The sequence below is a fragment of the Choloepus didactylus genome, chromosome 3 (assembly GCF_015220235.1).
Source record: "Choloepus didactylus isolate mChoDid1 chromosome 3, mChoDid1.pri, whole genome shotgun sequence".
NCBI lineage: Eukaryota > Metazoa > Chordata > Mammalia > Pilosa > Megalonychidae > Choloepus > Choloepus didactylus.
This window is the reverse complement of record NC_051309.1, coordinates 1492971-1563251: the sequence shown is the minus strand read 5'-3', so window position 1 is coordinate 1563251 and position 70281 is coordinate 1492971. Positions and strand designations below refer to the sequence as shown.

Genomic DNA, 70281 nt, shown 5'->3' with positions numbered 1-70281 from the left:
GACGCGCTGGAAAAAAGAGGCGGGAGGGCGCAGCAAGGCCTTAAAGGGGACGCGTGCGCGGGCGACGCGCAAGCCCGGGCTCAAAGAGGGGTGGCGACCCCAGCTGCGCTGCCAGGCCGCCAGGAGGCCTCGGGGTCCGCCGGGCGGGAAGTCCGCCCGACACGGCGCCGCCGCTCCCTCGGGGAAGGGGATTTGGGGGCCGGGGAACGGGGTGGGCGCGGCGGCAGGTGGGGGGCGCGCCTGCACCACGGTGGGCCGGGGGGCGGCGGGGCGAGCGGCGGCTGGGGGCGGCCACAGCGCCGGGGCCCGGGCCGGGTCGTCGTTCCTCCTCCCGGGGTGAGACCCGGCCGCAGACCCCCGCGGCCCTCCCGCCTTGGGCGTGTGTCCCCGGCCCCGTCTCTCCGGCCGGGCCCGCGGCACCTCCCGGGAGGCGCCTCTTCCTTGGGGTCTTACCTCGAATGCCATCCCAGGGGTGTCCTGAGGGGTAAATGGGGACCCTCCCCAGCCCGCCCCCGGGGCGCTCCCCGCTGCCCTCCAGGCCGCCGACTGGTGACACCCGCCACCTGCAGCAGGCCCGGGCCCCTGGGTTGCCGGTTCATTGAGCGGCGGCCAGCGAGTGTTCCCCGAGCCCGCCCCGACGCTGAGGGCTGCCGGCTGTGGCTCCAGCCCTGCCTGCTCCTCAGTCCGGACCCTTTCGTCCAGGGTGGACGTCCGCCCCAGGTGTTCCCCAGGTACCTCGGGTCTGCCCCGGCCACAGCGGTGGTATCACCCACCAGGACCCGATCCTCCGAGGCTCCTCCACCCACCCCGCAGCCCAGGGCGGGCCCCTTCTTCCACGGCTCACACCCAGGACCCTGATGCTGACCCTGCAGCACCGATGCCCATCCCTGCCTACCCCACAGGACCCCCACCGCTGAGGGTGCACCCCCTCAGAAGGAATTGGTCCCTGCCAAGGCTACGATGCACACACAGTGCTCCGTGCTGCCTTCCTGCCTGGCCTTGGCCTTGGCACACGCTGCCTGGGCCCTGCTATCACCTGCCTTGCAGCTCCTACACCCTTTCCTCAGGAAGGCCTGGGGCACCCAGATGCCCCAAGACAGCTGGTGTGCCGGGCTCACCTGTGGGGTCAGGTGCCAGGTAGAAAGCAGGTGCTCAGTAAGTAGATCAAACACTAAGGGCTTGGGGTGGCATCAGAATGGAATGAAAAAAAGAAAAATAGACACACACTGAAAAACATGTACTTAAGTTTTTATGGCAGCATCATTCACAATAGCCCAAAAGTGGAAATAGCCCAATGCCCATCAATGGATGCTGGATAGACAAAATGTGGTCTAGCCATACAATGGCACAGTGTTCAGCTGTAAAAGGGAATAAAGTTCTGATACACACATCACCTTGGATGAACCTTGAAGACATTATGCTGAATGAAAGCAGCAGACACAAAAGACCAGACATTGTGTGATTGCATTTATGTGCAGTGTCCACCATGGGCAAATCCACAGAGGCAGGAAGTGGATTAGTGGTGGCCAGGGGCCACTAAAACTAATAAATATATTCAGCAAAGTTGCACGGTATAAGAACACAGAAATCTGTCTTTCTATACGCCCATAATGGATAACCTGAAAAGGAATCAAGAAAACAATTCCATTTACAATAGCATCTAAGAAATGAAATACCTAGGAGTAAATTTAAACAGAGAGGTGAAATACTTGTACACTGAAAACTATAAAATACCATGAAAAGAAATTACAGGAGTCCTAAATAGATATACCGTGTTCACGGATTGGAAGACTTCCTGCTAAAAGGTCAATGTTCAATGCAATCCAAATCAAAATTCCAGCAGGCATTTTTGCAGAAATAGAAAATCTGATCCTCAAATTCCTATGGAATTACAAGGGACCCTGAATAGCCAAAACAATCTTGAAAATGAAGAGCGAAGTCAGAAGACACACAGTTCCTGATCATAAAATTTATTAAAAAGCAACAGAATTTAAAACAGTGTGATACTTACATAAGGACAGATATACAGACAAACAGAATAGAATTGAGAGTCCAGCAATAAATCCATACATCTAGGGCCAGTTGATTTCTGATGAGGGTGTCAAGTCCATTTTATGGGAAAGAACAGTATCTTCAAACAAATGGTTCTGGGACAACTAGAAATCCAGATGCAAAAGAATGAATTTGGGATGCTACATCTCAGCATATACAAAAATTAATTCAAAATGGATCAATGACCTAAATATAAAGCTAACACTATAAAAATCTTACAAGAAAGCATAGGGAAATAGCTTCAGGAGCCTGTAGTAGACAGTGGATTTTTAGATTTTATACTAAAAGCACAAAAAACAAAAGAAAAATAGTTAAAACAGACTTCGTCAAAGTTGAAAAAGTTGTGCACCAAAGGACCTTATCAAGAAAGTGAAAAACAAATTACCAGAATGGAGAAAATATGTGGAAACTATGTATCTGAGAAGGTTTAATATCCAGAATGTAAAAAGAACTCCTACAACTCAACAACAAAAAGGCAGGCAACCCAATTTAAAAATAGGCCAAGGATTTGAACAGACATTTCTCCAAAGGAGATATTCAAATGGTCAATAAGTATATGAAAAAATGCTCAACACCATTCATTAGAGAAATGCAAATGAACTACAGTGAAATACAACTTCATACCCACCAGGATGGCTACTAAAAAACTAATAATAAGTATTGGCAAAGATGCGAAGAAATAGGAACCCTCGTACACTGCTGGTGGGAATTTAAAATGGTGTAGCCACTACGGAAGAGTCTGGTGGTTCCTCAGGAAGTTATACCTAGGATTGCCATATGACCCGGCAATTCCACTTCTAAATACCAGAAAGAACTGAAAGCAGGGAGTCAGACAGACATCGATACACCAATGTTCATCACAGCATTATTCACAACAGCCAAAAGACAGAAGCAATACCTGAATCGACAAAGAAAATGTTTATAATACACAATGGAAAGAAACGAAGAAACACGAAGATGCCATGTTGAGTGGAATAAGCCAGAAACAGAGTACATACTCGATGAAAAATTTACACCAGGACAAAACTAATCTATGGTGATGATTGTGTAGGTAGAGATGTGGATAACCTGTAAAAGATACAAGGTTACATTTCGGTTTGATGGAAACATTTTGTACCTTGACTTGAGTGAGTATATGTTTGTATTTATCAAACTTCATCAACTGTTTACTTAAGATCTGTGCATTTCAATGTATGCAATTTTTACCTCAATTAAAAAAAAATTTAAACCAGTGAGAAACCCTCATAGCCAACAAAACATCCAAGATTTAAAAGGCTCCCAATGCCAGGGGAGAAAAATTGGAAAAATGTTTGTCAGTGTCTACTGAAGGTGAACGTGTGACCCACTGACTTCACTTCTGGAAGAGTGCCCGTGCGCAGCAGCTCCCACGTCTGAGACGCTCCACAGCTGCTTCGTCCACACTCACCACAATCTGAAACCACCGTGGTGGTGTGAAGCTGCACGGGCCCCAGAAAGGCACGTTCTTCGAGTTAACTGTTCCTGTGCGTGTGGGCACACTGCAAGTAGGACCTTGTGATGAGGCTGCTTCGGTTCAGGTGGAGCCACCTCGTTCAGGTGGGTCTTATCCTATTACTGGAGTCCTTTATATTCCTTTATAAATGGAATGAATATGGTGAGAAAGAGAGAGCCACGGAAGCAAGAAGCTGAAATCAACAAAAGCCGGAAGAGAAGGGAGAGCCCAGCAGACACCGCCACGTGCCCCGCCATGTGGCAGAGGAGTCCAGGGTTGCCGGCAGCCGGTCTTTGGGAAGAAAGCAGCACCCTGATGATGCCTTGATTTGGACATTTTCACAGCTTCAAAACTGTAAGTTTGTAAGCTAATAAATTCCCATTGTTTAAGCCGAACCACTTCAGAGTATGTGCTTTAAGCAGCCTAGGAAAGTAAAACACACCAGCATCCACCAACACGTAGAACTGATAAATCATTGCCGTGTTCACGCAACGGAACACTACACAGCAGCACAAGGAAGCACTGCCGCACACGGGCGGCTCTCCCACGCACAAAGTTGAGCCCAGAGCCCAGAATGTGTGGTTTCATTTTTGGGCCAAACCAGCCTCTGTTGATTAATAATAGTTACTGGAGTGTTGATCGGGACAGGACACGAGGGAACCCTGTGGGAAGCCAGGGATCGGCTGTGTGGTGGTTATACCCATGTACATATGTAAACATTTATGTGAACATGTATAATTTGTGCACTTGACTATGTATTAAATTAATGAAAAAGACGACGAGAAAAAGGAGAAGGAAGGTGATCATGAAGCGAGGATGAAGGCACTGCTCCTAACAGCCTTGGTGTGTTCTGGGGCTGCCGTGGGCAAACATCTCACAGGAACTCGGGGTGCAGGGGTGCGGAGTTCACAGCCGCCGGCAGCTAAGGACCACAGGGCAAGAGCAGCAGTGGGGGGCACAGCCATGAACAAAGCACACACTTCTGCCCCGAGCGTCACCCTCATACATCCCGAACGAATGCTCGACTCTGCACCCTTCAGCCAGGGGCACGGGGAGGGGCATGTGCCAGACAAGGCAGGACCCACTCGAGTGTGGAGCTGCTGACCCTGCTGCACGGGGGTGGCAGCATCTTACTCTAGAGGTTGGAGGGGTGGTCCCAGGAAGGGGTCGGCTCCCGAAGGCACAGGCTTGGGGTCCCAGCATGGCTGGTGGAACAACCTCATCTGGGATATGTTTTGAGCAGTCAGAAAGCTGGAAACGTGCAGTAACAGTGTGTCCATACCAGGAACATTCCTGGACAGAACTGTAAAAGATACACTGAGGCTGTTCTAGTTTGCTAATGCTGCCGGAATGCAAAACACCAGAGATGGATTGGCTTTTATAAAAGGGGTTTATTTGGTTACACAGCTACAGTCTTAAGGCCATAAAATGTCCAAGGTAACACATCAGCAATCAGGTACCTTCACTGGAGGATGGCCAATGGTGTCCGGAAAACCTGTTAGCTGGGAAGGCACATGGCTGGCGTCTGCTCCAAAGTTCTGGTTTCAAAATGGTTTTCTCCCAGGATGTTCCTCTCTGGGCTGCAGTCCCTCAAAAATGTCACTCTTAGGTGCACTTGGGGTATTTGTCCTCTCTTAGCTACTCTGGAGCAAGAGTCTGCTTTCAACGGCCATCTTCAAACTGTCTCATCTGTAGCTCCTGTGCTTTCTTCAAGGTGTCCCTCTTGGCTGTAGGAAGCTCGCTCCTTCTGTCTGAGCTTATATACTTCTCCAGTAATCAAGGCCCATGCTGAATGGGTGGGGTCACACTTCCATGGCAATTATCTCATCAGAGTTATCACCTACAGTTGGGTGGGGCACATCTCCATGGAAACACTCAAAGAATTACAATCTAATCACTAAAATATCTGCCCCACAAGATTGCATCAAAGAATATGGCTTTTTCTGGGGAACATAATACATTCAAACTGGCACAGAGGCACTTTAAAGTTTTAGCAAAGTTTATTCAGGCAAGAAATGATTTGTGAATTGGGCAGCACCAACCAAAAAGAAAGTGGTGAGGAGCAACGCCCGGGATCGCGAACCGGGGCCCCCAGGGCGGATCTGGACGCAGCAAGGCAGTGTTCTGACCCGAGGCCTCGGCTGCACCGTCTTCCTTGGCTCTTTTCTGGGGACAGCCCCTTTGAAGATGTCTGTTTTGATTGTCTGCTGTTAAGATTTTATTTCTTAGGATGGCAGGCGTCTAAGGAAAGGGAGGCCAAGGCCAGTCACCGGGTCTAACGGCCTCCAGATCCCATCAGCACGAATGAAATCTTAGACGTCCTGAACTTGCGACGTCTTATGTATCCAGCAGCGAGGAAAGGGCGTTGCCGAGGACCACACGGGCGTGCTCCTATTTTAAAGAAAAACTTGTGGGAACGGAGGCAGGAGCAGTAAATACACGGACAAGGGAGGGGGTACGAATTTCATTTTTGGTTTTAATTAATTTTTAAAACAGGGGTAAAAGGAACATAACACAAAGCATTTAAAACATTTTTAAGTGAACAATTCTGGGACACTGACAATGTTGTATAACATTCACCAATATTGGTTTCCAGAAAAATTTCAACATGCCCAGTGGGAACTCACACCCATTAAGTAATGACTCCCCAGGCCCCTGCATCCACGTGTGGTAGCCACTGTTCCGTCTCTAAGAACTCGCTTGCCAAGGACTTCATCTGAGAGAAATCATACGTTATGTGGCCTTGTGTGTCAGACTTACTCACTGAGGATAATGTCTTCACGGTTAATCTGTGTTGTAGAGGCTGCCAACAGGCACTCCTTTCTGTGGCCAGATAATCTTCCACTGGATGGATGGACCACATTTGATGATCCATTCATCTCCTAACGGACACTTGGGGTGTCTCCACCATTTGTCTATTGTGAATAATGCTGTGAATAATATTGGTGAACAAATGTTTCATTCCCTCCTTTCAAATCTTTGGGGTAAATAACTAAGAGTGGAGTTACTGAAGCTTATGGTAATTACATGTTTAACTTTTTGAGGAGCTGCCAAACTGTTTTCAATAGAGCTGCGTGATTCTACATTGCCACCAAAAATGTACTAAGATTCCTACATCTCTGCATCGTCACCAAAACTGATTTTGATGTTTTAAAAAATAACCAAACTAGAGGGTGTGAAGTGCTATCTCACTATACTGCACATTTGTATTTCTCTAATGGCTAATGATGTTTAGCATCTTTTCACATATTTATTGGCCATTTGTATATCATCTTTGGAGAAATATCTATTCAAATCCTTGGCCCATTTTGTAATTGGGTTGTTTTTTGTTGTTGTTGAGTTGGAGTTCTTTGTGTATATTCTGGATAATAATCCCTTGAAAGATACGATTTCCAAATAGTTTTTCCCATTCTTTACGTCATTTTTCCACTTTCTTGATGTCCTTTGATGCAAAAGTTTTTAATTTTGATGAAGTCTATCATCTGCTTTTTTCTTTTTCTTTTTTTTTTTTTTTTTTTTTTGTAGTTTGGGAATAATATCTGAAAATTCATTATCTCATACAGGGTTCTAGAGCTATTTCCCTTTTTTTTACTTTTAAGAATTTTATAGTCTTAGTTCCTTGACCCATTTTGAATTTTTGAAAATGTTAAGAGGTAGGTCAAAGTCCATTCTTTTGCATGTAGATTTCCAATCGTCCCAGCACAAATTGTTGCAGACTATTCTTTCCCCCTTGAACGGCCTGGTGTCCTTGCCAAATATCAACTGGCCATAGATGTGTGGGCTTATTTCTGAACTATCAATTCTATTCATTTGGTCTGTTTATCCTTATGCCAGTAACACACTTAAAATTACTGTTGCTCTCAATTCAGTTTTGAAATCAGAAACGGAGTCCTCCAGTTTTCCTCTTCTTTTCCAAGATTGTTTTGGTTATTCAAGGCTCCTTGCAATTCCACATGAATTGGAGGATCAGCTTTTCAGTTTTTTCAAAAAAGGCTCCTGGAATTTTGATAGGTATAGTATTAACCTCTTTACAATATTAAGTCTTTAAATACACGAACATGAACACAGGATGTCTTTCCATTTGTTTATGTCTTAATTTCTTTCACAAGTGTTTGTAATTTCAGTGTATAATTCTTTAACCTCATTGGTTAAATTTATTCCTAAGTATTTTATTTCCTTGGATGCTACATAAATGGAGCTGTTTTCTTGATTCCCTTTCCATTTGCTCATTACTGGTGTATCGAAACCCAGTTGACATTTGCGTGTTTATCTTTCATCTTGGAACTTTGCTGAATTTATTAGTTCTAGTAGCTTTCTTGTGAATTCTTTGGGATTTCCTATACATGCATGTTCCAGTTTGCTAATGCTGTGGAATGCAAAACACCAGAGATGGATTGGCTTTTATAAAAAGGGGGTTTATTCGGCTACACAGTTACAGTCTTAAGGCCATAAAGTGTCAAAGGTAACACATCAGTAATCGGGTACCTTCACTGGAGGATGGCCAATGGCGTCCGGAAAACCTCTGTTAGCTGGGAAGGCACGTGGCTGGCGTCTGCTTCAAAGTTCTGGTTTCAAAATGGCTTTCTCCCAGGATGTTCCTCTCTAGCAAGCTTGCTCCTCTTCAAAATGTCACTCACAGCTGCACTGAGTTCATTCTCTTTGAGTCAGCTCATTTATATGGCTCCACTGATCAAGGCCCACCCTGAATGGGCGGGGCCACGCCTCCATGGGAGTATCTCATCAGAGTCATCACCCACAGCTGGGTGGGGCACATTCCAAGCAAATCTAATCAGCACCAAAACGTCTGCCCCACAAGACTACTTCAAAGATAATGGCGTTTGGGGGACACAATACATTCAAACTGGCACAATGCAGTACCAGGTCATCTTGGAACAGGGATAGTTTTACTAATTCCTTTCCAATTTGGATGCCTTTTACTTCATTTTCTTGCCTGACTGCTCTAGATAGAATTCCATTACATGTTGAATAACAGTGGGGACTGTGGGCATCCTTTTATTGTTCCTTATGTTAGGGTTCCAGAAAGCTTCCAATTTTTCATCAGTGACTATGTTGTTTGCTGTAGGTTTTTCAAAAATGCCCTTAATCATGTTGAGAAAGTTCCCTTCTAAGTTTTCTGAATGTTTTTATGAAAGAATGTTGCATTTTGTCAAGTGCTTTTTCTGCATCGAGACAATCATGTGTGTCTTCCTTCATACACTGATTGGTTTTCTTGTGTTGATCCATTCCTGCACTGCTGGGACATCCCACTTCGTCATGTTAATATACTAATGGATTCAGTTTGCCAATATTTTGTTGAAGGAATTTGCATTTATACTTGTAAGGGATATTGGTTTGTAACTAGCACTCTGTTTAATTGGTTTTGCCATCAGGATAATGCTGGCCTTATAGAATGAGTTGGAAAGCATACACTCCTCTTGTTAATTAGGAAGGTTGAGAAAGGTTGTTGTCAGCTCTTCTTTAAATTTTGGCAAAACTTCAGCACTGAAGCCATTTGGTCCTGGGCTTTTATTTGTTGGGAGGTCTTTGATTATGGATTTAATCTTATTAAAGGTCTGCTGAGATTTTTCTATTTCTCTTTGCATCAGATTATATAATTTGTATGTTTCTAGGAATCTGTTCATTTCATATGGGTTTTCCAATTTGTTGGTGTACAGTAGTTTACAGTACCCTCCTATAATGCTTTTTATTGCTGTGAGGTAGGTAATAATGTCCTAACTTTCATTCCTGGTTTCAGTTATGTCCTCTCATTTGTCAGTTTAGCTAAAGGTTTATTAATTTTACTGATCTTTTCAAAAAACCAACTTTTGGTCTCATTGATCTTCTATTGTTTTTCTATTCCCAGTTCAATCATCTCTGCTGTAATCTGTACTATTTCCTCCCTTCTACTTACTTGGGTTTGCGCTTCTTTTTTCTAGTTCTATTTGCTCCTCCTTTGGTCTGTCTTTAGTTTCCTCTTACTCTTCTAGGTCCCTTAGTTGTGAAGTCAGATTACTGACTTGTGATCCACTTTTTAAACTGCAGGCATTTAGAGTTATAAACTTCCCTCTGAGCACTGCCTTCACTGTATCCTATAAGTTTTGGTATGTCGTGTTTTTGTTTTCATTCATCTCAAGATATTTGTCTAATTTCCCCATGATTTCTTCTTTGACCCACCAGTTGCTTAACAGTATAGCTTATTTTCCACATAGCTGTAAACTTTCCAGTTTTCCTTCTGTTATTGATTTCTAGCTTTCTTCCATTGGGTTCCAAGAAGATAATTCAAGACTTCAATATTTTTTAATTTAATAAGATTTTATTTTTGGCCTAAATTTTGGTCTATGCTGGAAAATGATACAAATGCACTTGAGAAGACGACTGTGCATTTTGCTGCTGTTGGGTGAAGTGTTCTATAAACGTCCATCAGGTCTAACTAGACACTGGTGCCGTGCAAGTCCTCTATTTCCTTAGTGATCTTCTGTTTAGATGTTTTATCAATTGAAAGTGGTGTTCAGAAGTCTCCAACTGTTAGAACTATCAATTTCTCCCTTCAATTCTATGAATTTTTGCTTCATATATTTAGGGGCTGCTGTTACATACATACATGTTTATAATTTTTATAGCTTCTTTCTATATTGAACCTTTTATCATTTGATTACTGTTTGCTGGAAACTTTTTCCATCCTTTTACTTTCACCTTCTTTGTGTCTGTTTCTGTCATGAGTCTTTTGTAAACGGCATATAGATGGATCACATTTTTCATCTAATCTGCTGATCTCTACCTTTTAATAGGAGAGCTTGATCCATTGACAGTTAAGGTAATAATTGCCAGGGATGTGTTTGCTTCTGCCACTTAGCTATTTGTTTTCTGTATTTCTTGTGTGTATATCGGTCCTGGGTTGCTCTATTTTATGCCCTTTTCTGTATTTGGTTGGTTGTTTTTTTGTTTGGTAGCCTACCATTTTGATTCCCTTCTTTCCTTATCTGCTAATATATATATATATTCCTTATCTTTTTTTTTAAATTTTATTTTGAAATAAATTCAAAGTTATAGGAACAGTTGCAAAAACAATACAAACCCCATACACAGAACTCCAGCATACCCTGACCCCCCTCCCGATACCCCAATCCACCAACTTAAACATGCTGTCACACCACTATTTCTTTCCCTCCCTCCCTATCATCCATCATCTATTGCTCTGTCTTCTGAACATGAGAGCTAGCTGCACACATCCTTGAACAAACACTATAATTCACATATACAAGTCCCATGAACAAGAACATTCTTTTATGCAATCCCATTAAACGCAGCTAAGAAGTACAAGAGATTCAACATTGATACTAAGCTTACATTCTATATTTCCTTTTTTTTTTTTTTTTTTTTTTTTTTTACTTATGTCCCAACTGTGTCCCTTTGAGCCTCCTGTCCTCCATCCTCAGATCCCATCCAGGGTCATCCTTGGCATTCGACTGTCATCTATTTAGACTGTTTTTTTTTTTTTTTTCCTCAATTGTGGAAACATATATACAGCCTAAATCTTCCCATTCCACCCCCTCCCTAGCATTCCATTAGTGGGATTAATCACATTTAGAATGTCGTAATGCTATCTCTTTCCCACCATCCATTACTAGAATTTTCCCTTCACCTCAAACAGCAACCCTACACTCATTTCTTAACTCCCCATTGCCCCTTCCCCCATTTCTCTTAACCCAAACTCTACTTTTCATCTCTATGGTTATAATCTCTGATAATTTCTTTGTGTTTACTGTGGGGCTTAAAATTAACCTCTTAAATCCATAACAATCTTATTTTTCTTTGATACCAGCTTAACTTCAATAGGACACATAACCTATGTTCCTATACTCCTCCATCCCCCCACCTTTATATAGTAATTGTCAAAAATTACATATTTTACATTGAGTTCAAAACCACTGACTTGTCATTAGAGTTTGTGTATTTTATATCATATAGGAAGTAAATAGTGGAGTTACAATTCAAAAATTACTGACTTCTATTTGTATTCCATTGTGGTCAGAGAATGTGCTTTGAATATATTCAACTTTTTTTTTTTTTTTTTTTTTTTTATTGAGGCTTGTTTTATGTCCCAGCATATGGTCCATTCTGGAGAAAGATCCGTGATCACTAGAGAAAAATGAGTGTCCTGGTGATTTGGGATGTAGTGTTCTATATATGTGTGTTAAAATTCTCTATATCTCTTTCTCCTTTCTTTGTTTCTCTGTCGGTAGGGCTCCCTTTATTATCTGAAGTAGGGCAGGTCTTTTATTGGCAAAGTCTCTCAGCATTTGTTTGTGAAAAATTTAAGCTCTCCCTTAAATTTGATGGAGAGTTTTGCTGGATAAAGTATTCTTGGTTGGAAATTTTTCTCTCTCAGAATTTTAAATATGTCATGCCACTGCCTTCTCGCCTCCATGGTGGCCGCTGAGTAGTCACAACTTGGTCTTATGTTGTTTCCTTTGTATGTGGTGAATTGCTTTTCTCTTGCTGCTTTCAGAACTTGCTCCTTCTCTTCAGTATTTGAGAGTCTGATCAGAATATGTCTTGGAGTGGGTTTATTTGGATTTATTCTATTTGGAGTTCGCTAGGCATTTATGCTTAGTGTATTTATATTGCGTAGAAGGTTTGGGAAGTTTTCCCCAACAATTTCTTTGAATACTCTTTCTAGACCTTTACCCTTCTCTTCCCCTTCTGGGACACCAATAGAGTCTTAAGTTTGGACGTTTTATTTTATCTATCGTATCCCTGAGATCCATTTCAATTTTTTTGATTTTTTTCTCCATTCTTTTTTTTGTTCTTTCATTTTCTGTTCTGTGAACTTCTAGGACACTGAGTCGTTGTTCAACTTCCTCTAATCTTGTATTATGAGTATCCAGAGTCTTTTTAATTTGGTCAACAGTTTCTTTTATTTCCATAAGATCTTCTATTTTTTTATTTACTCTTGCAATATCTTCTTTATGCTCTTCTAGGGTCTTCTTTATATCCCTTAAATCCTGTGCAATGGTCTTCTTCATGTCCTTTACATCCTTTGCCATGTTTTCGTTCCTCAATTGTAGTTGATTAATTGTGCCAAGTACTGTGTCTCTTCTGTTATTTTGATTTGGGTGTTTGGGATTGGGTTCTCCATATCGTCTGGTTTTATCATATGCATTAAGATTTTCTGTTGCTTTTGGCTTCATGGCACATGCTTCTCTTCATAGGGTTCTTTCAAGTTGAAAAAAAAATACCAATCTAATTTTCAGAAATACAAGTTGGTGGCAGACACTTTCTCTAACTAATCAGCAGATGGCATCTGCAAGTCACCTATTCCCCTCAAGTCAGTTCTCCTCAACTTTGTCCTTGTGGTGTGTGGGGAAATGATTCTTGTGGTGTTCAGTTGGTGAACTCAGTTTCGGTGTGTTGTTAGAGATGTCCACCCTGAAATGTGGGGCATGTGTCTGGGTGGTTAGGGAGGCAGGGCAGCTTTAATATTCAAACCTCCCACGTGTTCCCGGAGATTCAAGGCCGTTGCAAGAGTCTAAGCCTTCATTTCAGTTATGCCTCAGATTTTCTGTCGCTGACCCACAAACCACCGGCATTGACAAAGTGTCCCTGGGTTTTCCGAGTGGGCCCCCCTTCTCAGCTGTGATCTTCCAGGACCTCTGCTGAGGGAAGGCTGTGCTACGTCACAAGTATGCACCGTCCCTCAAGGGAAGCCCCGGGCCGCTGGGCCGTGCAGGGGTGCTTTCAGCCTGATGCAAAGATGGCTGAACGGGGCGTCTCAACCACTCCCCTCTCCTCACACAGTTCCTCCTTCCCAGCTCCGGGACAACTGGCGTGGCTCTGGGCTGTGGGCATGGCCCTGGGCAGGAGTGTCTCCAGCCCGCTGGGGAGCCAGCTGCAAGAAGCGGGGTTTCTTTCTCCTTCCGGCTCTCCCCTCCACTCCCCTGGCCTTGAGGTAATCTGCAGCGGGCTATCCTCCACGCCAGACACCGAGAGACTGACTCAGCCCGCTCCTGCCGTGCTTCACTGCGCGGTTCCCATCGTCGCAACTGCAGCCGCTCCTGGGTTTTTCCTTTTTTTTTTTCCAAAAGAACCAGTCCATCTCCAAACGCCAACCCCTGGCTTCCCCACACCGCAGGGCGGCCACGGGTCTTTCAGCCGGCTTACTCACTCGTTTCAGAATGCAGACTCCCGGTTTCACCAAATGTACGGCCCTTGTGGTTCTAGCAGAACTTGTCCAGCTGGTGCATCGCTGAAACCAGTATTCTGGGTCACCTTCTGGTTTTTATCTAGTATTTTTCAAGGAGGTGTTTTTTTTTGCCCTGTCTCACCTAGCCACCATCTTAGGTTCTCCCTATTCCTTATATTTTAATATATATTTACATTTAAAGCTTTATTCACACACCTTACAATTCATCCAAAGTATACAATCAATGGTATAATCAGAGTTGTGTATTCATCACCACAATCAATTCGAGAATGTTCTCATTGCTCCCCCTCCAAAAAAAAAAACCCCATACCCCTTCTTTTTCTGTGTATTTTAAAATTATTTTCCCAGTAGTTATCATTGTAACTACAATTAATATCTTAACCTAACAGCAACCTAGACTGCAGCTACCAGGTTTCCGTAGTATACAAAGATTCTTCTGTTACACACACAACCTCCCTCTTTATATTGTTACAGTGTCACATTATGTCTTCATACACTGTATGCCCAACAGCATAGATTTTAATTGGTTTTTACACATTTGCCTTCTAAGTCATATATAGGGGGATGGGGCGGGGGGAGGGGGAAGCAGTTACAAACCAAAATTTCATTATGTAGGATTTTATATTTACCTATGTGGTTCCCTTTACCAATGTTCTCTATATCTCCATGGCTTTGAGTCACTCTCCAGTGCCGTTCTGTTTCAGTCAGAAGGATTCCCTTCAGCATTTCTTGCAGGGCAGGTCTTTTGGTAATGACCTTTCAGCTTCTGTTTGTCAGTAAATGTCTTAACTTCTCATTCATTTTTGAAGGATAATTTTGATGGATATAAAACCTCGGTTGACAGTTTTTTTCTTCTAAGGACCTGGGAGGCCCAGGTCCTTATGGAAGAGCCGGCACCAGCAGGCTGCACCAGAGCCCAGGCCATGGGATGGGAAAGGGGTGGGAGCCGCTGCAGGGAGAGTAAAATTCACGGTATTTATACTGCAGTTTACCAGCCTCTCTTTCAATATGCCATCCAACTATCTTCTGCCTCCAGGGTTTATGATGAGAAATCCACTGTTGATCTTATGGGGGATCCTTTGTATGTGGCAAGTCTCTTTGTCTTGCTGCTTTCAAAATTCTTTGTCTTAGGATTTTGACAAGTTCATTATGTTTCTGATATAGTTCTCATTGAATCCGTCCAGCTTGGAGTTCACTGAGCATCCTGATGTGTACATTCAAGTCTTTCATCGGATTTGGGAAGCTCTCTTCAAATACCTTTTCTGCACCTCTCTCTCGTCTTTCTGGGATTCCGGTGATCTGACGGTGGAACTCCTGATGGTGTCCCACAGGTCCCTCAGGTTCTTTTATACTTTTCTTCATTCTTACTTCTTTCTGTTCTTCACTGTGGATCATTTCAATTGTCTTGCCTTCAAGTTTGCCAATCCTTTCTTCTGCCTGCTCAAATTTGCTGCTGAATCACTCTAGTGAGTTCACTGCAATTCCTGTACTTTACAGCTCCAAAACCTCTGTTTAGTTCCTTATGATTTCTCTTTACTTTGTTCATTTTCCTAATTTATTTCTGTACATATGGATTCCATTAGCTCATTGATCATATTTAAGACAACTGATTTAATGTTTTTGACTCATAGTTTCAATACGTGTGCTTCCTCATGGATGGTTTCCTGTGCATTTGCCATACCTTCCTGTTTCTGTGTGTTTTGTAACTTTTTGTTGAGAGCTACACATTCTGAGTATTATGCTGTAACTCTGGAAATCTAATTCTTCCACTCTGAGACTGCCGTTTTTTTATTTTTATTTTTTCCTCATTTAGGGCTGGAGCTGCCAATTTGTGGCATTTCCTAATGATTTTTGCCCTCAGACAGAAAAAAAAAAAGGAAAACAAGAGGGACTGCCACTTCAAGACTCCTCTGCCACTTCTGCTTGAGGGAGGGTGTGGCAGTGACCACCCTCAGTGACCTAAAGCAGCAGCCAGTGGTCAGACCAGCCCCAGCCCTGGACACGGGAGGCCCGGGTCCTTATGGAAGAGCCGGCACCAGCAGGCTGCACCAGAGCCCGAGCCATGGAAAGGGGTGGGAGCCACTGCAGGGAGAGTAAAATTCACCGGTATTTACCCTGCAGTTTACCAGCCTCTTTGTCCAGCTCCTCCCTGGGTGTTACACAGTGCTCCACTAGACTTCAGATCCAAAAGAGTTGATTTGGACAGCTCCTGCCAGTTTGACAGCTGTTGTAAGTGGTGTGACCAATTCCTGGAGCTTTCTACTTTGCCATCGTCCCACCTCTGGCTCACTAACTTGTTTTTAAAGATGCTTTTCTATTGTTTGGTCTGTAATAATAATAATAAAAAATAATAAGATGGAAATAATACAAGTGGCTATGAAGAACAGGTCTGGGCTGCAGCGGCCACAGAGGAGGGCAGCAGGGGCTCCCTTGGGCCTAGTGACCATGGGTGGGCACTGGAGCCAGGCCAGAATGGCGGCCAGCAAGTGGGCAGACCTGAGATGAGCAGGCAGAGGGTAGGGGAAGAGGGGGCCAAGGAAACCCCAGTAACTGCACAACTTTGAGGTTACGTAAAGAAGTTAACAAAGAGAACCCAGAGGGTCACTGAAACGGGAGAAAACCCAGGCAAGAGGTGCACTGTAGAAGAGGGGAGGGAGGGAACGAATTGCCCTGGATTTGGTGCCATGGGGGCCATGTGCAACTTTAGCAATAAATGCTTGCAAGGAGTGGTGGGCTCAGAAGTTGGAATACATCATAGAGTGATGGGGAGAGGTGAGGGAAAGCAGATGGGAGAGGACAGGAAGAGGAGGAGGGAGGGAGGGAGGGAGGGAGGGAGAGGGGACAGAGGTGGAGGACTGCCAAAGGGGAGGCCCCAGGAGGCCAAGGACGGGCTTTTGCCAAGGGTATGCAGGGCCCACTTCACAGACCAGAGTGTGGACGGGTGGAAGGAGGCCAGTAAAGACGGATGTGGGGATGGACACCCAACAGCACGAGGGGGACCCCAGCAGAGAGGTCAGGGTGCAGTCGCTGGGCAGCTGCATCCGTGCAGAGAATCAGCCGGGGACAAGTGGCCCCTTCCTCACCTGCCCGACCCCGTGGTGAGGCCTCGGAGCAGCCCAGCGAGGGCACCTGTCACCAGGACACCTTCACCGGGAGAAGGGAAAGGCAGCCTACCGGGCTCCACGTGCCGAGATGCCACGCCCAGGACACGGCTAGCCAAGGCAGGTGTGGGCCATGGCTGGGGCCCAGGATCTGTGAAAGGGGCAGCCCCCCCAGCTCCCACCCCACCCCCTGCACCAGCTGCCCTGGGATGTCCAGGGGGACACAAAGGGCTGGGACCGAAGCCCTCAGCTGAAGGAAAGCCAAGAATGAAGCGCCACCTCTGTGAGAAACGCACAGCAGCTTCCTTCTTACACAGAACTAAGAAATAGAAAACCATTTTATTAACATGTTTTACACTTACAGTTTATTAGCTAATTAACATCAACATGCAAAAATAAGCGCTGAATACAAACCTCTACAGTTCGGTTTTGTGTAAACTACAACGGTTCATCTGTTTGGAAAAGTCATCGGTAGTTATTTCGACTCAACTCTTAGTTTCTGTAATGAATAGTATTTAGACTCTAAACTTATGGAACCATCCGGCAAGGCCTCTGCAGAAACGCCGTCCAGTGGGTTTCCACGTGAATACATTCTCAAAGCAAGAAATAAGGCTGTGCGGACGACGCGATACGGAACCCTATGCACAGACTAACTCAGCAGACAGACGTGCTATGGGGCAGACGGGCTGTGGCCAGCAGTGCGTGCGTGGCACCTGCCACAAGCCGAGTCCAGCGCGGTGCCGCGCTCCCAGCCGGGCCACCGTGGGTCTGGTGAAGGACCAGCCCCTTGTCCCCAAGTCTCATGATTAGCAAAAAGGAGGAAAACTCAAGACACAATTGATTCCTAGTTTTGAAATGTTCTAAAAGTTTCCCTCAGTGTTTAAGTCAGTCTTCAGAGAAAAGTTTCCTTGGAAAGGTGAAAGCGCTGTTCAGAAGCTTCAAACGCTTGACTTAAGTTACAAAATCTTACCAATCAAAACGCTGCTTTCAAGTACAAACTTACTAAACCACATTTCCTCTCTTCCTAGGACGTTTATCATTGCTCACTGATCTTTGGTCGCAGGAAACAGTAATGCCACAGCAGGTGGTGCTGGCGGGCAGCCCGGGGCTGCCGCGGTGTGCTCGGCGACACAGCCTACATGATGTACACTTTCTCGGCCTGGGAGAAGTGGAAGACTTCTTTGGTTCTCGGGCAAACAACCTTATCATCTTGGCGGATAGAAAGCAGGGACTGAAAAATAAGACCAAGAGTACATTAAGACAGAAGATGTGGTGTAAATTAGGGCTCCTATTAAAAACTGCCCAACAGGAACCTTCCTGAAGAGACGTGTCAGGGAAAGTGTGAGGATTTCTCAACGCTGGTTCCTACCCCCTCACCATTTTCAAATAACAAGTGACGTCTGGGGCAGCAACAAGCCCCGGGGCCTCACTGGGTGCTGCCTGCCCTCACCCGCACCACGGCCACCCAGCCCGCGCTCACATTGTAGCCATAGACGTATCCATTGGGCAGCATCATGGGCGGGTTGTTCTCGTTCATCACGTCGCCTGAGATCTTGCAGACCAGGCGGGAGTTGGCACAGTGGGCCATGGGCAGGGGCTGCGCCAGCTTGTTCAGGGATCGGCTGCACACCGGGCAGTCGGGGCTCTTGGAGCTGCCGTCCTCCTTGTAGCACTGTCTGGGCAGTGGGTTAAGGAAGCTCGCAGGTGCCCTTGCAAGACAAGAGATGCTAGACAAACTCACCTACCCAGGTGCAGCAAGCCTTGGGCACTTGGGCACTGCGCAGAAAACAGACGCACAGCTATTTATAAGAATAAACACCATCTCAACAACACTGAGTAAAAATAAACAGAACAGACTCGGGGAGGACGTGCTTAGGGTCTTCAGCCAGAAAGGCCTGGAAGGATGTGGCCTGGAGGGACAACAGGGGAGGGGAGGGCAAGGCGAGAGCCCCACTTGCAGGGACCCCTCCTGCTCTGACCCACCCCCACAGCCTTGCGAGGCAGGACACACAGGAGCTGGGTGCTCCGGGGGTTCTCCTGGGGCTGCAACTGAACATCAGCATCTCTCTCCTGGAAGTGTCCATGACAGTGTGAGGGCCTCTCTGGGGCCTGAGACCCCTGAGGGGGCAGAGTGTGTCCAGGGGATGACGGCCATCACCACAGACAACAGCGATCAGCTGGGGGGCCCTGGAGGGAGCCAGAGGCCACAGGCCTAGAGAGCCGCTCCCCTGCTGCGCTCCGAGCCACACACACTCCAGAAGGATGTGCCAAACCCTGGACAGAGGGCCCCCGGGGCTCGGCTCTCACAACAGGGGAGGCTGCTGCTCCCCCTGAGAAATGACCGCCGTTTTATGGGTATCATTTCACAAGCTCATTTGAGAAGACAAGAAACTTCGCTAGGACCAAGGGCCAGACCAACTAAAATTCTTGCAGACTCATGGAAATCGGACGGGAAAACTGCTCTGAATGGTTAGCGTCACGTGGTGCACATGCCTACACCTGCCGGGAGATCTCCACGCAGAATCCCTGCCACGGCTCAGACACGAGACGGAGGCGGTCCGTCTGAACCCATGTTTCACAGCATGAAGACCTCACACGGGTCCAGGCTTCTCTTAAAATAGAAAACTCAGAACGGTGCACGGCCTCCAACTGGGTGTCCTTTCCAGAATGGAGGACGGGAGCTGTGAGTGCCAGTGCGGGCCCGGGACGGCCCAGCAGGCCCAGCAGGCTGCGAGCAGAGCAGGGAGGATACGGCGTCTTGATGGCCGAGAGGCCGGCCTGCAGCGTGAGGGTGAAGACTGAGCTGTTTCCAAGCTGGTGCAGCCGGTAGTTGTCGTAGCGGAACTGCTGGATCAGCATCCGCCACCGGGCTGGGTCCAGAAGGTCCTAGAAGAGACAGGCACAGGGGCTCGTGGTCCAGTCCAGGGCTGCTCCTGGTGCACTAGGTCGTGACCCTGAGGCTCAGCTCGGAAGGGCAGGTGGGAGCAGGGCATCGTGCGCCCACAAGAAGAAACGAAGAACCGGCCCAAGCAGGGCAAAAGCAACTGCGCGGACAGCCCCTCCCGTCCCCCGGGCTGCTGGGCCCAAGGTCAGTACAAAACACCCTCCTTGGGCCTCCACAGTCTGGAGTGTGCACTCATTCACGAATCAGCATCAACACTGTCTTCCCCGTGGCATTGCTACAAGAACTCCGGGACTGGAAGGGACGGCCAGGTAGAAAGCAAGCTGCAGGGCCTCTTCTGGGAGCATTAAGGTTTAAAGGGAAAAGTATTTCAGAGAAATAATTTGTCAAAAATGGAAAACAACTCCCCTTTAGGTTAAAAGAATTATAGACCAGAAATTTCTATTTGGTAAATACAAAAAAACCTTGGGTTTAGATTCAAAACAAAAATCAAAAACAAGCTACAAAGCACGTGCATGAGCCAGCAAGTGGGTTCAGAGACGCCCCCGACCCGGCCCCCCATGGGGCACCACGCCTGAGTGGGGGGACGGCCACTGAGGGGGCCCACTGGGCCCTCTGCGGGACAACCAGAGGAAGTCTCATTTTAGAATAAACCGTCACACGTGAGTCCAACATTAAAGACGAGTAACCGTAAAGCACACACAGGACCTAGCGAGGCCCCAAAGAACGGCGCTGAAAGGGAGGGCCCGGCATCTCCGGGCGCCCTCAGCCCTGCGGCCTCTGGCGCCAGCCCCGCTTCTGCCTGCTGCTTCCCCCGGGGAGACGGGGCTGCGCTCTGACCCGGGAGGCTCTGTCACACTCCCAGAGCATCTTAGCTCCTCTTTTCATAGCCTCCTGTTCTTGTTTCAGGGACACACCAGGGCCTCAAATTCCCTGGGATGTACTTACAACTCCAGGGTCTCCTGTGCCGAGTCCCTGCTTCCCCGTCTCTCGGCCTCTGCCCCTTGTGGCACCCTTCCTTCCCCAAGGGTCTGGGAAGGTAGCAGGAAGCCAGCCCTCACTTGGGGGTGGGGATGGGAGTGGGCGCTGGCTCCTGTGCTTGGGGTGGAGGCAGCGGCCCATGCACGGAGGGTCTGCCATGTCCGCCTCATGGCCCGGCCCCTCTGCGGCCCCTGGCTCTGCGCTCGCCTGCCGCCATGCTGCTGGCTCCCCCCATTCCCAGTTGTGACTCCCTCCCTAATGCTTTCTCAAGGAGAAGACACATGCGCCACATCCCACCTCGAAATGGACAGCTCACCTCCAAGAGCAGGCCATCCCTTCCTGCATTTCTAACAACATCTCCTCAGAGAAGAAACAAACATAAGCCCTGTGACGCGAGAGGTCACAACCTGCCCTGAAGGCATCTGCAGCCTGGCCCTGACGATGCTTTATTTAGGACACTCAGTCGGGTGCAGCTCCGGCAGCCTGGCAGGGGACCTGCAGCCGCGAGCACCCGTCAGAGGGGACTGGCCGGCCCGGGGCCTCCCTGGCACCTGCTGGTGAGCCCCAGACACAGAGCACTGGGCAGGGGCTGCAGGGGAAACGCCCCAGCATGAGGCTCAGAAAACAACTTCAGCCCAAAGAAAGGTTTGCTCCGCTGCGCTCCTGGGGAAGTCCACAAACAGCCCCAGCAGAGGAGAGCACGGGAACGGGGCTCCTGGAATACTTGGGCTGAAGAGGCCAAGGACACGAGCAGAGGCTTGAAGGCTTTGGACTTAGAAGGACTTGGCTGTGGTTCGCACTGGTCCAATGACCACATTCCTCACCGCCTGAGACCCCACAAATAAGAAATGAGTTACCAACCCACGAGGTCAAAGAGTGTGGGGGCGGCCCAGTGGGCAAGGGACTGAGGACCAGAAACATGACAAGTAACCCTGACACAGAGAAGAAAAAGAGCAAAAAAAAAAAAAAGACCCAGGAAACCATACCAGGGGACAAGAGACAGAGGGAGATGAGAGACCCCCCCAGATAGTCTCCAGGGAGACCTTGGGACCCTGCCTTCACAGGAGACGTGCAGGATGCTCGGTGGACTAAGGACCAGCTCCTAAGGGCCCCGGGGAGAGAGAGGCGAGGGGGAACAGTGAGCAGGCAGCGGAGGGGGCTCCCCGAGACCCAGGACAGGGGTCCCAGGCGGATGTTCAGGGCGAGGTGCAAAAGGCCTCACAGGGGCACAATGAAAACCTCCAGAACAGCAAGGGTAAGGCCCCGATCCTAAAGCTGCCTGAAAGAAACGGATGGGCCACACACAGAGGAACACGGGACTGTTCAGCAGCAGCAACACAACAGACACGCGAAGCTTTCAAGACACTGACGTGGGGTTCAGACTGCGCTCTGTTCCCGCCAAACCACAGCTAGTGAGGCGGGGGGACAGGCCGAGGGCAGCGGGGACTGGACGCAGGAACCCCTGCAAACGAGAGCCCCCGAAAGAGGACACTCAGGCGTGAGTGGGAAGAATGGAAGGCATGGGGCAGCAGGTGGTTCCGGGCAGGGGGACTCCAGGAACCCCGGGGAGGGGCTAACGCAGCAGGAGGAGCTGTGCCTGGGCTGGGTGCAGGTGCGCGAGGTGGAGCGGGAGGGCAGGATGCGGGCGCTGCCTGCCAAGACAAGGCTGAGGCCATGCAGGCCGCCAGGGCCTGAGCTGTGGGGAGGGGACATGCCCCAACAAGCCAGCAGGGGCGGCCTGGAGACCCCGGCATCCTCCAGGCGTGGCTCCCCTCCGGCACAGCATGCCGTCCCTCCTCTCGACCTCCCGCCACCTGCCTAACACACGCCATCCCACCCACGGACCCCAAGCGAGCCCATGCTGCGGCACCCACCCTTCCAGCGGTGCTCCCCAAGCTGTCCCTGAGCTTGGCCTGTCCCAGGAGGGCAGGGCCCCCAGGACTCAGCCTCGCCTGCCCCCCGCTACCCTCTCAGCAAAGCCCCTGCGCTGTCTCACGTGAATGGCCCTGCTGGCCCCTGCCACCACCGTGTCCTCCCATCTCCCAAGAGAAAGACCCGCTGAGGACAGGACACGAGTGGCCGCTGCTCTGCCCAGGGCCCAGCAGCTGTGGGACTGAGCACCGAGGGCCCCAGAGGCAGGGGCACCCACCTCCGCGCTGCACCTGGACCCCACACCCCCGCCATTGCCCCATCTCCACCTGCCACCCAGGCCCCAGCCCCAGGTGCCTCTGTGTCTCGGCCCCACTCAGTCAAGACCGGGCCTGACCCCAACCTCAGCCCTGTCATGTCAGTGGGGACGGTTTACGCCGATGCACAGTGCCGCGAACAGGGCAGGGGCACAGAGGTGGCTCCGGGCACTTTCCTTTCCCTTCCGCCAATGGCAGGGTGTGGGTGAGGCCACTCCAGGAGTCGGTGGGGAGGGTCCAGCACCTACGGCGGCCACTGTCACTGCCCCCAGGTGGGGGTGTGGGGGGCACGGGGGGCACGTTACCTTGTACGGGGAGATGTGCGTGTCGGACGGGAAGGCCAGCATGCCCATGACCTGGCGGACCTCGTCCAGCTGGCCCCCTTCAGCCTGACTGAAGTGCTTCCGGGCGTGTCTGGAAAACAACCACACACGTAACTGGCACCCTCGCCTGACCTGGGCTCACCACCCGCCACAGGCTCAGGACCCCTGTCCCGGTGCTGACGCAGCAGCACCATGCAGTATGGGGGGCAGAGGGTCCCCACCCCTCGGCTCTGCTGAGGCGCCAGCACACCTCAAGATGGGGTGCCCGAGACAACGGAGTACGCCCCAAGTCCCCCAAGTCTCGTTTCGACTTCAGAAGGACCCCAAACCTTACGTCCTCCATGTGCACCGCTCCTACAGGCCACCCCAGGCCCCAGGGTAGCCCCACGTGCACCACAGCAGCCCACCTCACTCTGCTGTGACCCCAACCGCCAAGGACACAGAAACCCCCAAAGTGTTGAGGACTGAGGGGCTGCGCAGCGAACATGGGCAGCCCGGCCCCTCCTGAGCTGACGCACTCCCGCAAACCAGGCACATTAGCCCCACGGGCACTGCCAGCCCTCTCCTCTGGGCAGCAACCATCCTGACCCAGAGGGTGAGAAAAGGGCAGCGAGGGCACGGTCGGAACGCTGACAATGACCCTGTCAGCCCAAGGCGACGCGGCAGAGGCCGGCCTGGGAGCCCAGAGCCCAGGAGGGGGTCTCTCAACTGGCCTGTGTGAGGGAACCAGCCTCCAGACTCACACTCATCCTGCCACGCTCCTGCCCAGGCACACACACCCCCGTGTTCCTGCACACACACGGAAGGTTCTCTCTGCCCCTGGGATCTGCGTTCAAAGACTGCAGGCAGCCGTGCCTTCTGCCTCCTCCAGACATGGACCCTCTCGTCTTTCTGGGGAGGGCTCATGCAGTCCCAGGACACACCCAGAGCCACCCAAAAGCTCTGTACTCACAAACGCTCCCTCTGAGTCTTCTGCCACTGTAACATCCCGTGTGCCCTGACACACACACTCTGTCCCTCAAAATGTGGAAAGGATGGGGTTCACTCAGGTTTGCCCCATCTCACTGGTCACCTGAGGCTCCGCCAGACCTGCTGAAAAGGGGTAACTCAGTCTCTGGCTGACTCCCAACACCCATGGGTTCATATCCTCGCACAGCCTGGTTTCTGCCACACGCCAAGATGAACCACCTTCTGCCTTTGCTACACTCAGCCTACACAGCCATGTGTCCTACTCGTGTGATCTAGGATCCTGTGGCTTTTTTCAAGAAAAAAATACTAGGGTTTGCCTGACCCCCAGAAAGAAACTGGACAGGTACTTAGAAAGGTGGCAGGGGGTGTACCCCAGATTCCATGACCCAAAGCTACATGAAGAAATACCCCAGAAACACACCAAGGACACTCACGGCCAAAGCTCCACACATGACGGGGGAACGGAGAGCCACGCCAGGTCCGTCAGCTGCGATTAAACAAGTGTCAACCACCACACCCCATTTTCATTTAAGAAAGGCCCGGAAGACCAAATGTCCAACAACTTTAGCCAGGTGAGGCAAGGCCCCCGACCAGGGGCTCAAAGGGCACTCACCGGTCGGCTGCTCTGCTCCTGAAATCACCATTACTACTTCCACAAAGTGCCAGAGGAGGGGAGAACAGCTCACCACACCCCTTCCACCTGGCTGACCAACACAGCCACTCCCACACCCAAGTGGGAGTTTCAAAACACCAAACACATGGCAGAACCTGAGAAAAGCAACGTTCAAGGGACGCTGACGTTAGACCCTGATCTTAAGTGGCAGAGCTAGATGTGAGCAGCCCGTCGGTCAAACTGCTTCCCAGGCACCCGCGGCCCTGCCTGCCCACACGGGGACCCTTGTCCCGGGTGACCCGGGCTGCCGTGTCCTGCGCTGCAGCCTTTCTGACTCAGGCCACAGTGGTCCACTTCCCTGGACACGGCAGGACACAGGCCAGGACACGCGTCTGCCCCAGAGCGCAGCCCAGGCAATTCACATGTGCACGCTGGTGCCAGGAGAGCTGGGATGAACTCGGACCTCAAGGACAGACCCTTGGGCCTCTGCCTGCTTCCCACCTGCCGCCCTGGGCAGCACCCGCCTGGGGTAGGTTCCCTGCTCCTGCCCAGCCGCCCTCTGCACTCCCCCAATAACAAGCATGCCCAGGAGCCAGGCCAGGCCTGTCCCCAGTGGAGCAGCAACCGCCTCCTAGGCCACAGAGGAAGCCCATAGGTCCCCAGGGCAGCGGCTTCACAGCTGAGCAGACAACCCAGATGGAGGGGCAGGAGGATGGCTCCGAGATCTTTCATGAGCCCTTCGTGGGAGAAGGCGCCCAAGGAGGCCCCATGGCTCCCGATCCAGGCCCCTGACAGCCTGGCCCGTGACAGCCCGGGTGCTGCTCTTGGCCCCGCCCCCTCCACCTACCTAGCCCCAGCCCTTGCCCCCCAGGCCCCACCCCCTCACCCTCCAGGTCCCGCCTGACTCAACTGGGCACTTGGCCCTTGGCCCATCTGGAAAGCACACACCCTGGGGGTCCAGGAGGATGCAGGGCAGGGCTGGGAGAGTGAGGGGACAGCTGAGCCAGCCTCATGCCCATGTCAGAGCCGCAGGCCAAGCCCCTCCATCCGGGGCCTGCTTCAAGACGGCCAAGCAAGCAAAGGGACAGGCAGCCTCTGGGAAAGGCTTCTGTGTCCCCCGACACACAAGGGGGGGACATGCTGCAGCCACCCAGCAGAAGGTGGGAATGCAGGATCCGCCAGCACCGGCCGCCCCACCCACCCCGGCAGGTCCCCAAGGGGCTGCCTCTCTGTCCTGCCCCGTGCCGAGCATGGGGCCTTCTCCCGAGGAGAAAAAGGACGAAGCAGTCGAAAGCAGCCAGCCCCGAGATGCAGACGCAGGTTCCCGAGGGAGGACAAGAGACGGGAGGCCAGGAAGAGGGGCTCGTCCAGCTCCCGGACACCTGGGCTAACCGGCACCAGTCATGTTAGGCATGAATGTTTTACAAGTACAAAATTTTTAATAAGGTTGACTGTAAATGTCAGGAAACAGACTGAAATGATGGTAGCACATTATGGTGAATGTTAAACTTAACTGCTGATTGCACTTCTCGGTATATACCCAGAAGATCTGAAAGCAGTGATGCAAACAGATATCTGCACACCAATGCTCACAGCGGCATTATTCACAATTGCCAAAAGATGGAAACAACCCAAATGTCCTTCAACAGAGAAGTGGATAATCAAATCTGGTATATACACACAATGGAATACTACGTGGCAGTAAGAAGGAACAATGTCGTGAAACATATGACAACATGGATGAAACCTGAAGACACAATGCTGAGCGAAATAAGCCAGGCACAAGAAGAGAAACATTATATGCTACCGCTAATGTGAACATTGCTGGGGGAGAATCCATGGGGTGTTGGGCTTCCCCACCTCGATGGTTGCTGATGTGCTCACAGACACTGGAGACTGACGGTTTGATGGGCTGAGCCCTCTACTGTAGGTTTTACCCTTGGGAAGACGGTTGCTGCAAAGAAGCTAGGCCTCCCTATGGTTGTGCCTAAGAGCCTCCTCCCGAATGCCTCTTTGTTGCTCAGATGTGGCCCTCTCTCTCTGGCTAAGCCAACTTGAAAGGTGAAATCACTGCCCTCCCCCCTACGTGGGATCAGACACCCATGGGAGTGAATCTCCCTGGCAACGTGGACTATGACTCCCAGGGAGGAATCTAGACCCGGCATTGTGGGACGGAGAACATCTTCTTGACCAGAAGGGGGATGTGAAAGGAAATGAAATAAGCTTCAGTGGCAGAGAGACTCCAGAAGGAGCCGAGAGGTCACTCTGGTGGGCACTCTTACGAACAATATAGACAACCCTTTTTAGGTTCTAATGAGTCGGAATAGCTAACAGTAAATACCTGAAACTATCAAACTACAATCCAGAACCCGTGAATCTTGAAGACAACTGTATAACAATGTAGCTTACGAGGGATGACAATGTGACTGGGAAAGCCATGTGGATCACACTCCTTTTTGCCCAGTGTATGGATGGATGAAAAAAAAAAAAAGGCACCCAGTGTTCTTTTTTACTTTAATTGTTCTTTTTCACTTAAAATTTTATTCTTATTACTTTTGTGTGTATGGTAATGAAAATGTTCAAAAATTAATTTTGGTGATGGACACACAACTATATGATGGTACTGTGAACTGACTGTATGCTTTGTGTGACTGCATGTTATGTGAATGTATCTCAATAAAATTGAATTATTAAAAAAAATTAACTGCTGGATTATGTGTGTGATTGTGGTTGAAAGGGGAAGGTTAGGGTCATGTACATCATTAGAAGGAAAGCAAAGCTAGAGAACAAGAGATGGGACTGTGTAGCCCAGCGAACCCTAGAGTGGACGATGACTGGGTTTAACAGCACAAATACAGGAGAGTTCCTCCATAAACAAGAACAAATGCCTGTCACTATTATAAAGTGGTAACAACAGGGCCGTGTGCAGGACAAAGGGAACCTGATACAATCTACTGACCATGGTCAACAGTAACACTGAGAATCAGAGGGCACAAGGGAGACGGGAGTCTTCCTTTAGAGCAGGGAGAAGGTTCTCAAATCGCACGTGGTGATGAAGGCACAGCCCTGTGATTACACCGGAGTCACTATCTGCAAACTTTGGATGGACCGTATGGTGTGTGAATAAACCTCTTAGAAACATTTTTTTATAAGGACAAAATCCTCAAACCTTTGTCAAAGCATCAGTGGAGATTCCACTTAAACAATGCCAGCTCTTCAGCAGACCCCCCCTGGTGCCACGTGGCAGCTTTTTGCCCTCTCTGTTTTATTGGAACTTGAGGGCTGGGAACCAGACATCCCAGAGACAGAGAGGACAAGGCCCCGGAGCCCCAACTTCTGCCTGCGGCCCAGCCCACCCCCCACAGACCTCCCCAGAGCCTCTGCTCTGACATGGGGGTCCAACACCCTGTTCTTCCACCTAAACCGCCAGCCACCCTGCGCCTTCCAAAGCCCCACGCTCGGAGCCCAGAGCAGCTCCGTGTGTGCAAGGAGGGCCCAGCAAACTCCAGCGGGGCCCAGAACCCACCACCGTGCGCGGAAAGCCCCGGCGTGGGGAGCGCTGCCGGCATCTCGCCAATGACCACGACAGGAACTCCCGCACACCAACACTCCCCACGGACCGGCCAGAGGCAGACATACTCCTGGGCAACATGGGGATCCTGCCTTTCCCAAGTGGAACAGGACAGGAACCCCAGGGAAGAGCAGGTGTTTGTCCAGGTGGCTTCCCCTGAGCAGGTGAAAGTCACGCTTTTCCCAGCCCCGGTTCACACAGCCCTGCCCCCAGGCGGCCCCCCAGGCGTCGGATGCCAGTGGCCACACCCAGAGGTGAGAGACCTCGCCCCGTTACTGCTGCCCCACCAGAAGCCCTAGACAGGGACAGGACGGGCCTGCGGTGAGTGGGGCCCGCAGCCGTGCCCAGCACCCGGCCTCCTACCTCACAGCGTCCAACCTCTTGTTCTGCCGGACGAGCTCGATGAACTCCTGGATCCTCAGGCTGAACTCCAGGCAGCTCTGAGGGGAAAGACAAGACAAGGCCTCAGGGAGCACGTCCGTGCTGCGCCCCCCGCAACGCCAAACGCCCTCACGCTCGAGAGACCACGGCACCGGTGTGGCCTGCGTGGACAAGGCTGGGAGCTGGGGCACTCCGACCAAAGGAGCACCGGGAAGGTAGGCACGGCAGTGACAGAAACGACTTCCAGCCTTAAGTGCAGTAAATGCTTTCCACCTGGGGCAGCTATTCCAGGAAACCACTGGGCTGGGCCTCTCTGACTGCTGCCCGGGGTGTGTGGCCAGCCATGAGCTGACCCAAGGCAGGTGGGTACAAAGGGACCCCAGAGTGAGTCCCACGGGGCCGGGCAGGCAGGAGCTACAGGCACAGGCCCTGAGCCAACGGGACAAGGACACCCCGTGAAACGGAGGCCGCAGCCCGGAGGGTGGAAGGGCTCCAGGGAAGCCAGAGAGGCCTGTGCAGGGAGCTGTCACCATCCACAAAACGCAGAGTCCACCTCCCTACGTAAAGTAAGTGGGGGAAGAAAAGCTACAGGCACCTGCACGAGGGCCACCGCAGAAGCCTTCCTCTCTAGAGCCCCATGCCTGCCAGCCCTCCAACCCTGGCCTCCTGGGCCGAGCCTCGCTGTTCTGGGGAACACAGACCAGCCCCTGCACCCGAGACACTGAAGTGGAGGGAGGACACGGGCCACAACGAGATAGGGGTGGCAGGCAGCGGCCACTCAGGACACCAACAATGCAAAGAAGGAAGAAGGGATGCGGGACTCAAGCAGGGCAGCGGCAGGGGGGTCTGGGCAAAGCAGCAGCCGGGGCAAAGGCCCCGGGGAGGGTGGGGGCAGCGAGTGGGAGGCAGGGGCCATGAGCAGAGCGGGGGGCAGGTCCCACGACAGGCCGCCCGGGGAGGGTGGGGGGTTCGCAGCGGAGCCTCCAGAAAGGAGCCGGGGTGGCTGTCTGCAGGATATGTCTCTGGAGAGTATCTCCTGCTAAGGGCCCTGCACGCGACTGATGGGAGCTGGGAAAGTGACCTGCTGGGGGTGTGCTTCTTACGTAGACCCAAACGTAACTGAAATCCTAACCATCAGTCAAACTGGGCTAAAACTCATACAGCAGGCAGTGGGACAGGACAAGCAGACAAAACTAAATTAATCTAAGATGAAAAACAGGGTTCTCTTACAAAAGCACGAATTTAAACCGTGAACTGCCCACCAGGAGATGGACCGTGTGGCGTGGCAGATGTTCCCCTCGGCTCACCACGGGCTGCTTCTGGACAGCAGCCCCAGCCGGGCCCCAGGCGAGCACCCTGGCCCACCAGGGCAGACTGGGCCCACGGACACAGCAGCAGCTGGCGGTGGCGGTGTGAGGATGGGTGCTGGGCGGAACGGCGCCCGGAGCCAGCCAGGCCTCACGGGAACCGTGTCCCTCCTGGGGTCTGACTGTGTACCACGCGGCAGGCACCCGGGATAAGCTGGGAACGCGCGGGGGCGAGGCCGATCCCCTCATCTCCCTGACACCCCTGGCCACCGCGCAGGGTGTCTGAACAGAGCAGAGGCTCAGGGAGACCGCGTGCATCTGAGTGCCCGTGGGTTCAGGGAAGGTGGGCACTACATGCCCCCAGCCCCTTTGCCCCCAGAGCCTCCCCAGGGATGAGAGAGCCAGGGCTGTGCCCGTTCCAAGCAAGGGCACCAGGGGCCCCAAGAGCAGGAAGGAGCCACCCTGTGACCTCCCAGAGCCTCGGTTGGGGTCAAGTACAGGCTAAGGCTTCAGCAGCACCTGTCGTGCTTCCCCGCGGCAGCTGCTCTAGGGGCCTCCAACGGTGCACTGGGGGTCAATGTGGGTGTGCAGCAACATCTCGGCACGGGGGCCACGCGGCCATCGCCCCAGCAGGCAGCCCCCAACTCCAGTCCCTTTGGTTTTCCCACCAAAACCACCACGTGAATTTCAGCTTCTGGGTCCTTAAGCGTCTCACAACCTGAGTCAAATCAGTGGATTCTAACTCACGGACCCCATTATTTTAAAAACAACTGTGTGAAAGTGGTCTCAACGTTCTATCTTCCACCCAGATTCTCACCTTTGCTCTGAAAGGACTTTAGAGAAGTGTGTTGGAAGGGCACCAGCACAGCGATCCCCAACCCGGGGGGCCCCTGCGGGCCCAGGGCCGCTCCTCCAGGTTCCGCTCTGGCCTGCCATGTGTACATGAGTGTGCACGTCAGAGCATGTGCAAGCGAGAGCACATGCTTGAGCGTGCACACACCCAGTGCGTGCACAGACTGGACAGTGTCGCCCCTGCTTTGCACGTGTGACCCTGCCCGGCAGGGTCTTGTGTGCTTGGCTGTCTTCTTGCATGTGCCACACGATCCTGACGTCTTTAAACATCAGAGGCTGTGCTGATGTGCGGACCATGTCCTCAGCTGCGCTGTCTCTCTCTCAACAGGCCCTGCCTGCCCGCAGACCCGGCTGGGGCGCCCCCGCCAAGCAGCACAGTGAGTCCCCCGGCAGCCCTGGGTCTCCAGAGCAGGGTCGCGTGGATGGCCGGGGCCTGCAGAAATGCCCTGCTGGACGGGCAAGGCCACCTTCCCTCCGGCTGGCACTGAGAGCTTGGCGGGCCCCCCTGCGGGTGAGAGTGCTGCCCAGCTCTCGGGGGTACTGGGGAGGAGAGCGGGGCCGAGGGTTACATACCAATTCGGGCCTTCCTTTTAGGGGCTCCATACCAAGATCCTCACTCTCTCTGGGGGAGCCACTGGCCGCTCTGCTCTTTCGTCCCGCCTTCGCCTCGTGCTCGCCTTGGCGGCCCTGAGTGGCAGAGAGCACCACCCTCGCTGGTGACTACGCGCACCCCGACACGCTCGGACAGGGCGGGGCAAGGAGCGCTCGGTTTAGAAAACAGAAAACAAACAGTTTTTCTAACAGATGCTGGGGGGGGAGGGTCAGTTAACCGAAGTTAAAACATTTCTTCAAGCCCTACAGCGACGTCTCTGAAGGCAGGCTGATAATCTATGGTTTCTGCCTATTGTTCAAGCCGCCCGTGGGCCCTGAAGTGAGTGTCCAACACAGCGGCGGTGGGCCCAGGCCTCGGCACCCTGCTCAACGCGCCGGCCCCGATGTGGCTTCCCGCCCATCAGGAGTGGGCTGCGGAGGGGCCACAGCCTGGGACCCCCGCCCAACTCAGGCTTCACCCGACGCCACCACCCAAAGCACCCACAGCCCGGCCAACCCGGCCGCCCGACGGAAGGCGAGGGCGAGGGCTGCTGCCACGCAGCCGCGCACCTTCATCTTGCGGAGCCGGGACTTGTTGTCGTGGCACCAGGCGAGGCAGGTGGCCGTCTCGCGCCGCTCCAGGGACTCTTCCACCTCCTTGGCCGTCAGGAACATCTCAATGTTCACCAGATCCTGCGGGAAAGAGGTGAGCCTGGTCAGAGTGCTCCCCGCCCTGAGACCCACCATCCCACGGCCCCCCAAGCCTCCTTGCACTGCCTACCCCTGCTGGCCTGGCAGAGGAAAGCAGCTTCACGACAAACCCCCAAACACCACGTCACGCTGCTCTGGCATAAACACTGATATTCTTTATTGCAAACCGTCCCAGGATCTGAATCTGAATGAACTCCCCCGTGGGTCGACCATCTGCAAAGCCCGAGGGAACAAAAACATACGTCTGTACGTGTGAGAAGACATATGCCATGGGGCAAACTCTCAGCCTGGCTGGACAGTGCCTTCCCAATGTGGGGAGTCCTGCCGGGTAGCCCCCATGGCGTCTGTGCCAGCAGATGGCTGCTCCCCACGTTTCCTTCCCAGCGTGGGGGGAGGTGTGGCCAATGTGACCACCACGGGGGCTTCCCCATGTGGAAGGAGTCCTGATAGAGCATGCCTGTCACCAATGCACCCCAGTTTACCAGGCAGCAGCGAGACGAGTGTGCAAGGACGCCTTTCACAGAGGGGCTGCAGGCGCACACCCCCGCCCACCAGGCCGGCCTGCTCCACACTCGTGCTAAGGCTCCTTTGGGCTCTGTGGGGCCCCAAGCACGGCAGCTCCTGAGGGAAAACACCGTTCACCAGGTAACTTCGGAAGGCCTTCGGATGCACCTGTGTGCGTGGGCCTAACTCATTCACTGAGGGCTTCCCGAGAGCCCCAGCCTGGTTCTGCTGTAGCAGCAGAAACACAGAAGAGACAGAAGCAGATAAGAGTCTGCCCAGCAGGCTGACATCCTCCCAGAAAGCGGCCACTAGTAAACCAGTGAAAAGCACATGCAGCCCAGTGTGCAGGACAGAGCAGCCAAGAGAAGGGACGGGAAGAAAGGCCCGAGGGACGGGACGGGCGGACATGGCCAGATGTTCAAGTACCAAGAGGCTCGGGCAGCAAAATCTGCTCAAGTCACATGAAGCCAGGCTTCTCCGCTTCTCTGCCACATGATGACACGTGAGCTGCAGGTGGCCAGGCACCCCCCGCTGGGCGAGTGTGCGCACACGGAGCGGACAAAGCCTGCCCCGCCTTTCACAACGGGACCCCGGAACCTCTGCAGTGAGCTTTTCTGGACTGTGCTCCACACGATACACTGAGCTGATACTCGGAAAACTAGACGAGGCAGGGGGAGGCCACCCCGACAGGAGCCCCACGAGACACAGCACTGCCCCCCAATCCACACAGGCACAAAGGAAACCCAGTGGCCACCTGCCCCCGAAGCCCACTCCATGGGAGGCTGCTCTGGGGACAAGAGGCAGGGGGAGCAGAGGGGGGGAAGGGGCACAGGAGGGGGAAGGAAGGGCAGTGAGCTCCCAGGGCAGGGGGCAGAGGTCACAGTGAGCTGCCTAGGGCCATGTGGAGTGAATGTGGACAGCTTCGGGGACAGCTGGCAGGAGGCACGAGGCGCAGCCCAGGGCAGGAAGCACACCGCAAGGCTGGGGACCCCCAGGAGCCACAGCCTGACCGTGAGACGGGCACAGGAGCCACGGAGCCCCAAAGGCCTGGGAGGGGTGTGACCTGGAGCTCCACCCACGCCAGGCCCGCCTCTGACAAGCCGCGTGAAATGCACTTGAGGCAGACTATTTCCCTCCCTCTCCCTTGGCACCACTGGAGACGGAACGACGACGGAAACAGAAGGACCCACGGGACGCCCCTTTCCTCATTCCCTCATCAGAACCTGCTCATACTACTTGCAAACGGGAAGCACCTGGAGTCATCCCGATGGCTTCTGACACTGGAACAGGAAGACAGGCCGGCAGACAGGCACAGGCCAGGTCTGCCCCACGCCCGGGGTGGACGGGGACGTCGGAGCGCGGGGGCCACAGCACATCAGGGCTTGGGAATGGGTCCATCTGGCCTGTTTCCGGGTGCCCCCTAATCCCCCAGGCCCCCACCCCCGCCGGTGGGGCCCACCTCAATGCCACTCTGCCGTGCCAGCTTCACGGCCGTGTTGTAGTAGCCGCAGCGCAGCAGGTGCTCCACCATCATGCGGTCCATGCGCTTCCGCTTCCACAGGCTGGCGGCCGCCGGCTGGTCGCTGCTGTGCTCCTTGAGGTGCTCGATCCTGCGCTTGCACAGCTTGGCACTCTCATCCTCAGCCTGGATGGACTCCACAGCCTGGGCACAGAGAGGGACACCCCGCCCAGTGTCTGGTGTTCTGTCCCCAAGGCTTGTCCGGAAGCCAGGACAAACACCAGGGAGGCAGACAGACGCCCCAGGGCACACAAAACGGCCTGGCCCATTTAGGAAGCCAGCTCCAGTCCCCCGTGGCCATCTCTGCTCCTGGAAGGGGAGGAGCGCCCCACCTTCCCGGTGTGCCACGATGGGCTGGTGAAAGCGGCCGGCGTGGGGCAGCAGCCCCGCGAGCTCAGGTGGCTGCACAGCCAGCAGGACTCGGGAGGCATCAGCCGCCAGGCCGGCTGGAAGGATGCCCGGGGAGGGGAAGGGCCGAGGCACCAAGGCCCTCGGGAGCACTTGCAGCCCCCTCCCCACAGGGCAGGCAGTTCTGGGACGGCAAACCTGGCTAAAACACAGGACCTGCACTAAAGGGGGAGGACAGCGAGCAGCTGAGGAACCCAGGAGGAAGGACTTGCCCGGCGTCACAGCCTGCTTTACTGGCTGTCAGCCCCACGGTCACCCCAACTCCTCCCGAGCGACCCAGCCGCACAGCCCCCGCACCCCGTCAACATCAGACAGGCGTCCTGGCAGGGTCTAGCGCCTCACCCCACGGGGACATCTGCTGAGTCCAGGGGCTGTAGGTGGGGCAGCCCTGGGAAGGGGCAGCTATCTCCAGGAGGCTCTCTGGGCCCTCTGCCAGGCACCCCCATTCACTTGCTCCTCAGGCCTTTCTCTTTCATGGGAAGATGACGCCATAAGCAACCCCAGGGCAATCCTGGGCCTCACAGGGAACCCCCATTGAGAGTCCCCCAGACATGCTCTTCTCCAAGGCTGTTATGACTATTTGGGGCCCCTTGCAATTCCAAATGATTTGAGGATCAGCTTTTTCATGTCTGCAAAAAAGGCTTCTGGAATTTTGGTAGGAGTTGCAGTGAATTTGTAGACTGCTTTAGGCAGTATTGGCATGTTAACAATATTTAGTCATCCAATCCGTGAAGAGGAATGTCTTCCCATTTACTTACGTTTTTGATTCCTTTTAACAATGTTTTGTAGCTGTCAGTGAACAAGTCCTTTATGTACCTGACTAAATCTATTCTTAGGCATTTTATTCTTCTAGATGCTGTCGTAAGTGGAATTTTCTTTAATTTCCTTTTCAGATGTTCATTCCTGGTGTATAAAACACATTTACCTTGAACCTGCAACTTCACTGAATTTCTCTCTCAGTTCTAATTGCTTTCTTATGGGTCCTTTGAGATTTTTTATATACAGGACAATGACATGTATAAATAGAGTTTTACTGCTCTCTTTAATATGTGGATGCCTTTAATTTCTTTTCCTTGCCTGACTACTCTGGTTAGAACTTCTTGCACAATGTCGAGTCACAGCAGGTTTGGAGCTGTCACGTGCCACAGAAAAGCCATGTGCTCCACTCTCGTGGGGGCAGGCCTACTATGGGTGGGACCTTTCGATTAGATTGTTTCCATGGAGATGTGACCCACCCAACTCAAGGTAGATCTTGATCCTTTGCTGAAGTCCTTTAAGAGTGCTCACAGAGGAAGAGAGCTCACAGAAGCTGAAAGACAGAAGCCGAGAGACATTTCGGACACAGCCATCGAAGCCAGAACCAGGAGAGAAGCTAAGAAAGAAAACACCCCAAGAGAACCAAGAAGGACCCCCAGGAACTGAGAGAGCCATTTTGAGACCAGAATCCAGGAGAAGGGCCAGGAGACGTCGCCACGTGCCTTCCCATGTGACAGAGGAACCCCAGATTCCAGCAGACTTTCTTCAGAGAAGGTATCTCCCTATTGATGCCTTAATTTGGACATTTTCATGGCCTTAGAACTGCAAAATCTGTGAACTTATAAACCCTCATTGTAAAAGCCAATCCATTTCTGGTATTCTGCATTCCAGCAGCTATAGCAAACTGAAACAAGTGATGACAACGGGCATCTCTGTATTGTTCCTGATCTTAGGGAGAAAACTTGCAGGTTTTCACCACTGACTATGATACTTATTGTAGCTTTTTCATACATGCCCTTTACTACACTGAGGACGTTCCCTTCTATGCCCAGTTTCCTGAGTGTTTTCATCATGAATGGATGCCACGTTTTGTCAAATGTCTGTTCTGCATCAACTGAGACAATCCTGTTAATGTGGTGTATTACAATGACGGATTTTCTTATGTTGAATCAGCTTTGCATTCCCGGGACAGATCCTTTTAATATACTGTTGGATTTGGCTTTCTAGTATTTTGTTGAGTATTTTTGCAACTATATCCATAAGGAATATTGGTTTGTAATTTTCTCTTCTTGCACTGTCTTTATCTAGCTTTGGTGTCAGGATGATACTAGCCTCATAGGAGCTGGGAAGTATTCCCTCCTCTTGTTGTTTGGAAGAGCTTGAGAAGGACTGGTGTTAATTCTTCCTTGAAGGTTTGATAGAATTCGACACTGACACCATCTGGTCCTGGACTTTTCTTTGTTGGGAGGTTTCTGATTACTGATTCAATCTCTGTACTTGTTACGGGTCTGTAGGGATCTTCTATTTCTTCTTGTGTCACATTAGATAATTAGAATGTTTCTATAGGAATTTGTCCATTTCATATGGGTTTTCTAACTTGTTGGCATACAATTGTTCATAGTACTCTCCTATGATCCTTTTAATTTCTGCAAGGGTAGCAGTAACGCCCTCACCTTCATCCCTTACTTTAGTTATTTGCATCCCCTCTCTTTTTTTCCTTTGTTAGTCTGGCTAAAATCTTGCTGGTTTTATTATCTTTTCTGATAACCAACCTCTGGTTTCATTGATTCTATTTTTAATTCTCTATTTCATTTATCTCCCCTGCACTCTTTACTATTTCCTTTCTTCTGCTAATTCTGGATTCAGTTTGCTCTTTTTCTAGTTCTATTACATGTGAAGTTAGATTATTGATTTGTGATCTTTTCTTCTTTTCCAGTGTAGGCATTTAGAGCTTTCTATTTCCCTCTGAGCACTGCTTCGCTGCATCCCAGGTGTCCTGCTATGTTGTGTTTCTGTTTTCATTCTTCTCTACGCTTATTTTTTAAGCCTTAACAGAGCCTCCAACACAACCTGGCCAGAAATAGTAATAGAGGCCCCTCTGCCATTCTCAGATTTTGCATCTCCAACCATGAATGAGACTGCAGTACAGATTTCTCAGAACTCCCTTGTGGCAGTTGGTCACAAGGTTAAGCCAGCTTCATAAAAATGAACTAACACCACAAAATGCTAAAGAGAAAAGGAAAGACCAAGAAACTTTCATGGATAAGAAGAGTCTAAAACAGACAGGACAACTAAATGCAACATGGGATCTTGGAAGAGAAAAAGGACAGTGGTGGGCAAACTAGGGAAATCAAAAAATCAAATAAAGCCTGCAAGTTTAGTTAAAGAAAATGTTAATTTCTTGTTTTGATGAACGTCTAATGGTTATGTAAGGTGTTAACATTAGGAAGCTGGAAACGAGATCTGCAGGAACCTTCTGGTATCTCTGCAAAAAAAATTATTCCAAAATAAAGCTACTAAAAAAAAAAAAAATGAACCAATGACTATTTTCTTGTTTTCTAGTCTCTGTATGAGTTTGTATAATACTGACATTATTTTGTCCTGATTTTTGTAGAACCTACTGCTGAAACCATCTGATCTAGAGTTTTCTTTGGGAAATGTTTTCATGACTTACTTTAATGTTTTAGAACTGATCAGGTCTTCCCTTTCTTTTGGAAGTTATATTTTCTTGGACATCTGGCATACTTTATTTCAATTTTCAACTATATTAGTATAATTTTGTTCATGAGGTCCTCTAGTCTTCTCAAGGTGCCTGTGGGGTCTATGGTGGCACACACATACCACCACCACCCCCATTTTCATTCCTGATAATGGTTCATTGTGCCCCCTCTTAGTTTCTTGATTAGTCTTGCCAGAATTTTATCAATTTTTCCAAAAAACAAATTTGTCTCTGTAGTTCCTCCCTATTTCAGGTTTGTTTTCTATCTTACACATTCTTGCTTTTACTTTCATGTCCTTTTCTTGTACTTTCTTTGGTTTAATTTGCACTCTCTTAAAATAGGTAGCATATTATCCAGATAAAAGCTGTTTTTCATTTTCACAGTTATTTAGAAGTGCATTCATTTCTCAATTAAAAAATCCCCATGTTTGAGAGTTGTGCTTGTTTGAGTCTGTTATGTACCCCATAAAAAACTATGTTTTTTTAAACCACTCTTGAAAGGGCACACCAATTATGGGTGGGATCTTTTGATTAGGTTGTTTCCATGGAGATGTTACCCACCAAATCCTGTATGGACCTTTTGATTAGATTATTTCCATGGAGATGTGACTCTGCCCGTTCAAGGTGGGTTTTAATTAGTTTACTGGAGTCCTTAAGAGAGCTCACGGAGAGACAGAGAGCTCAGAGCTGAAACAGAACCAGTGCTTGGAGACGCCAACAGAAAGACATTTGGAGTTGCTAAGCTAAGAGACGAAGCCCCGAGTTGCCCTGGAGAAGCTAAGTGAGAACCCAGAGACGCTTAGAGAAGCTAAGAGAGACATTTTGGGGAGAAGCTAAGACATGTAATCCAGGGTTTGCCCCCGGGAGAAGCTAAGACAGAAGCTAAGACAGAAGCCCAAAGACATTTTGGAGAAAGCCAAGGAAACCAGAAGCTAAACCCAGGAGAGGCCCGGCAGACTACGGCGATGTGCCTTCCCATGTGACAGAGGAGCCCCAGTTGCCATTGGCCTTTCTTCAGAGAAGGTATCATCCTGCTGATGCCTTAACTGGGACATTTTCATGGCCTTCAACTGTAAATTTGTGAACTAATAAAGCTCTACTGTAAAACCCAATCCATTTCTGGTATTTTGCATTCTGGCAGCTTTAGCAAACTGAAACAGGAGTCATTCTTTTGTTACTGATTTCTAGCTTAAGTGCATCAAATGGGATTTCAATCCCCTGAAAGATTTTGAGATTTGATTTATAGATCAGCTCATGGTCTACTTTTACTAATATTGCATACGTGCTTGAAAAAAAAATGTGTTCTTCCGTTATTGAGAACAGTGTTCCATGTATGTCCATTAGGGAAGTTTGTGTTTATTAAACAGTCTCTATCTGTGATTTAATTTCATGCATCAACCTGGCTAGGTTAACATGTCCAGTTGTTTGATCAAGCAAGTGCTGCCTGATTGTTACTGTGAGGGTATTTCATAGATGGATTTAATTCACTATTTAATTGATTGCATCTACAATCAACAAAAGAGACTGCCCTGAGCAATGAGGGGAGTCTCTACATCCAACAAGCTAGAGACCTTAAAGCGAGAACCAATGATTTCAGCAGCCAGAATTAATTATTCCTATTTCTACTTCGCCCAGCCCACTTCTGGAGAATGCAACCTCACCTTCGAGTTTCCAACCTGTGGCCTGCCTTTTGGAATTCAGATGTGCCAATTCCCATGGTGGCATGAGCCAATTCCTACACTAAATCTTAGTAGTTACATACATATCATGTCAATTTGGTTTCTCTGGAGACCTCTAATTTAATAGTTTATGGACCTGTCTGCTTGTTCTATTAATGAGTGGTATGTTAAAATCTACCACTTCATGGATTTGTATCTTCTTTTAAGCTTTGATTTTTTGCTTTATATACACTGAAGCTGTTACCAGATGCATATAATTTTGTTTGCCACAGCACCCTGGCTAATTAAACCTTTTATCATTATAAAGTGACCTTCTGTATCCATCAATATGCTCTTTGCCTTAAAATCTATTTTGTTCAAAATTAATAAAACTAGATGGAAGTGTTCTATTTCTGCCCTGCCCAATGCAGAAGCCACTAGCCACATGTGGCTATGAAGCACTTGAAGTGTGGCTTCTGCAACTGAGGAATGAATTTTAAATTTTAATAGCCACATATGACTAATGGCTATGTACTGGAAAGCCAGGTCTAGAATTCTGCGTGGCTGTTATTTTCTTTTGGCACAGTCCATTATTTTCTGGCTTCCAACTGCTGTGAAGATGTTGGCTGCAAGGTTATTTGTTGTTACACTGGAAGAGGTCTTTTTCCTCTATGTGCTTTTAAGTTTTTCTCTGTCTTTGTTTTCTTCAGTTTCACCATGTGAAAACCCTATGTGGGTTTGTTTCTGTTTAGCCTGTTTGGGATTCTTTAGTATTCCTGAATATCTAAACTGGTGACTTTCATAAGACCTGAAAACAAGTCCTGATCCCCTCATGTACCTTGTCTGCCCCCACCCCTCTTTCTGGATGTCGGATTAAACACGTCAGACATTTCTGCTCTCTGTGTCTTACCTTCTTACATATTTTCACCTTTTTATCTCTCTGTCCTGAATTCTAGATAATTTCTTCAGGCCTATCTTCCAGTTCACTAATTCTCCCTTCAGCTTTGTCTACTGTTACATATAAACCATGTATTATTATAAGCAAACATTCACCTCTTCATTTCAGTTACTATATTTTACATTTCTTTAAGTTTAATTTAGTTCAACTCTGCAAATCACTCTCTATACTTACTTTTTAAATTATTCTTTAACTACAGCAATACATGGATCCTGATAATTCCCATACCTAAAGTCTGTGCGGTGCTCTTTCAGTAGTTTTTGCTGTTTCCCAAATAAGGTGTCTACGTACCTGTTATCTTTGCGCTGGTTCTTGTATTTGAAAACTTAATTCTAAGAATACTGTGACGCTCAGACTGAGGCATCCTCCTCACAAAAGGACCCGCATCTACTCTGCCTGGCTCTGCCAGCCAGCACCGTTTATGTGAAGTGAAAGCTAAAGTCTCCGGACGGCTCAGGTGTTCTGAACCTGGGCTTCAGTTCTTCATGAGTGCGCGTGCACTCGGGGCGCCCCTCACCCTGAGGCATACAAAGTCCTGGCGCACTGTCGGAAAGACCTCCTGTTAGGTCACTTCCCACCAGCCCTGGGTCGTCTGCTCCTCAGAGGAGCTCGCACGTGTACTGCTTGGCCAAGGCAAAAGCAGCTTCCTTGCCTTTTCGCTCCTCTGACCACCCCCCACTCTTCAACTATGGATGGATGATTCCTTTGTTTCATGAACACTTCAGTGCTTTCAGTAAGAGGTTTTGGAATCTCTTAAGCAGTTTTTGGGTTGTTTTCAGTGAGAAGATTAGTCCAAATACCCTAGTCTACCATTCCCAGAAATAAGAAATCCCATATGCTGTTTAGACATGAAGTTCAAAAGACAACAAATCAACATGCCATACATCTTGGCTTCCCAGCAGCCAGGGTCAGGGTACTGCTGGAGCCAAGACAAGAGTGTCCAGTCAGAAGAAAATGGGCTGGGAGGCTGGTCTGCTCAGCCTCGAGAGCCTGGGTGGGAGAGGCCCTTCTCTCCTACTGTTAAACTTGCCAAAGTCCCTGTACACAGTACAAAAGTAGTTGTCCTGAGAACATCTTCTTGACCAAAAGGGGGATGTGAAAGGAAATGAAATAAGCTTCAGTGGCAGAGAGATTCCAAAAGGAGCCGAGAGGTCACTCTGGTGGGCACTCTTACGCACACTGTAGATAACCCTTTTTAGGTTCTAAAGAATTGGGGTAGCTGGTGGTGAATACCTGAAACTATCAAACTACAACCCAGAACCCATGAATCTCGAAGACAGTTGTATAAAAATGTAGCTTATGAGGGGTGACAATGGGATTGGGAAAGCCATAAGGACCACACTCCACTTTGTCTAGTTTATGGATGGATGAGTAGAAAAATAGGGGAAGGAAACAAACAGACAAAGGTACCCAGTGCTCTTTTTTACTTCAATTGCTCTTTTTCACTTTAATTATTATTCTTGTTATTTTTGTGTGTGTGCTAATGAAGGTGTCAGGGATTGATTTAGGTGATGAATGTACAACTATGTAATGGTACTGTGAACAATCAAATGTACGATTTGTTTTGTATGACTGCATGGTGTGTGAATATATCTCAATAAAATGAAGATTAAAAAAATAATAATAAAAAAATAAAAAATAAAAAATAAAAAAGTAGTTGTCCTTGTTTCTTTTTCATTGCAGGAACGATCCAAATTATTTCAAAGACATCTAAATTCCTTGTGGGTTAGCTTCTGATGCCCGGGCACCCTGCCCTCCAGCCCAGCCCGTGGATTATGCTAGTGAGAAGCTGCTGGCCAACGCTGAGTGGCTCCCAGCTCAAGGGCAGGTGCCAGGTACAGGGTCACAAACACCCCTGTAACAAAATCCCAGCACACCCACGTAGCTCTAGAGGCTTTGGCAAACGTCCCCTGGAAGGCTGGGGTGCTGTGGTGCGAAATCCTGTAGGGACAACAGGAGCAAGTATTCCCTAATCGTGCTTTGTTCACATATCCCGGCAGCTGAGTACAGTGCTGATGCCGTCTTCCCTGGGGAAATCTGTGAAGAGAGGCCAGCCCGGGACCTAGCAGCCTGGGACTCATTTTTCAAGAGCTGGGCCGTTTGGCGTTTGCTGGCTCCAAATAGCAAGCAGAAGGGGATCATGACAAAAAAAAAAAAGTCTGGAATACCAAGCTCAACTTGCTTCGTGGTAAAGCCAGCTCTGCTCACGCCTGCAAAATTACTACTGAGTTAATTTTAAAGAAATATTCAGCTTGATGGAATAGATTTTTAAAACATTTAATGCCCTCAAGTAGAAACACAAAGAAGAAATGAAGACTAATTTTTCTTCCTCTATAACCTACCACAGCTATAAAAGATAAAGTACTGCTATGAAATCTGATCTTTTAAAAACAATACTCATGAGTTCAAAGCTTAAAAATTCAGTGAATCTTAAAAACGCACTCACCTTCCTCTTGAGGACGCTGAGCTTCTCTACCACGCCATCCAGCAGGCTGACCACAGAGTCCACGGCCGGGCAGCCGCTCAAGGTCTTCTCGAGCTCAGCCACTGCCACAGTGACATGGCTTGTCTCGCGGTCGATGTTTTTCTGAGCAGCCCGAAAGCGCTTATTCAGGGTCTCATAGGGCACCTAAGGGAGAAGTCGGGGTCACTGAGAGCCCACTAACTCTGCCCGCTGTGCTCCGGGCTGCACTCAGAATGTGCTAAGGCTCCAGCAGGGCACTTTCTGTGGCTAAAGGGTTCAACCTTCAACTTTCTCAAAATCACATCAACCCCAAACTGCAAGCAGATCCACCCAACGGGACCCGAGTGAAGGCAGGAGAGTTCACACTCCCAGGGAAGAGGATCAAGCCAGGGCCCCAAAGCCACAGGACAATGTCACAGTTCTTCCAAAAAATTTTTAAGTGTTCATTGACAAAATAATCCCAAAGTACACCTAGAAAAAACGACCTAAAAGGAGAGTAACAGCAGGTGATTTATTCTATCTGGTGTGAAAGCACAGGAGTGGATCACATACCAGGCGGTGCTGGCAGAAGCAGGCTGCTGTGGGGTCAGCTCAGAAGCCAACCAGCTTACCATCAATCCGTAGGAGACAAGGCCTGCAGATCCAACAGGGCTAAATAAAGGGAGCACAAACACCCCTGGGGAATCTTGGGTGCACATTCAACTAATTTCAGTGAGAGGAAGCTTGTTATAAAAATAAAAAACAAAAAAGAATTTCAAAATAACCTTTACTTTCCTGTCCTAAAGGACTGCTGTTAGCTTTCCTTCTTTTCTTATGCACCCACAATTTTAAACACAGCGAACAGGGTGGTGCTGCACCTGGGACTGCATCCCCTTGGCTCGTGGGCACCAGGGTCCCCGCCTGCACACACCAGCGGTGAACAACCGCGGGCTGCACAGCCAGCGGCTCCCTGCACAGCCAGAGGCTCCCTGCGCAGCAGTCTGTGGAGCCACCCTGTTTTGCAGTCAAGAGCTCCGACTTGCCCAATGATGTCCGGGGCAACTCTGGGGAATGGAATGACCTGCTCCACAGCACTGGGCAGGCACCAACAGGGCGCCAGGCACCCCGCAGTGTAGAGGGGCCACAGGAGGAAGGCTGGGTGCATGGGGGGATCTGGGCCCGGCTCGGAACATGGGCCTCCCGGGAGAATGAACACAGGACAGGGAGCAGCTCGGCGTGGGTCAAGGAAGAAGCCCTGCAGCAGGTATCAGCCCTGGGAGTAAGGCCAGCACTGTCCCTGGGCCCTGGGCCTCACTGACACAGGCAGAGTGCTCAGGCCAGCAGGTCAAGGGCTGATGGTGCAGGAGGCGGAGTCCGGCCGGGCCTGCCACCTGGTGAGGGCTCAGCTCGGGAGCACTTGCAAATGAACAGAGGACTTCTGAATGGTGGGAGATAGCCGCCAAGCCACAAAGTTCAATCAGTCGAAAACCCAGAGGCAAGGGAAGAAAGGAAAGCATGATGGAGAGAGGGGCTATCTATTGCAGCACAAGGGCGCTCAAGCGGACAGTGTGTGGCGCATGCCTCTCCCAGACAGGACGCAGCGCTGGCAGCAGCGGGCACGTGTCTGGAGGGGATGCTATGAGCCCAGAGCTGTGAGCCGGCCAGAACGGCCTGTGGGGCTTCTTCCCCTCACCCTGCACTGCCTGTCCAGTAGCGTTCCAGTTTGCTAATGCTGCCATTTGCAAAACATCAGAGATGGATCGGCTTTTATAAAGAGGGTTTATTTGGTTACACAATTACAGTCTTAAGGCCATAAAGTGTCCAAGGTAAGGCATCGGCAATAGGGTACCTTCACTGGTGAAAGTCCATTGGCATCCGGAAAACTTCTGTTAGCTGGGAAGGCACGTGGCTGGCATCTGCTTGCTCCCAGGCTGCATTTCAACAAAATGGCGTTCTCCAAAAAGTCTCTGTATCAGCCTCTTGGAGCAAACTCTGGGCTAGTACCCCCAAAGAGGCAGCAAAACTCTGCTTTCAACAGCCGTCTTCAAAATGTCTCTGTAAGTTGCAGCAGCAAGCTCCTTCTGTCTGAGATCTTATACAGGGTTCTAGTAAATGCATAAGGCCCATGGTGAATAGGCAGGGCCACATCTCCATGGAAATTATCTAATCAGAGTTATCACCTATAGTTGGGTGGGTCGCATCTCCATGTAAACAACCTAATCCAAAGGTTCCAACTTAATCAACACTAATATGTCTGCCCCCACAAGACTGCATCAATGAACATGTCTTTTTCTGGGAGACATAATAGATACAAACCAGTACAGGTAAGCTTAGTACTGCTTGTAAAAAAAAAGGGGGGGGGGGACCCTTTCCATGTCTGCCGGGTGACTACACTGACTACAGACGGCAGGGAGTAGCCAGCACACTGCGAGTTCTTATTGACTACCTGATGAATGTGCAAGAGGAGGCACAGTGGAGAGAACAAGCCCCTCACACAAGTGTCCGGTTTGTCCTCACCCCTCCACCCTCTGCCCTGGCAGATTTTCCCACACTGGATGCCGTCACTGCACGTGTCCCTCCCACCACATGAAATTTCTCAAGGACATAAGAAGTATGCCGTAGCCCTTCCACTGAGATGGGACCATCTGCAAAAAAAAAAAAAAGCACAGCATCGTCCTCAACAGAGGGCCCACAATACCTAGGCACGGCACTCTGCTGCCAGGAGAAAGCTTCTCCGAGCACCCCTCACTGCACTCAGCCTCCGGCTGTGTCAGGCCTCCCTGACCACCCCTTCTAAGAGTGGGCTCCTGCATGGCTGCACTGGAGGAGGGTCAGGCAGGGCAGGTGCCTGAGCAGATGGCTGTGGCAGGTACGAACACCCATCCCCTGGGACCAAGGGACAAGACTTCTGCCCAGAGCCTCAGCTATGCAAAGTTCAAGGTGAGTCAGTAGGAGAAGCTGCTCGTGAGGGCCACTGGGCATTCCCTGAACCTCAACAACTCTTCTGTGCATGCCCAAAATTACTTCAAAATACACCGTTTAAAGTAAAAACAAAATAACAAGGCATGCAGACATGAATGCCTGCATGCACTAGACTCCCTGGAGAGAGATGGAGGAAGCTGCCAGAGGAGGGGAACCTGGAGGCAGGGTAGACAGGCACCTCCTTAGAGCTGCGTGCGCCCTGTCGTAGTATTGGACTCTTTCAGAAGCCCAAGTGCAGGTGTTCACTTTATCACTATTTTTAAAATATTTTTTAATCGTGAAATATAAAACTTTTACAGAAATGTGATAACTTTCAAAGTACAGTTTAACAACAGTTATAGAGCAAAAGGCAAAGTACATTATGGGTTACAGTTTCACAATTTGCTGTTGGATACACTAGAGACTAAAAAAAGTATCTATATAATGACTTAGTATTCATAATCCTTTGTTAAATCCTATCTTGTCTGTTGCTACCCCTTCCTCTCGTTTGATCACTGTCTCAATCTTCAGGGATATCTAGGCAGTGACCACCCTAATTTATTCATATTGAAAAGGGTCGACATTATGGGGAAGGGGGATGCAGATGGTTAATGTTCTTGAAGAGACTCTTGCCTCTGGGTTTTGGGACTTATCTGACATATGAACAACCTAGAGGGGTTTTTTGTTGTTGTTGTTTTTTTAATTAAATTCAGTTTTACTGAGATATATTCACATACCATACTATCATCTATGGTTTATAATAAACTGTTCACAGTACCATCATATGGTTATGCCTTCATCACCACAATCTATTTTTGACCACTTTCCTTACACCAGAAATAATCAGAATAAGACAAAAGTAAAAAGGAACACCCAAATCATCCCTTCCATCCCACCCTATTTTTCATTCAGTCTTTGTCCCCATTCTTCTACTCGTCTATCCAAACACTGGATAAAGGGGGTGCGAGCCACAGGGTTTTCACAATCACACTGTCACCCCTTGTAAGCTACACTGTTATACAATCGTCTTCAAGAGTCAAGGCTACTGGGTTGGAGTTTGATAATTTCAGGTATTTACTTCTAGCTATTCCAATACATTAAAACCAAAAAAGTGTTATCTATATAGAGCCTAAGAATGTCCACCTCTCGACTCCATTTGAAATCTCTCAGCCACCGAAACTTTGTTTCATTTTGCATCCCTCTTTTGGTCAAGAAGATGTTTTCAATCCCATGATGCTGGGTCCAGATTCATCCCCAGGAGTCATATCCCATGTTGCCAGGGAGATTTACACCCCTGGGAGTCAGGTCCCACATAGGGGGGAGGGCAGCAAGATCACCCACCGAGGTGGCTTAGCTAGAGAGAGGGCCACATCTGAGCAACAAAGAGGAATCCACAGGGAGACTCTTAGGCACAATTACAAGCATTTCCCTGTTAAATCTGGAGGTTTTAAGTTTCTGAAAAATAAACTTAGTGAGTGAAACTTTTATAGTCTTGGATAGGGACCTACGTATTCTTTAGGGTTTTCAGGACTACTGTTGATTAGGGGTTGGCATACTGGAATATCTAGCTGAAGCTTGCATAAGAGCAACCTCCAGGATAGCTTCCCAAATCTATTTGAAATCTCTTAGCCACTGAAACCTTGCTTTGTTACATTTCTTTTCCCCCTTTTGGTCAAGGAGGCATTCTCAATCCCATGATGCCAGGGCCAGGCTCATTCCTGGGAGTCACGTCCCATGTAGGCGAGAGGGTAATGAATTTATTTGCAGAGTTGGGCTTAGAGAAAGGCCACATCAGAGCAACAAGCAGTTCTCTGGAAGTGACTCCTGGGCATAATTACAGGTACACTTAGCCCCCTCCCTTTACAGCACTAAATTCCATAAGAGCAAGCCTTAAGATCGAGGGCTTGACTTAGTAAGTAGGGGATCCCTAATTTCACATAGCATATATTCTTATTCTGTCCAAGATAAACAACTACTGTCTCACATTATCCTCACTTAGTTGTACAATTCATCACCACTCTCAATTTTAGACAATTATCATAACCCCCAATACCCCATAGCTCTTATTTCCTGCCCCTCCCCCCAATTATTCCCCTAGTATTGGTGTGGTACTAGTAAGGTGCTCCTATTAAATATAGTCCATAGTCTGTAATAGGTAGTTTTTCTATATACCACTCTGCCGTTAACTCTGTACAAGTGTCATACCTTAGAAGTAGATCGTGCAAGAACTTATATATATTTACAGTGCTGATCTGTGAGACATATGACTTTAAACAACCCCTTTCAATCCTGTTCGCCTTCAATAATCCCACTAATGAACTATCATCACCTCTGTCCATTCCCACACCTTCAAGTTCAATGTCGTTAACAAGTCTACACACATTAGGTCATCATTCCCCCGCTCCAGCTTCTATCCCTAACTCCCCTATATTCCATATTATAAGACACTGATTTTACGTTATCCAGGGGATTCATATTAGTGACATTGTATAATACCTCTCCTTTTGTGTCTGACTTTTTCACTCAGCCTTATGCCCTCAAGGCTCATCCACATTGTCACGTTTCAGGACCTTAGTTACTTCTTACCATTCTATCATTTTGAAAAAGAAAGTGCTCAGCTCCAGGGCTGCCAGAGACTGGTCAGCAGCTGGAACAACACAGGGTACCCCAGAGGCTTCCCCGTCCCAACATCTAACCCACATGCCAGGCACCTGCAGACACACAGGGAGCCTCAGGGCTTGGACAGAAGCCCAGTAAGCCGGGTTCTGCAGCTCGTGCTCCGAGACGACACTGGGTCGGCTCCCCCACAACTCAGGAGCCCCTCAACCCCTGGTGACACCAAACCAGGGCCTTGTTCTCACTCCAATCTGACCTGGGCTGACATGCTCACAAAACACAATACAAATGAATTACTAAAAGATGAGTGAGGCGAATCCTAAGATACAAGGTACAATATACAAGCTCCCAACTTTTTCTATCAGGTTCAGACATTAAATTTATATTTCAATAAACATAATCAAAACAAACATAACAGGTTAAAAGGAAAAAACTACAAAACTGCCACATTTTTCAGTCCAAGCGCATACCAGGGATGGCGAGAGCAGCTCCAGGGCGACTTGGAGGCTGAGGCCCCCACAGCCCGTGAAGCACCCAGGCCACACACGCACCACAGACGTGTATTGGACATGACAGGTCCCACATGGAGACCAGCTCGCCCCTGGCCTACCGACTCACCCGCAAGGGGCTTGTGCTGACACTGCCGCAGCAGATCCTGGGCGCTCAGCTCAGACTGACGGGAATGAAGGGCAGGCTCAGAGCAAGTCCTCCAAACTCAGTGTCTCGCTCAGTTTTAACTTCCACCCCAAAAAGAGGCAAGTGATGCTGTAACACAGTTCCCCATCCCAACAATTCGCACTGGGAGGTTAAAAGTCCAATTAACCCTCTCCCACCCTGATACACTCTTGGGGTACAGTCAAAACAACCTAAATCCTTGCAGCGGGGGGGGGGGGGGGGGCCCGAGGGTTGCTGCACACACCCAGCACAGCCCATGTGGCACACAGGCCACATCGCAGACCCACTGTGATGACAGTCCCCAAAGGCACTCCAGCCTGCCCATGCTCGAGGCCGTCCTCTGCACTGGCACAGGCCTGGCATCCACAGGGCCCTGCTCTGCCTACAGCTGTGTCCGAGCCCGGTGTGTCCTCAGGAAGGCCCAAGCCCAAGTCCACCTCACCCTGCCCGCTGGCCCTACCTCGGTGCTTGTACCTCCACCCCAGGGCATGTGTCTGAGAGCCTGCCAGCCTAGGGCCCGGAGCTTGTGGGTGCTGGGCCCAACCCTGCAGGGACTTCTACCGTGCCAGGCGCTACTTCCCGTCCCCAAACCCCTCCCCATGCTCCTTGGCCTCCTTCCCCAACTACCCAGCCGGCCTCCTCTCCTCTTTTCAGCACTCTCTCTGCTGCCAGCACCAATGGCTCCTTCATGGTCTCCTCCCCTAAGGGTATCTGCCAAAGAATGAATGGAGTTTCAGAAATGCCAAAAATTCTAAACCTGCCAAATTATCATTCCAGAATGACGGCAAAATTATCTCAAATCTGTAGGGACTCAAAATTCCTGGACAGAGTCCTCAGGGAAGCAAAAGTAAGTCCAGAAGGCCATAAAGAGTGCCAGGAACGGCAGTAAGGAAAGAAACCACCAAAAGATGCAGTCAGCCCAAGGAAGTGCAGATAACATGGCTGCACATTTTATAAGTTAACAGACTTCTAGAACACATTCTGAAAAAATATATATATATATAAAACACATTCCTGACAGCTTTGATAAAATATGGGCTCTGGTACCTGATTTCAAATGAAGCTATCTACAAAGCTGCCATGACCAAGACAGTGTGGTCCGGCCCGAGACGGACGCAGGGCTCCCCAGAGGACGCAGGACCCAGATGCGGACGTCGATGTCGGCCGCCCAGAGGGAAAGGACGGTCGGGGCCACAACCGCGCCAGGGCTAGAACAGAGCAAGCCTCCACCCTTACCTCACACGAGCCTCCTTGGCGTAAACACAAAACACAAAACTGTAAAACCTCTAGAAGAAAACACGGGAGAAAATCTTCACGACCTTGAAATGGATCAAGATTCTAGAAAGGAAGCAAAATGCAGTAACCATAAAAGAAATATTAATAAACTAAACCTTACTAAAACTAAAACCTCTGCTCCTCTAAAAACAATTCTCTGGTAAGAGCCTGGTTTCTACACCCTATTTAGATCCCTTAGAACTCAACAATAAAAAGATGGTTCTGGTTTGCTAATGCTGCTTTTATGCAAAACACCAGAAACAGACTGGCTTTTATAAAGTGGATTTATTAGGTTACAAACTAACTGTTCTAAGGCTACAAAAGTGTCCAAACTAAGGCATATACAGATACCTTCACTGAAGGATGACTAATGGCATCCAGAAAACCTGTTATAGCTGGGAAGGCACGTGGCTGGCATCTCTTGATCCCGGGTTGTGTTCCAGCTCCTCTCTCAGCTCCTGTTTGTTCATGGTTTTTTCTCCCAAGACATTTCTCTCTAAACACCTGGGAGTCTGGTCTTAGCATATCCCTGGGCAACCTCTGGGCTTCATCTCGTAGCTTAAAAGTCCTTCTGTCTGCACCTCCAAGCATCTACAAGTGTCAGAGACAGCTCTTAGCTTCTCTTCAAAATGTCCCTCTCGGCTGCTCTGAGGTCCTTCTGTCTGTGAGCTCCTTTTATAGGACACCAGTGATTAAATCAAGACCACCCTGAATGGGCTGGGATCCATATCTCCATGGAGAGAATTTAATCAAAGGTCTCACCCACAGTTGACTGAGAGCGCCCACATCACCATGGAAGCACTCAATCAAAAAACTAATCTGTCCCCACAAGACTGCATTAAAGAATACGGCTTTTTCTGAGGGACATAATATATGCAAACGACACGAAGACAAACACTCCCAAAGCTTCACAAAACATACACGAAGAGCTGCAGCTCGTGTATCACCACCAGCCATCAGAGAAACACATGTTATATCCTTGACAGGAGCCACTGCACACCAGGGCAGCTCCAGTGAAGGAGACTGCCCCCGTGCTGGCCAGGCCAGGCGGTGGGACACGTGGCCTCTTGCCACTGGCTGGAGTAGGGCTGATTCCTAGGAAGAGGTGAACTGGCAAAGGTTTTGGGGAGGCACCTGGCAGGAGCTCTCGGCACCATCCACGAGCCGTTCCCCTGGACCCAGTGTTTCTTCTTGCGGGGTCCTTCCTGCAACAAGGCCTGTGCGTGTGTGCAGCACTCCTCAGACGCCCCCAGAGCGTGACCGCAGCTGTGCACACGTGCTCACTCATCGTCCGTCAGGCTGTATCACAGGAAAAAGCTGGTATGCCACCTTTTCTTCAATGATATCAATTTTTTCATTGATAAAATTTTTATACCATAAAATTTACCCTTTAAAGGGGTATAGCTTCCTCAAAAAGTTAACCATAGAATTACCACTTCTAGGGATACGCGCCCACGAGAACTGAAGGAGGGACTCAGACAGACACCCACACACCAATGTCCACAGCAGCGTCCCTCACCGTCACCAATGGTGGAGACAATCTAAGCATCCACCAACCTGCGCGGTTACATGCTGTCCGTCCACACAATGGACTGCTGTCCAGTTCTGAGGAGGGAAGCTCTGGGACACGTGACAACATGGACGAACCTTGAAGACACTAGGCTGAGTGAAATAAACCAAGCACAACAGGATGAATACTGTCTGATGCCACTCACATGAAACGTCTGGAAAAAGCACATGCAGAAACAGAGAGCAGCACAGAAGTCACCAGTGGCTGCAGGGAGGACGAGGTCCTTCATGCCTAATGGGTACAGAGTTTCTGTTGGGTGACGAAAGTTGTGATAATGGATGGTGGTGAAAGTAGCACATTATGAATGTAATAGCATTGAACTGTCATTCAAAAATGGTTAAAATGCCAAATTTTGTACTATGAATCTGTTTTCCCATAAAAATTTTTTAAAAAAGGCACAATTTTGTGGCTTCTAGTATATTCACAAGGTTGTGCAACCACGACCACTATCTAATTCCAGAACATTTCCATGCCCCAAATGAAGCCCCAGACCCGGAAATTCCTCCCCAACACCCCCAGCCCTAGGCAACCACCAATCTACTTTTGACCTCTAAGAATTTGCCTACTCTGAATATTTATTTCATCTAAAGAGAATCATACAAAATATATATAGCCTTTTGTGTTTAGCTTCTTGACTAAGCCTGGTGTTTGCAAGGTTCATTCACGATGTAGCATGTACCAGAACTGCATTCCTCTTTATGGCGGAAGGGCACTCTACTGTAGGAATAAACCACATTTTGTTTATCCAATCAGTTGCTGGACATTTGGGTTGTTTCACCTTTTGGCTCTTATGGAAATGAGGCTACGAAAATTCATTACAAGATTTTGTGTGGGCACGCTTTCAATTCTCTTGGGTATATACCCAGCAGTGGAATTGCTGGGTCATATGGTAACTTTTATATTGAAGATTTTGAGGAATGGCTACACTGATTTCCAAGCAACTGCATTTCCCAATCCCATCAGCAATATATACAGATTTCAATTTCTCCACATTTTTACCTTCCATCTTTTTGCTTAGGGCCTTTCTAAAGCGGGCGTGGTGTCTCACTGTGGTTTTAATTTATATTTCCCTAATGACTGATGATGTTGAGCATCTTTTCACATGCTTATTGGCTATTTGCATATCTACTTTCGAGAAGTCTATTCAAATCCCTTTGCTCATTTTTTACTTGGGCTGTCTTTTATTAAGTTCTAAGAGGATTTTTTAATATATCTTTTGGATGTTAGACCCTTATGAGATACATGATTTGCAAATATTTTCTCCCATGCCATGTGCTGTATTTTTCCTTTCTCAATAGTGCCCCTTGAAATGCAAAAATTTTTAATTTTAATGAAGTTCTGCTTATTTCATTTTAGTTGCTCAGGCTTTAAGTGTTTGACCTGAGAAACCACTGTCTAATCCAAGGTCATAAAGACTTACCCCTTTGTTTTCTTCCAGGAATTTTATAGGTTTAGTTTTTAAATTTAGGTCTCTGATCCACTTGAATTAAATTTTTACAGGGAAAGCTTTCAATCTTTCACCATCAAGTATGATGGTAGCTATGGGTTTTTTGTAAATGTCCTTCATCAGGAATAAGATAAGTCCTTTCTAATCCTAGTTTTGTTTTTCAGTGTTTTTATCATAATAGGGTGTTAGATTTAGTCAAATGCTTCTTCTGTGTCTTTTGAGATGATCGTTGGTTTTTGTTCTATACTAATATGGGGTATTACGCTGATGTTCACGTGTAACCAACCCGCCATTCCTGGGATAAATCCCACTTGTGCACGTTATGAAGTCCTTTGATGTGTTGCTAGATTCAATTTGCTCATAATTTTGTATCCATATTCACTCATAAGGAATAATGATATGCTATTTACATTTTAACCAACAAAAGAAAATTGTATATGTTTCAACGTAATACATTTTTCCCTCCACACGGTTTGTCTGCATCCCTTGTCCAACGCTTGCAGGGAGGAGAGTAGGTCTTGCATCTTTCTCCTCGATTTGAGCCAGCTCTTTATGGTTCGTATTTGGTGACAATACTTTTTTTCTATTTGTTTTTAAATTCTGGTCCTATTTTATCTGGTTACACCAAAAGATTTAAGCTTTTATTAATCAAACGTATTCATTTTATCCTTGGTATGTGTTGCATTACAGCTTTTAAGATCACAGGATCTCTCCATCTAGTTAACTAATGTTAAATTACATTTTCTTCAGCACATTTCCCCTTCAGTGACTCAGAAAAAGGGATTCTTCCTGTTTTTGTTACTGAAACTGAATCTGGCAAGCACCATAAGCTGCGGCTCATGTGACACATCTGCACTTTCATACGCTCTAGAACACTCTTCCCACACTGCCTCATTCGTGCTTCACACTTTCTCCAGTGTTTGCTGTGGGTTTTGTGACAGTATTTGCTGACAAAGAAATGCACTTCAGTTTGTCATCATAATGTTTTCAGCCATTTTCACCAGTGCAGGAAGGAAACGCTTCCCCAATGGCATGTGGTTTTTGTCTTTCACAATCAAGAGAGAATCCTCAGAAGAGGTCTGTAAATATCCCAATGCTGGTAACGCTGGTGACAATAACTCAGGCTGGACAGAGCACCAAAGGGCGGTCCCGGAGAGTCCGTCTCAGTGGCTAGTGTGCAACGCAGGACAGGCTTGTGAGTCCTGGTGGCTTCGCACCATCACAAGCTGACCTCTGCAGACACAGCACATGCCCGAGGAAGGTGTCCCAAAACGGCCAGCAGTGGTCCACACCCCTTCTTTTCAACAGGCTACTTGAAACTGACAAGTTTCTGGTTAACTTCCAAGGGGATCTGAAGAGCCCAGTCACTCGTTCCCCTAGCAAAGTGGCTGACGGAGAAGGCCAGGGGAGGTGGGGAGGGGGCCGCCGGGGCCTCCTTGCCCTCCTTGTGTGCCGGCCTCATTTGCCTCCTCCCCAGCCTGCCGTTCCCTAGGAGAAATCTTCCTACGGCAACGGCCATCTCCAAAAAGGCAGTAAGAGTAAACTAAGTGTGAGCTGTGCACATGCTCAGCGAGGCACCAACCCCTGCATGCCCAGGTCTGGGGCTCCGGGGCTGCAGCTCATGGCAGTGGGGTGTCCTCTCGTCCCGTGGATCAGCGCACACGAAGTGCAGCACGCAAGCCACATGCGGCCCTGAGTCAGGTCCCAGCCCCTGGCGTGTTGGAAGCTTCGGCAAAGCTCACTTTTTCTCTTTCTAGAGGAAATACACAAACGCAACAAGGCTGTTACTTGGGCAGTTCCACACTCAGCACTGGTGCTGGTGGGGAGACCCGGCCCTCCAGGTGTTCCCCTTATTACCAGGCACAGGGAAGCCAGGTGACATCTTCACAACTTCCTTCAAGTACGTTCACACAGAAACACTGCACTTCCTGCTAACACCAGCCTTCCTCCAGGTCCCTGCTAAGACACGCTTCGTGTTTCCCTCAGTGCCCACCACAGGCTTCAAAAGTTCATCCTGGATATTTTATTTCTATTCTCTTCAGGCTGCTATGAATGGATATTTTCCCATAAAATAGTCCCAACTGGTTATGGCCGGCATACAAAAAAGTGACTGGTTTCTGTGTATTTATTATGATGTTGACTTACAATGTTGATCCTTCTTGCTAATTCTAACTGTTTTCCATAAACATGTTGTGTCCCCAACTTTCTAACAGTTATCTTATTTGTGTTTCAAGCCTTAACTGCTGTGGCCAGAACTGTCAAAATAACATTTATGCATTCCTCCATTAACGGAAGAGCTACTTGTTCCCCGCCCACGACAGAGCTTCTCACCCGTGGTCAGGAACAGACAGAAAGCAAACTACAACCCAGACGCCAGCGACAGCTAAGGAGGAAGGGTGGATGGAGGGCTGCAAGTTTAAAGTGGGTGATCGGGGAAGGCCTCACTGAAAAGGTGACCCTGAAGGGAGACCCGAAGACAGACAGGGAGAGGCCTGTGGTGCCCTGGGTACGGGCATCCTGGGTGGAGTGGACACGGCGAAGGCCCTGAGCTGTCAGCGTGCCGGACGTCCCAGCAGCAGCGGGGGGCCACTGGGGCTCTGGGAGCACCCAGGAGAGCGGAGGAGGCAGGGAGCCGAGTCACAAAGAGCCTGGGGGGCCTTAATGACCTTGGCTTTTGTCCTGAGCAGGAGGGAAGGAACCTGGCCAGGAGAAGAGCACGATCTGGTGCTGTGCTGGCTGGTGGGAACTGACCGCAGCAGGCGAGGGCAGAGCAGGGGTGGTCAGGAGGCTGCTGTGGTGACCAGAGGGGCCGGGTGGCTTCAGCCATGAGAAGGAGGAGGCAGTCAGATCCCGCAGGGGTTCTGAAGCTGAAGCGCAGAGGACGCATGGACGGGTCAGCTGCGACGTGGGAAGACAGTGGGGTCGAGGCTGCCTTCGAGGCCCTGGCCTGCGCCAGACAAGGAGGAGGAGCTGCCCTTCACTGAGAAGGGGGAGGTGGCAGAGCAGGTTGGGGGGAAGGCAGGTGAGAGTGAGAGTTCAGGTTTAAACACACTGAGATGTCTTACAGAGCTCCAGGCTGAGACATGCTGGAATTCAAGGAGAAGTCTGGGTCAGGTACAAATTTGGGACATCAGCATATACACAGAGTCCTCACAGCCTACAAACCCACACGTAATCATCCGAGAGGAAGTATTAGCAGAGATGAGGGCCATGGACTGGGCCTGGGGCACCCCAATATTTGATGATCAAAAAGATGCAGATGGGTCAGCAAGAGAAGAGAAGGAGCAGTCGCAAGCAGGAAGGAGGCAGAGGAGAAACCGGCTCCAAGGCAGAGGGAGCACCACGGGGTGGGATCCAGGCCAGCACCACAGGGGACCCCATAGCGCAACAGGGCAAACCAGGGAAGAGGCCGTGGGGCTGGGGGGGCACACTCGAGACGACACGGAGCCAGCAGGAGGGGACTGAGGCTGAGCAGGGGATGGCAGCAGAGCACAGTCACGGCAGGAGGGAGACTCGGGGCACGGGCCCAGGGAACAAAGCAGAACCAGCCGCCAGCTGAGGGCGGGCGTGGGGGAGCAGGTGCTGGAGGTCTGATGGGGGGGTATGCGAGGTCTGTGGTGGGGTGAGGGCCTGAAGGAACGTCTCCGTGCCGCCCAACAGTGCCAACAGCTCCTCGAGGCCAGCAAGGTGGGTTGACCTAGAGCGGCCCCTCTGTGGTCGGCAGTTTTCTTCCAGCCATGAGTGGCCATGCCAGGGCCAAGCACAGTCTGAGACTTACCCAGGGCTGCATTTTGTCTAGCCAGAACAATTAAAGGGACAGAAGGATGGGGAGCTTAGGCTGCAGCACAAGGGTAAGTGGGTGAGAAGGTGGTGATGAGAAAGCTCAAAAGGCCGGCCTCACCAGATGTCTGTGCACGCCCCCTAAGCACTAGGGAGCACATCAGGTGGACAAAAGCGAGACATGTTTCAAGAAGGGATTTTCTAACGAGAGCAAAGTGAAATTCATTTATCACACCTCCCTCCTCTACATGCCAAACACTCCTAGGGTCTGTGAATACAGACGTGAACAAAACAAAGCCCCCAGCTACATGGATGGGAGAGTCTGACAAAGAACCAAATGGGGTAGCACAAGGAGCAGCAGGGAATCCAGGGCAGCAAGGAGCCCACAACTGGCTGATTTCTTTCAGGTCCCTTTAACCTAGAGATGGCCACATGCCTGGCCAAGGAGCCTCTGGGAAGGCTCCCCACAGAGTAGCCCAAGGGGAGGGGTGCCCTTCTCCCTTATGCTTCCCTCCGGCCTGCGCCTTCGGAGGTGAGGGCTGGAGCTCCACCAGCTGGCACGGACTGCGAGGGGACCCAATGAAGGACCCAGGAGAAAGAGGCAAGCTCACCTCCCAGGGCTCAGGCCTGAACAAGCGGCAAGAGGTGGCAGAGACCAGGCATTTGGTTTTGTACAGGGATCTCCAAGATGTCTCCCAACTCCAAAGAGAGTGCACAAGCCAGCACCTGGCTAAGGAGGTGGAGGCAGGGCCTGGCTGGGGGTGCAGGGGGTCACGAGGACAGGGAGTCTGTAAGGCCTCGCGGCCAGTGCCATTACCAGGTTCAGCCACAAAAACAGAAACGTGCATAGACCCCAAGACAGAACCTGAGCACCCCACAACTGGGAGGAATGAAGAGAATGGAGAGGATGGCTACGCGGGAGCCAGGCACACAGCATTTGGGGGGGGGGGCACATTTTCAGCAACGTGTCGATCATGACCCTGATGAGAACACTTTGGAGGCATATTGGGGGCAAGACCCTGATTTAGGGAGGTGGGAAAGAGGCCCTGGAAGAAGGACGCAGAGGAAGGAAGCAGCAGCTGGAGGAAGACGTGAGGGCAGGAGGCAAGGTTCGGCTACAGGGAGCAATGAGCGTGTCTACAGGGAGCAATGAGCGTGTCTACAGGGAGCAATGAGCGGTGTCTGCCGCTTGGTGGGAGCGCCTGGGCAGCACCGCTGATGCTGGAAGGAGGAGAGCCGAGTGCTGTGGCGATGCTGGGCGCCGAGCGCATCCTGACTCGAGGGGGCAGGGGCAGCCCCCAGAGCAGGCTGAGCCCTTCTCTCCCCAAGAGCTCTCTTTACTCAGGGGGAAGCCAAGTCCTCGCGGACAGCGGGAGGAGAGGGTGAAGAGAGGCTGGCCCAGAGCGGGGTGGAGGCAGGGGCAGCACCAGGGCCCCTCTGAGGCTCACAGCCAGGAATTCAAGGTGAGACCTGTCGGCAAAGCCACAGTGAGCCGAGCGGTTTGAGTTATCAAAACAATAAATAGTTCTCTCTCCCAGAAAGTTTCCAAAGCAACGGTTCTTAGGTATAAAGCCTCTGAAACAACATACCTAAAAGTAGTCAACAGGAACTTACCTATGGCACAAACTGTGCCTGGTCAGCACAAAACCCCCACTCCACCTAGACCCACGCCCAGAAAGAAAGAACGGACGCTGGTCTGCTGCCCTTCTGCAGAGAAGGGGTCTCCATCTAGGACGCTGACCTGCCTTCCCAGGGGCATCTGCTCGCCCACAGCTGGCATTATGATCTCCGCATGGCTCTGAAACACCCCAAGCCATGCCACCCAAGTGGGCCTGCCAAGAAGCCACCACAGCCACAGAGCTTTGCCAATCTAAACTACAACTTCCCAGCCACCAGCCCAAGCCATCAAATTCCTTGCTCTGCCCAACATGGGCCTTGCCTTCCTCAAAACCTTTAAAGAGCCTGAACCGCCTGTCTGATCCCCACCCCTGCCCCAGGCATAAGCTGCGTGCGCACAGGGACCACACACACATCTGCTTCACAGCGACACCCAGGCCCCTAACAGGCCCTGGCACATATGGGCTCTCACGGTTGCTGAGAGGTATGGCAAGGGGTTCAGGCATGGCCTGCAGTCAGGCAGACTGGGGCGCTCGGCTCTGCCACGCACCGCTGGCCCCGGCCGAGGGGCTTCACTTCCCTTGTGTTCTCCCATGCTATGCCACGGAGCCGCAGAGCTCCCACCTCCCAGGTTTGTTACGGGGATTGAAAAGACAGATGTAACATGCTCAGCTATCGTGGTTACTACAGACCCCTGATGCTGGGGGTCCACGGTGAGTGTGGTGGGGGGAGGCCGGGAGGGGTAAGCACTGCCTCTCGCAACCCATCTGCCATAGAGAACTAGTTATTAGAGAGCCCTTTCTCTTCCTGACTTGAAGTTTGTTAAAAATAATAATGATGCTTAAAAAACAAAAACCCAACAACTGTGCAAGCTAGCAGAACCCGCTGTCTCCATCCTGTCAGCATTCCACCTATTCCGAAAAGATGTGGCATAAAAAGGCAGACGTGGTCCCCTCAGAAGACACAAGCACAGAACACCTCAGCTGGGTGTGGAAGCTGAGAGGACTGAAAGGTCGCCAAAGGGCATGCGTGGGAGGACAGGCCTCATGTCTGCTGAGCTTCAGGGACTGGGAGGATCCTGGGAGGCTAAAGGGAAACCGGAGGATGTTTCAGGCAGGAGCATCTGTGCTTTGAAGGAATAACAAGGTTTTGAGCTTGGCAAGAGAGAGGGAATTAAGTTCCCACGGCTAGCCAGAGCACCACACACAGGTGTCTTTTACGCAACCACTTTCTGAGGGAGAACTGGCTCCATTTTGCAGATCAGAAAATCTAAAGTCAAAAGTTAAGAATTCACCAAAGACTGCCCTTCAAGGATACAGGATAACCAGGATCCAAACACAAGCCTGCCTGGCCCCGAGGTCCAAATGCTGCAAGCCACACCACAGTTTTCAAGGTAAAGAGCATGGGGGTCCCCCATACAGAGCACAGACCATATTTGGAAAATTGGAGGCACATTCCTGGCACCCAATGTTTTCCATGACAAATGCAAGCCCAGGCTGTCCTCAGATTGAACCACTCCTGCGGAGAACACAAAGACACGTGAGAATATGACTACAGACCCCGCTTAGGAAGAGGAGCCCAGCCCAGCCAGCCACCTCTGAGGACGAGCAGGGTGGAGCTGAGGAGGCAGCAGCTGGGCAGGCCCTGGCCAGGATGAGGCTCCAGCGAGGCAGGCGGCGGGACACGGGACGGTGCCACGCTCAGGGAGAGGCAGAACCCAGAGACGGCCTACAGCAGCCCCGGGCAGGCCCCTCCTTCTGGGCCGTGATCTTGGTGCCACAGCAAAGAGGTAAAAAGGTCTCAAAAGAAACCCACGGAGCTGCACAACACCAGCAGTGAGCCCTAAGCTGAGCCGTGGACTACAGTCAGTGCAATTACAGAAACGTGCGCCCATCAGCTGCACCCAGCGTTCCGCACCAGTGCCAGGTGCCCACAGGGAGGTGACAGGAATCCTGTACTTGGTGCACGACTGTTCTACAAACCCACAAGCCCCCTAATAATTAAGTAAACAATAAAGAAGGTCTCAGGACTCTCCTTCAGCCCTGGGAAAGAGAAGCGCACACGTGTACACACACACACATACACACGCACACACACCTCAGCATGCCACAGAAGAGCAGCAGACCCCCGATGCCCATCCACACTCTTCTTTCCTCTAAAAACTTTGGAGAATAAACTTTTATAAATTACTTTTATAATCAGAAAAAAAAAAAACACTTAAGACAATAACTACAATAGAGGTTCCCTGTTCAAGACGCTGAACAACACACCCGCGTTTACCTCTCTCCTCCTGTAGGGGCCCCAAAGGCACGCTCCACAGCATGGCCCACACAGCCTCACTAAAAAACAAAATTAAAAAGGACTCACAGCCCACAGCAAAAACATTCTCATGTACTGCAACCCCAGGTGTTGTTTTTAAGCTATAAAAGCAGACCAGTCCCATAAAGCAAGATCCAGTCCAGTGGCTCTCAATGAAGGTATTTTGCCCCCCCCAGGGGGACACTTTTTGGGGGTGCCACTGGCACCTGGTGGGCAGGGCTAGGAACACTGCTGAGCATTCTACAACACACAGGACACCCCCACCCTACCCCCAATCAAGGATTATGTGCCAAATGGCCGTGGTGCAGAGGCCTGTGCCCACGCACCCACTGGCTGCAGAACGGGAGCTCAGTGGGGACGAGGTGAGCCAAGGCTCCGAGTGTGTTGCTGGCGGGGGCACCTTTTAGCTACTCCACATTCTTCTTGCTTCATCAGTGAAATAAGAGCCAAAGAGGCACGCACCAGGATGGACGCAGGAGCCCACCGCCAGCCGAGGCTAAAGGGAAACACGAGGCCGCATGCGTGAAGACAGGCACTCCCCACCATGTCCGTGAGCCTCCTTGACAGAAAGGTGGTTTAATCCCCACCAGGTGGAAACTCAGTCCAGTAAATGCTCATTCCTGTTACTCTGCAAGAGAACTTGTCCTTGTCCCCCGCCTCCCAGAACCCCCCAGCCCTCACCCTCCTCCCTCATACTCTGCACCCGCACTGCCCACACACGAACTGCGACCGGACTTGGCCTCAAACCCATGAGCTCTGCCGGGGTCCTGTTCAATTCTACATTAACTGACGCTTCTAAATCAAGGAGCCCTAGTTTCCCTATAAAATGTCCCCATTATCCACTGAAAATTACTCCTGGAATTTTCTAGGAAAAAATAACTCAGTGGTGATACAAATGCCAATAAAGAATAGAGGAATTACTATGTGGGATCTAGGAGGAAAACTGGTGGAAGTAGTATGTCTAACAGCAATATTTCACTTTTAAAATCATTTTCAAAATCTGGCAAGCTTACTTACAATGATACTATACTGTCTCTTTACCTGTATGTGTATCCGCACAACTGTTTCAATCAAATGCTATTTAACACCTCGGGAACACACGCTACATTCCAGATTATCCAAGAGGAGGTCCTGAAGGAAAACTCCTTCCTGAGACCTTCCATTTCCTTTCCCAGCTCATTTGTTGAGCAACAAAAGGATTTTCGGAAACCTTTTCTGTCTGGTGTTTTCTACATTCACCAGCCAGCACTGAAAATGATGAGCCCCCATAGTTCTTATCTTCGAAACTTCTTGCCTGTCGGTACAAATGACAGGCCCTTAGAAGTGGGATGAGTGAGACACAAGGTCAGCAGTTAAAAGCTCCCCCGCCAATGCCTCTTTTTTGGGGGATGGGAGGTAGGGTAGGTGCAGGGGTAAACATCAACCCCAAGGGATGTCCAGCGGGGGCCCCAGGCAGCACGGTATAGACCTCTGAGCCACAGGATCTCTAAAACAGGCCAATCCACCAACCTTGGGGAGTGAAGTAAAAAACCAACCGCCCACATCCTGAAGGTGTCTGGCAAACAGGCATTTGGTCCAAGTCGGCAACCTCTCCCTTCCCTGCCTTGACCAAATCTGTTGCTGACTGTGCCCGGGCTGCAAGGCAGAGCGCTGTTCACCCAGGGGGAGGAGAGACAGAAGCACTGCTCGCCCTTCCCGAAGAACACATTCACCAGGGATCTTCATTTCCCTGCTGCTGAACAAATGCCACGCAATGGGCAGGCTTCCGCAACAGGAACTGTTGGGCTCACGGTTTTGAGGATAGGAGAAGTCCAAAATCAAAGCTTCCTCCAGGTGATGCTTTCTCCCAGAAGACTGAGGCCTTGTGGGGCTGGCTGCCAGCAATCCTTGGTCCCTGACTTTTCTGTCGCTTGGTTTTTCTCTTCTGCATTCTGCTGACCTCCAGCCTCTGGGTGCTTCCTGTGGCTTCTCCTTCTGTGTCCGATTTCCTTTGTATATAAGGACTTCAATCATGTTCGATTAAAGCCCATCCTCTTTCAGTTTGGACACCTTAACATCTTCCAAAGTCCAACCGCAAATGGGCTCACACCCACAGAACCAGGGGTGGGACCTGAACACGCCTTTTTTGGGGACACAATTCAGTCCCCAGCACCAGGGTACTGTCTCACCTTAGTAGTGGCAACTGTAATAGCTACCTTTTCACAAACATCAGTCCTGTCTTAAAAACACATCGTTACTTGTTTCACCCTCAGATGACACAGGGGCTATTATTCTCTACTTTTGGCAGGAGTGAACAATCAGAGCAGTGAAGCTTCCTGAGGGTGCACACGGGGGCAGACTGGCTAAGAACCTGTGCTCTTCAACTCTCAGCTAAAACCACCTTGTGGTGGGGGTAATCACAGCAAACCACCACCACCACCACCACCCCATCATCACAGATATGGACAGAACTCTGGAGCCCTCGGGGAAAGGAATCCAGAAGCACAAATGCTCAACTGCACATCTCCTAGGAATGTTGTGACCTTGATCCTTTAAATTTCCTTCCAGGTGCTTCCTTCCCTCCAATCACGATCAACCCTTTCATTAACCATGTAGCACCAGCCCCTACGTGAGGAACGCAAATTTCACCCTAATGGAATGCGACTTGGCCAAGTGACCACCCAAGGTCACACAGCTGGCAACCCAGTGGCAAGGGCTGTATTTCAGGTTCGGTGACGCCCAGTAAACAGCGTTCTCCACCGGGTCTTCAGGTCTCTCCCCCTTGCAGGCTCCCCCAGAAGGGACTGGAAGCCAAACCACCGACCTTCTGGCACCAGCCTTCGGGGAGGGCAGCTAGACCGACAGTCACGGCGGGACCTCTAGCTGAGGCCCGCGACCCCCATCGCAGCCCCCATTTTCGCCAGCCTGCCTACCCCCAGGGCGTCAGCGAGCGGCTGACACGCTTTTTAGGGCTCAAGGGCCGCACTGCCGTTCCGGAGGGCGAGAAGACGCGCTCCCCGCCCTGCCACGAAGCCCTCGCAAGCCGGCCAGTGCCCGCACGCTAGCCACGCCCGCCTGGCCGTCGCCTCCGGGGGAGCCCGGCCCGGGAGACCCCGCCGCCCGGGGGCCCGGCCCGAGGCAGACCAGCCGCCCCTCGGGGAGCCCGTACCGGGGGGCCGCGCCCCAGCTCCCCCCCGCCCCCGGGGCCGGTCTCTTGAGACACGCGGGCACCAGCGGGAGGCGACGACGCGTCCCATCCCCGGACGCCCACCTTGAGGGTCGGGTACTCCTGCACCTTGAGGGTCATGGAGAGCTGAGCAGCTGACTCCTGCACCGCCATCTTGAATTGGCCCAAACATTAGCGGGCGGGGGAGAAGCCGCCAGGCGCGGGGCAAGCCGGGTAGTGACGTGCCGCCGAGGGGCGGGGCGCGGCGGGGCGCGGCGGGGCGCGGCGGGCACGTCTGGCCAATGGCGCTCGCCCAGCCGGCCTGTCGGCGGAAGTATGAGCGGCCCGGCGTGCGCTTCGAGAGACGTCCAACCGGACCAATCACCACCGGCCTTCCTACCATTCAGCCAATCAGCGCAAAGCGCCGGCGGGGCTGCTTTCTTCTTGAGCGGCCCGGGGCGGGAACGTGACGGCCTCCTTCCCCTGGGTTGCTCCTGTTTAGTCCCGGCGTCCTCGGTCGCCGTTCACGCCGCCAAGGCCAGCGCGCCCGGGGACAAATCTCCCGAGGACGGAGGCGGTGGCTCCGGCCGGCCACGGTGCGCAGCCTTCCCGCGGGCGCCTGAACCAATGGCGGCAGGCGGTGGCGCAGAGTGACGGGCCCCTGGGCCAATGAGAACGCCGCCTCTTTCCCCCGCGTTTCGGTGCGGAGTTTGGGAATTCTCCAGGTTTGCGCGATCGCGAAGCGCGCGGGGTTCCCCGGGCCTGCGGCCCCGTGAGGAGTGGGGTGTGGAGGGGACTCGGGCTTCCACGGGGCGGCGCTGGGAAGGGGCGGGGAGGATATGCAGCCCCGGGGGACGGGGCAGGGGGCATGGAGGGACGGGGAGCCCCGGGGAACGTGGGGATAGGGAGCTTCAGGTAACTATTTAATAAAAATGAAATTGGGTTTCGTGTACTAGAATACTTCCCAAATAAACCGTTCCAGGTAACTCATTCTGCTGTATTCTTAACGTACTATGTTCAGTGCGAAAATGAATACATACAAAGCAGGCTCCAGGGGTGTTTCAGTTTCTTAGGCTGCTCAAGCAAATGCCATGCAATGGGTTGGCTTAAACATAGGAAATCTATTGGCTCACGGTTTTGAGTCTGGGAGAATGTCCAAATCCAGGTGCTGCTTTCTCCCTGAAGACCTTGCTGGTCTGGGGCTGATCCTGGGGTCCTTACCTTGTCACAGGGCTAGGCACGTGGTGGGATCTCCTGGTCCTTCTCTTCTCTCCTGGGTTCTGCTTCTTGCCTCTTGTGGTTCTTTCCTGTATCTGTCTGAATTTCATTCTCTATAAAGGACTCCAGTAATAGGATTAAGCCCCCCACCCCGAGGTGGGCCCCACCTTAGCTGAAGCAGCCTCATCAGAAGGTCCTGCTTCCCATGGGCTCAAGCCCACAGGGATGGATTAAGTTTAAGAACATGTTTTTCTGGGGTGCACACAGCTCCAAACCACCACAAGACAGAATGGGAGAGGAGCAGTACGGGTCCCCCGCAGTTCCTCTCCCTTGCACCCCAGCACCAGTGGGACCCCAGTGGGCCTCCCCTTGCACCTCAGCCCCACTGGGACCCTGGCAGGCCCCCTCTCTGCACCCCAGCACCAGTGGGATCCCAGCAGGCTTCCCCTGTACCCCAGCAGCACTGGGACTCCAGCAGGCACCCTTGCATCCCAGCAGCAGACACCGACGCTGTGTGGGAGCACAGGGCACAGCTCAGCCCTGGCCTGCGTGGAGGAGAAGGGGCCCCAGCACCCCAAGGAGGCTAAGCGAGACCTGTGGCCTTTGACACAGAACAGATGGGGAGGAGGCGGGCCTGCCTGGCAGCAGGGAGCCCTCAGTCCCGGGCAGAACCCTCTTTTGGAGATCAGAAGGCGTCTTTCCTCACCGCAGGCACAGTTTGGGGTTTAGATAATGCCCTTCTTCCCAAGCACAGAGACATCACCTCGCTTTCCCCAGGAGCGTCCCGGCCCCCGTTAAGCACAGCAGCGGCCCCTGGAGAGTCTGTCCTCTTGCGTGCCCACCTAGGGGGCACGACCAGACACCCAGGAAATGCCCCTGAGCCGCAGCGCTCATCAAAGTGAATGAGCCCCCACCCACCCACCCCCTGTTTTCATTCTGGACACTTGGCGCGGGTGCTCCGGGGTAGGGACTGTCTGTGTCACCAGGGCAGGTGGGCTATGCGACACTGGGAAGCAGGGGAGACCCGGCCCCGCAGCCTCAGGAGCCGCGGACCCTGGTCAAACACCTCCTCCGAGGGAGCGGGCCCAGGTCAGGGGCCAGCCCATGCTGGCCAAGGAAGCTGGTTCCAGAATGTTCAGCGTCAATAACAAGGTAATCATAAAAACAATAGCAAGACACACACATCTAGTCGTGGGAAGGGGCCCTTCCCCTCAGAGGGGGATGCTGGGTGAAGGGGGCCACCTGGGGTGGTCGCCACCTCGGAAGCTCCCCAAGGCCCTGTCGGAGGAAGGTGTTAGAGCTCAGTGAGACCACAGCCCACCTTCTCCAGAGCCGGACCCCTGCCTGCGCTCAGTGGGGGGTCAGCCCGAGAATGGCCCAGGGACTGACGAGGACAAGGGGGTAGGTGTTGACGGTATCAGAAATGCAGGTGCAGCTGAAGATGTGTGCTTTTGCTAATCCAGACACAGAAATTCTGGGCACCTGTAACCTTTGGGAGCATAAATGGGCGACTTAATGACTGTTCCTTTTTTCTGGCTGTGTTAGGCAAGCAAGTGGCTGACAAATGCCATCCCTACCCTCTTGCCCCCCAGCCTCTCCCCTGGGGTTCAGAGTGGGGTGGGCGTGTGCCAGTGCCTCCCCCCCAGCAGCCTGGGGTACCGGCTGAGGAGAAACTGCAAACGCTGGCAGCTGGTGCCGGGCAGCACCGGGCGGCAGAGGCCTCGCCTATACCCCATGGGGTTCCTCACATTAGGGTGGGGGGAGATGGCCCTGAGCCTGTGACATGGTGGGGAAGAGGGCTTCAGCTTTCATGCATGGTTTCCATGCAGTGTGGTTGTATATTTGGACGCATGGGCACGCACTGCCCTCTCGGTCTTCTCCCCAACCCTTTCCATCCCTTGGATCGTTTGTGGTGCACCTTGGGGAGCTGGACAAAGGCTCCGTGAGGAGACATGGTGTGTCTCTCCCGGGAGGGCAGCCGAGAGGGAGGCTTGCTCCATCCTGCGGACCCGCGCTCTCTGTGGCCCCCGAGGCTCCCCGCTGCCCCAGCGGCACCTGGCACAGGGCAGGAGGCTGGTGAAGGGGGATTCAGCACGACTGAACCCTGAACCAAAGACGTGCCAGGGAGCATCCAGAGCGTGGGATTGGGGTTCTGGTGGTCAGCAGTGCTGGACGGCAACCAGTGCTCCTGGAACCCCGGAAAGCTGGGTCTCTGGGGACCCCACCACGAGCATGACTCAGCACCCCCATCCGTCAGGTCCTGGGCCTGTCTGTCCCGGATGCACCAGCTCTGCTGCGGAAGGCTGAGGGGCAAACGTGTGGCCTCTGGGGGTGAGCCAGGGGCTCCCCGGGCTCTGCAGGCGGGAGGGGGAGGAAAGGGGCTCCAGGGCCAGCACCTGAAGGCGACACCGAGGGTCAGCCTGCCCAGCCGCACCCACTCCCGCTCCCTCCTACCTGCCCAATCAGTTTTCTGAACTGGAATCAATCTTGTGGTTGTTTGGACATAAATCCCATAGAAGGTGTGTAACGCCTGCCAATTCTGCCTAAAAATGAATTCTTGAATAAAATGCGTACCTCACATCAGATTTAAGCTTTTACACATGATTGACTCCTTCAGTGGTAAGAAACTAACATTGTTTGATTTCCCTTTTAAATCCTCAAGTAATACAACCCATCATTAGTTTGGGTGGCTAACTGGAGACATTGATTCACCCAAACCACCGAATTGTTATTCCCACAGCTTTTGCTGATCAGTGTCTCTGAGGAAAAGTTGCAACTGCTGCCCCACAGGGCCTCCTGCTGCGCGGAGGGGGATGTCCCCCATGAGGGAGAAAGAGGCCCTGGGCCCAGAGACCCACGACGGACACACGTGTCACCGGCAGGGGTGTCACCCAGCCAGTGGTTCTGGAGCCAGGAGAAGCTACGACTGACGTGCGTGAGGAGTGTGTCGGGGGGGGCGGTGAGTGTGAGCAAGTGTGGGTGTGAATAATGTATGTGTGAGTGTGAATGTGTGTGGGTGTGTGACTGTGTGAGTGGATCTGTGTGTGAGTGTGGGTGTAAGAGTGTGAGTGTGGGGGTGTGGGGGTGTGAGTGCGTGAGTGTATTGAGTGGGTGTGAGTATGAGTGAGAGTGCATGTGAGAGTGCGTGTGGTGACTGTAAGATTCCCCCCACCCTCAATTTGAAGCCCACTTGACCCGGTTGGTGCCGCGGGGGAGGCAGCCCCGGGCCCTCCCATGGGTTTGTTGGTTTGGTTTTTTGTTTTTGGAAAGGGCGGTTGGGAAGGAACAACTGTGACCAGTGGAGACGAAATTACCTGTGGCCTGAGGCCACTGGAAACAGCTTTCTTCTTCGTCGGGCGTGTGTGAGTGGAATTAGTCACAGTTCCTCCAACTCTGAACAGCTGAACCCGGCGGAGCCCCAGAGGCTGCGCTCCAGCGACCCAGGCGCCGGTCGGGCCCGGGAGGAGCCGTGCGCGGAGCGCGGCAGAGACAGCGAGACCCTGGTCACGGCCCCAAGGGAAACCGCGGCGAGGCGCAGGGTGCTGCCGCCGGGACCAGAACACCCTCTGGGGTCCACGAGGGGCCCGGACCCGGACTGCGCGTGTCTCGAGACCCGCGGGAGCGGGAGCCAGCCTGTGCTGCCCGCCGCGCTCAAGGGAAAGGCCGTCGCGTTCAATTCCTGTGTTGCTTTAAAAAGGAAGGGCGAGAATTACGACTTAAGGCTTCTACTCAGAAAAAAATATACAGGGACAATAACAACACCAAGGGCAGCAGAAGTAACAAGTCATAAAGATAAAATCGGGAATGAAAAGGCTAAAAAAAATGTTAAATGTGGGCTCCAGTGGTTTCAAAAAGTAGCTAAACCCACCAGCTGACCTGATAAAAAAGCAAGATATCACAGCCATGGAAAATAAGAAATGGCAAGGGGAAAACCGTCACCAAAATAAAGGAATTAAAGGGATCACAGGAGATCTCTTTGCTCCACGTCATAACGCCAGCTTCCAGAAGCTTACCCCAGCCGTGCACCCGGTCAGCGCTCAGGCCGAGGGCCGCCGTGGGGCATCATCTGCGTCTCCCAGGGACGCCCACCGAGTCTCACCGAGTTGTAGCCAACCAGAAATAACACAGCAACTTTTCCGATTTATTTCACATCTTTAGTCAGTCCTCGAAACAGCCGGGCTTGCGATTGGAAAATGGTTCAAACATAAAACGCGCCGCGCGTCGGCGCGCCGTGGAGGGGCTCAGGCGCCCGCGTGCGCCCCCGGGACGCACCGCCCCGGCCCTGGCGCCCCGGGATAGGCCTTTCCCGCGCGCTCGCCTCCGAGGCAGACGCCCTGGGTCACCGTCCTCTGTGCGGAAGCCCCGTGTCCGCGGAAGCCGACGACGTGCGCTCTTTCTCAGCCGCGTGGGCCGCCGAACATCGGCTCCTCGGGGTGAACAGGGAGTGCCGTGCAGTCCGTTAGACCCGGGTTCGTCCG

At 51.0% G+C, this 70281-nt stretch overlaps 1 protein-coding gene across 4 annotated transcripts; it reads right to left on the bottom strand.

The window, feature by feature from the left end:
* Positions 1-17148: 17148 nt before the first annotated feature.
* MAEA (macrophage erythroblast attacher, E3 ubiquitin ligase) lies at positions 17149-64811 on the bottom strand. 4 transcript variants are annotated; one of them, XM_037829212.1, is made up of 11 exons: positions 64691-64774; positions 61402-61460; positions 43184-43366; positions 34179-34382; positions 32075-32197; positions 31487-31600; positions 28737-28813; positions 23203-23311; positions 19581-19714; positions 18309-18504; positions 17149-18059 (listed from the first exon to the last, which is right to left on the bottom strand). In XM_037829212.1, the coding sequence occupies exons 4-11, from the start codon at positions 34260-34262 to the stop codon at positions 17964-17966; spliced, it is 933 nt and encodes a 310-aa protein (XP_037685140.1). In that variant the 5' UTR covers positions 34263-34382; positions 43184-43366; positions 61402-61460; positions 64691-64774; the 3' UTR covers positions 17149-17963. The 4 variants fall into 4 exon arrangements, with proteins under 4 accessions (XP_037685140.1, XP_037685138.1, XP_037685141.1 ...); XM_037829210.1 differs by lacking the exon at positions 61402-61460 and having other exon boundaries at positions 64691-64811; XM_037829213.1 differs by lacking the exons at positions 61402-61460; positions 64691-64774 and adding an exon at positions 45030-45070.
* Between the last annotated feature and the right edge of the window lie 5470 nt (positions 64812-70281).

Bases quoted from the DNA above. Each gene is read 5' to 3' on its own strand.
- MAEA (XM_037829210.1), bottom strand. From the start codon at position 64,759: ATGGCGGTGCAGGAGTCAGCTGCTCAGCTCTCCATGACCCTCAAGGTG. The intron at 19,715-23,202 runs GTAACGTGCCCC...TGTCTCTTCTAG, and splicing joins CGCACATCTCCCCGTACAAG to GACCTTCTGGACCCAGCCCG. The intron at 18,505-19,580 runs GTATCCTCCCTG...CCCACTGCCCAG, and splicing joins CTCTCGGCCATCAAGACGCC to ACAGTGCTACAAGGAGGACG.